This window comes from Silene latifolia, chromosome 6 (assembly GCF_048544455.1).
Source record: "Silene latifolia isolate original U9 population chromosome 6, ASM4854445v1, whole genome shotgun sequence".
Taxonomy (NCBI): domain Eukaryota; kingdom Viridiplantae; phylum Streptophyta; class Magnoliopsida; order Caryophyllales; family Caryophyllaceae; genus Silene; species Silene latifolia.
In genome coordinates this window covers 22,320,926-22,393,014 of record NC_133531.1, presented here as the reverse complement: position 1 = coordinate 22,393,014, position 72,089 = coordinate 22,320,926, and the positions used below count along the sequence as shown (strand labels likewise).

Genomic DNA, 72,089 nt, shown 5'->3' with positions numbered 1-72,089 from the left:
TCACATGTGAGGTCTTTGACCCTTCAAAACCCTAGCAATCCCTTCACTCACCTCCTCTATATAAACCGTGCCTCACCTTCATAAATCCTTAAGACTTTTCTGAATTAATTCTTCCATCTTTGCAAATTATTTTTAAAGCTTAAAAATCGTGTTTATTTGCAAAATCCTTTAAAAGTCTTCAAGTGTCTTCAATTTGTTACAGTCGTGGCTACTGTTGCTTTTCCATACTAAACTCTCTTGCTTATGAATTGTTGATCTTGTAAAAGTTGTCCATCTCTATTCTTTGTTAAGAATGTGTTAGTGGAAACTTAATCCTATAACATTCTAAGTGTGTTAGTAGAGTTTAGGACGGAGTAGTCTTTAACTCTTGGCAACCGGAGTAGGTTGCGAGTTAGCTTGTCATAAGAACGGAGTAGTTCTTGTACTAGCTTTACAACCGGAGTAGGTTGGTGTCTTTTATTGTAAGGGTCTTTTAGTTGTCGGAGTAGATCACTAAAAGAAAAGCAATAAAAAGGTAGATTGGACGTAGGCACTTGAGTATTTGCCGAACCAATTCAAAAATCTCGTGTTCATTGTTTTTACTTTATTTCCGCTGCAATTTACTTTGTTTGTTTTGCTTTGTTTTGCTTAACCTTAGAAGTAACAGTTCATCATACTGTCGCATTTGGTCTCAAATATATTCCACAAACTGAGACAAATAGATACAGTCAGAACGATTGTTGCTTTCATACTTCAGCAAACATTCATCGTGATACTTGTTTAGTTTTTCAATATTATCCAAAGTATCTCCTAATCTCTTTTGTCCTCGTAACTCACTTTAATTCAATAAAGTTGAAGTTATAAATTTTTTAAAATAGTACCTAATTCACCCCCTCCCCCTCTTAGGTACTTGAATCCATAAACTCAACAATAGTAGAGTTTTATTCTTAGGTAACCGTATAATCAAACTTCTCTCAATTAAGCTAGTGGAGGCAGATTTTTATTACTCCGTTGACCGTATTAGATATTAGATATTAGATATTAGCTTGATAAGTATGTTTATTATAGTTAGCCATAGTGTGCTCACCATCGTTGGTTTCATTGTTTCAACAAAAAAATGAGTATAAGTTCTTTAAACATTGTCATCCATACTCTAACACGTACACAGTGAAATTGTCACCCATAAGGTACGTCTTGTTCCACTACTCATAGTAATTGTACCCGTTTCTTTTACTTGATCCTCCTATTTTCCCTGAAATTCATATATAGTATATATAATAAGCAAAAAGTAAAAGAAAAGCTATAAGAGTAGGCAACCAAAACAGAAAAAAAAAAAAAAAAAAAAAAAAGCATATATGAATGCTATGTTTTAAACATACAAATATACAAACTTCAAAATATAGTCAAATTCTTAATAGTCTATCTCAATGTTATATCAGTTTAACTAAAATTCTATTCTATTTATAAAATAATTGGGTTGTTTGAAAATTTGCTCGCAATCATTAAACTTGGACTCTCTTTATATCGTTACAAAACCTAACCCTAATTCTAAAATATTTTAACTTATTATAGAGTACAACAACAACAATAATATATCTATTTCTTATAGAGTAGATCTTAATAATATACCATATTACTTATTTTCTTCCAAAGAAAATTTAATGTCTAATAACATAGCTAACAAAGAGCAAACGAACAACATACTCGTAACTCGTTAGATCACAGAAATTATGAAATGCACTAATTAACTTTCATACATACGTCATAGTCACAACAATAACAACAATAAGCAATAAGCAGAAAGTTTTAAAAAAAAAAAAAAAAGTAGGAAATCACACAGCCATGTAGGGAAAATAACGAGGGACATAAAACATGATTATCCTGCAAAACGCATGAAAAGAAAGAAAACTAAAATTTATGGCATATCCGTCATAAGCTTGCGATGGGGTAAGTATTACTCATGTGAGTAGATAAGACAAAATAAATTACTACTCCCTAATTAACACTCGATCTGTTTTTGTCTTATCTATCCACATAGGTAGTGCTTAACCCGCCACAAGCTTATGTCACCACACTATAACTTACTCAAGGTTAGTATAAACTACGAAGCAACATTGTTGTAATCAGTATCTTCTCATCCTCCGTCTCGCATTCATCCATCTCCTCAGGTAATCTCCACACCCTACCAACAAAAAAATAATGTTAGATGATGAGAACTCAATTAAGCATAGACAATAATGTACGGAGAAAATAACACATAGAATTATACTAATACAAAATTGTATTCACAAGAAAAAAACCCGAAAAAGACTCTCACATTTGGAGTTTTGGCTGCTAAAAATCAATATATATACACACACTAATAATAATAGTATGAATCCTATTATAACTAAAATTGATCATTAATCTAATCTTTAATTTGAGTGTTTGACTAAGGTAGTAATTGTAGCTATACGTAATGCAATAGGGGATAACTAAATAGCATAATCTGGAGCTGCCTAGAGTACGTATTTATTTAAATTAATTTTAGATATTTGTAGGTAATTCGTAAAAATTGGACTCTCTATAATCGCTCGAAAAAAGCTTCAAGACAAAATAAATTACTACTCCCTAATTAACACTCGATCTGTTTTTGTCTTATCTATCCACATAGGTAGTGCTTAACTCGCCACAAGCTTATGTCACCACACTATAACTTACTGGGTTAGTATAAACTACGAAGCAACATTGTTGTAACTGTATCTTCTCATCCTCCGTCTCGCATTCATCCGTCTCCTCAGGTAATCTCCACACCCTACCAACAAAATAATAATGTTAGATGATTAGAACTCAATTAAGCATAGACAATAATGTACGGAGAAAATAACACATAGAATTATACTAATACAAAATTGTATTCACAAGAAAAAAACCCGAAAAAGACTCATATTTGGAGTTTTGGCTGCTAAAAATCAATATATATACACACACTAATAATAATAGTATGAATCCTATTATAACTAAAATTGATCATTAATCTAATCTTTAATTTGAGTGTTTGACTAAGGTAGTAATTGTAGCTATACGTAATGCAATAGGGGATAACTAAATAGCATAATCTGGAGCTGCCTAGAGTACGTATTTATTTAAATTAATTTTAGATATTTGTAGGTAATTCGTAAAAATTGGACTCTCTATAATCGCTCGAAAAAAGCTTCCTTTAATAATATAGACTAGATTTAATGCCCGTGCGATGCACGGGCCGCTTGGTAGATTTTTGTTGTCAACTCTCAGAATACTTTATTTAAGCCATGTTCTCTTCGGCTGAAAAGAGCGGAATTGAACTTAACTTAACTTAGTGGAGCTGAACTGAACTGAATGGAGCTGAACTGTTCTTTTCAATTGAAAATATCTGAATTGACTTAAAGGAACTGAATAGAACTAAATTAAACTTAAAGGAGCTAAATTGAATGGAACTAAACTGAAGTAAGACCATGATCGTTTTGCCTGAAAAGAGTTGAACTGAACTTAATGGAGTTGAAGACTTTCCTACTACGGAGGACTTTCACACCGATTTATCTTAGATTAGTATTTGTGCATAAGTGAATTAATTATTTTTTTTTTGGTACATATAAGTGAATTAATTATTTGGCAGATACATTTTGTAACATATATAATATTTTTCCATTAAAAAATTATTAGTAATTTGCTGTAAATTGGGCTCGAATAGTTAGGAGATGTTGGATTCTTCAAAAGAAGGACCCTGTAAAGAATTGTTAGGTCCATGCATGACAACTCTTTGATGTCACATTAATAATTCTATTAGGGTCGCATAAAATTTTATGATAGGGGTAGACATTAATGAGCTAAGTTTAACTTTAGATGAATGTTGGAGAAATGTTTGGTAACGCTGAGTTTAACTTACATTGAGAGGTCCTACGTTGTTGTCAAGGGTAACAAAAATAAGAGCCTTGTGTACGTAAATTGACTAAATAATTTGGAAGCACGTATATGTAGCATGTAATTCTTTAATTTGATATCATGTACCACTAAAATACTTAGATAAGCAAGATTTTAATTCAACAAACAATTCTTGAGATTATGAACCACTGCGTTAGTTGAGAAGGTCACTAAAAATGGTATATATCGAAATTGATGAACCACTGCGTTGTTAATTAAGAAAATATAGCTTAAAATGACTATAATTATTAACAAACCTTGTGGTATATATCGAAATTGATGAAACACTGCGTTGTTAATAAGAAAATAGATACCTTAAGATGACTATAATCATTAACAAACCTCGTATGTCGATCTACCTGGTGTTTATACTTTTATCCACGGAAATTGTACCGTGTTTTTGTTTCACACTTTTACCCGACCTCTACGTAAGATGGTCTTGTGAAAGAGTAATAATAGGTGTAATAAGTATTTGTCATTGCTTTTGTAATAGTTACTCCGTACATTATTTAATCAATTGAAATGAATGGCTTGTTCATCTTACGAAATTTTCTAGTGCTCCACTCAATCATGTTAATTCGCATCCTCTATCTCACCCCCTCCTCCATGAGGGAGTCCTTGTTGACTTCTTGTTCCCGTTTGTGAGTCTGATTTCCCATGGAATTGGTTATCTGACTTGTCTCTCTTCAGAATTGTACTTCTCGCTTTATCTTGTGGTAATACTCCACTATTATTGGCCAATTTATGTTTATAATTGTGATTTCTCATTTAGATCCCCGATTTAATATATTAAATAGTATTTCGAATCTAAGGGCTTATTTTTGTCGTGCTAAAATATTAAGACTCACAAAGAGAATTCAAACGAGTAAAGTATGGATCAAATTAGGGATCATGAGGCAATTCACTCACATATTATACTCCCTTTGTTCCAAATTTACCTTAAATAGGGAAGCGTAATAACCTTGAGTGCACGACTATTATAAGATAACCTGCAAAACTTTGAAAAAAAATCATGTAAAAATCATAATATTCCATATAATAGAAACAATATAAACATCAAAATTAGTAGGGACAAAAATCATATGTTTTAAATAATAACAATCATTATAGGGGAAGGGAAATTAAATTTAGGGTATACACAAATCATGTGAGGTCAAGATAGTTTTAATATGGAAGATGATTATTTGAAGCTCATGTATATGTATATATACACTAACAGACGTGCATGTGTAGTCTTAAACTCCAACTAAAAGAATGGGGTTGTATGTAATTACAATTATACTACAAATAAAATAATGAGGTTGTATGTAATTAAAATTCTTATCTTTTTGTTACATTATGTTAGTTGTGTATAACAATGCTACATATATGTGTTTTTTATTATTTAATTTTACAGAATATTAAATTAATTTGGCATAAACTTCTAATTAAAGTCAAATTATTTTACATTAAAATATTGCTCGGAAGTTTTATAAATGTTCGACTCTCTGTAATCGCTCGAAAAAAGCTTCCTTTATTAATATAGATAAATATAGATTGAGTCTCAGATTATTGAGATCAATATTTTTTTTTTGACAATAATGGGATTAATTTTAGTGTATTAGAACAAGTCCAATTACTGGCGGAGCCACGATTTAAATCCAACGAGGGCGAAAAATTTCAGCGGGGGTGAACGGGTAATGATACAATGGAACTTGTTTTTTTTTTTTTTGAAAATTCTAACTAAAACTTTTGCAATTTCCATCCGTCGGCGAAAGCGAGCGCCCTTACTAGTCTCCCTAGCTCCACCACTGAGTCCAATGGTTTGACATTTTTACCAATCCAACGAATTTAGACAAATACCAAAATATTACTAAGTACGAATACTCTGTGTCTATGTAGTACTTGGTTCTCGTTTACATGGGGACTCTTGCAGCCTTGGACATTGTCGTCATGGCCGTCTACAAATCCACGTCGATATAATGATCGAATGATTCTATTGGTGTTCCAATATTTCATCTTGACAATAACTCATTCTTACCAAAAAGTTATTCAAACTATTTTAATAATTTATATATAATTAATTAAAATACTCCTCACTATAGATATAAAAAGCGTTATTCAAACTATTTTAATAATTTATTTACAACTAGTTTAGATCCCGCGCAATGAATGTGCGGTATTTATAGAGTTACTAATATAGACCCGTGCAATATATGCACAGTATTTGTAGAGTTTTACATTTTAGTGTATTATTTATACAATTAAAATTGACAATTCACTTATTTTTCATGTTTCTCCTTAATGTATTTTGATTAGAGAAATAAATAAAAATTTAAATTGTAAGAAGTAATAAAATGAGTATTTTTTTTGAATTTTTTTAATTTTTTACCGAAAAATTAATGATGTTAATTTACAAATATTTACTAATAACATATTTTTTTAGCTGTAAATTTTTATCATAAAAAGTCAATGAATTTTTAACAAATATTTACTAATACCATATTTTTGAGCCGCAACTTTTTATCATAAAAAGTCAATAAATTTTTAAAAAAAGAATTTCCTTATCCTAGAAAGATCAGAGATAAATTTATTCAGAATGTGAAATATTAAATGTTATAATTATTTAAATACAAAAGATTATATCCATTTATAACTTATTATTTCCACACATATAGTATATGCTAAAAATACAAAGCACTATTCTAAGAAATATGTTTTAGGCGGGAAAAGTTAGAGTTTCGCCTATTCATTTAGTAAATAAGGAATTAATTAAAATACTCCTCACTATAGATATAAAAAGCAACCAATCGTTGGTTGGCGTAGTGGTAGCATGAGGCTGCCCTTGGTAGGGAGATCTGCGGATCGATCCCCCACAATTGCGATTGGGAGGGGTTTAAATACCGTAATCCTTGGACACGCCCCGAAATCCGGATTAGTCGGCCCAATGTGGTTCGGATTACCGGATGGTTTAGACAAAAAAAAAAATAGATATAAAAAGCAAGCGGACGATGAGACGGAAAGAGTACCATCTTAATTCTACCTTTTTACAAATTTCCTACTACTATGCACTTAACATTTGTGATGAGGCGACTACGGGGATAAGAATTCGGATAGGCGCTCATATTTGTTGTCGACGTAATTAGTCACAATTGGATTTTTGCCCCGACAATAATAAACTCAAACTCTCTCAATTCTTTTTTGAAAGAAAATTTCTCCCTAATTAGCGATTCTTTAAATCACAATAAAACAAATTAAAAACAAATTTATAAGATGAAATACACAACTACTAACAAAAATTACAAATCTGACAAATTCAAATTAGTTGAAATACAAATCTATACAACGTTAATAACAAAAACAACAAATTTGATAAGTTCAAATTATATGTGGGATAATCACAAGGAATGTTCAAAAAATTTATGTATAAACAAGATAATTCACACTATAAGAATAATTTCTTTCTATTTCTTTCACTTCTATTTCTTTCTCTTGTTTTATAATCTCTGTTTGATTTCAGTTGATTTTATAATTTCTTTCCCCAAAAAACTAGTTGATAAGTAAATTAATATGATGCTATATTTGTTTGTAAATTTCTTTCTGAGTTTTGATAAGTTCCGTTATTGGGCCTGGGCCGCTAAAGGAGATTAATGGGATGCCTTTCATTGAGAAATATTGACAGTATATATACAAAGAGGTTTGCTATAATTAAGCAACTAATTAGCTAAAGATATGCAACTAATTTACACTATACTAGGTAACAAATAATCTAGTAAATCAACGATATATTTACAATTATTCTAACACTTCCCCGCCGCAGTCGAAACGGGAGGAGACCCAACGTTGAGACTGTCCCGAAAATCGTCAAACAAAATTAGGGGAAGTCCCTTAGTGAAGATGTCCGCAATTTGATAGCGAGAAGAAATGTGACGGACGCGGACCTCACCACGTTCCAACTTTTTCACGCACCATGTGAATATCCATTTCAATGTGCTTTGTGCGTTGATGCTGGACGGGATTGCTAGAGAGGTATATAGCACTCACATTATCACAATAAACGAGAGTAGCTTTCGTCATTGGAACATGTAACTCGACAAGAAGATTGCGTAACCAACATAACTCTGCAATCACATTAGCAACCCCACGATATTCAGCTTCGGCACTAGATTTGGACAACGTAGGCTGGCGTTTAGAGGACCAAGAAATGAGATTGTCACCAACGAAAACACAATAACTAGAAGTAGACCGCCTGGTGTCAGGACAACCACCCCAATCCGCGTCAATATAAGCCATGAGCTTTGTAGGACGGGATTTACGAAGCCAAAGACCACGTGTGGTGGTACCACGAAGATACTGTATGATGCGTTTTAAGGCACTCATGTGTTCCTCCAACGGATTATGCATAAATAAGCACACTTGTTGAACAGCATAAGATATGTCGGGCCGAGTGAAGGTAAGGTACTGAAGAGCCTCAGCAAGACTCCGATAAAGAGTCGGGTCCGAGTATGGAGCAGACGGCAAGAAGGCACTTAACTTGGGTTTAGTGTCCACGGGCGTAGCGGGTGATTTGCAAGAGGTCATACCAGCACGGTCTATAATATCCTCGCATATTTCGATTGAGATAGAAACATACCATGCTTAGTTCGCTTAAAGGAAATGCGAAGAAAGTAGCTAAGAGGGTCAAGGTCCTTCATGGCAAATTCAGCATGAAGATGGCGCATAATGGATACACGAAGAGCTTCGGTTGAGCAAGTGAGAATTATATCATCGACATAAAGTAACAAGTATGCTAAGTGTGTACCTTGTCGGAAGAATAAAGAGCGAATGATCAACCTTGCTATGTGTAAACCCAATTCGAGCAATAAAATCTACAAACCGTTTGTACCAAGCGCGGAGAGCTTGTTTGAGACCGTAGAGAGACTTCTTTAGGAGACAGACATGGTCAGGCTGGAGTTTGTCCCTATACCCAAGGGGTTGATACATGTAAACCGTCTCATTAAGTGAACCATGTAAAAAGGCATTTTTAACGTCAAGCTGGTTAATGGACCAAGAATTTGATAGAGCCAAGCAAAGGACAATACATATAGTAGAGGGCTTAACCACATGGCTGAAGGTTTCTCCACAATCGACACCGACTTGTTGCGTTTTCCCATCACCTATAACACGTGCTTTATACCTTTCAAAAGAGCCGTTAGAATTAAATTTGTGACAGAAAATCCACATCGACCGTATAATGTTAATATTCGGAGGACGAGGAACCAAGTCCCAAGTCTTATTATTAATAAGAGCATTGTACTCATTATCCATAGCCATTTTCCAATTAGGGTCACGGATAGCTAACACGGGGTTACGAGGAACGGGTGATATAGTGACGGTGTGACTCAAATTTTTGTGGGAAGTGGACTTAGAATACTTTGGGATTGGGTTTGTAAATGCCATGGTCAGCCAGGGTAGTGGGCTTGGACGTATGGGTGGGTTGACTCGTGGTAGGAGCAGGTGACGGGGTAGGACCCAAAACAGTGGCAGGCCGCAGCTGGTTGGGTAGTGGGTCACGAATGGGTTCACTAGCAGGAGTCACGGGAGAGGGAGATGGGGTGGTCCGTGGCGGTGTGGTAGGGGGCTGACGGGTACTTAAAGGACTTAAGGTCGATGTCAAGTGACGAAGAACATAAGGAGAAAGGTCGTCATCTAAAAAATCATAGGTGTGAGTGTCAGGTTGATGTATTTTTGCGAAAGGAAAGACGAATTCATCAAAAATAACATGACGACTAATAAAAATTTTATTAGACGAAATATCCAAACACTTGTAGCCGCGATGATTTTTTGGATACCCAAGAAAGACACACGGTGTGGACTGGGGTTGCAATTTATGTATTGTCGTGGAGGGGATGAGGGGAAAACAAAGGCAACCAAAGACTCGAAGATGATTATATAACGGTATACGACTATATAGTACATAAAGAGGAATGTTGTAATCAATAGGTTTGCTTGGAACAATGTTCGTAAGATAAGTTGCCATTTCTAATGCCTGAGGCCAGTATTTGACGGGTATTGAAGCGTGGAATAATAGGGTGCGGACAATGTTATTGACGGATCGGATTTTGCATTCGGCTTTGCCATTTTGAGAAGAAGTGTGAGGGCATGAAAGGCGAAAAACCAGTCCATGACTCGCACAAAAGTCTTTAAAATACCATTAACAAATTCCGTGCCGTTGTCGCATTGAATCGATTTTATTTTACGCTCAAATTGAGTTTGGATGTAATTATGAAATGTACGTAGTATGGAGCTAACTTGATTTTTTGTGGCAATAGGAAAAGTGCATAAAAAATTACTATAATCATCAAAAACTAATAAATAGTATTTGTCACCGGACGAGCTAATTAAGGACGGGAGACGTCCATAAATCACAGTGAAGAATGTCAAAAGGCATATAAGTACGAGATGTAGAATTGGCTAGGTTCCAAGCAAATCCGAAAGAATCACATTTCAAAGCCGTTAAACGTATTCTTCGGTATTTGATTGGAACACAAAATCTTTACCTATGGTACCCTTTACATTGTCCTTTTGATCTTATAGGCTTTTCGGACGCGGACTATGCGGGGTGCACGGTAGATAGAAAGAGTACCTCCGGAATTGCAACGTTCTTGGGTCCTTGCTTGACTTCTTGGACCTCAAAGAAACAAAACACGGTAGCTCTTTCTACGGCCGAAAGTGAGTACGTTAGTGCGGCACATTGTTGTTCTCAACTCCTTTGGGTAAAACAACAACTCTAGGATTTTGGTATTATTTTTGACTCCATTCCTTTAATGTGTGATAATACGAGTGCAATAAATATTTCCAAAAATCCTATTCAACACTCTAAAACCAAACATATTGATATTCGTCACCATTTTATTCGTGATCATGTGGAAAAAGGACATATTAAACTTATCTTTTGCAAGACCGAAAATCAAATTGCCGATATTTTTACTAAGCCACTTGCAAGAGAACATTTTGAGAAATTTAGACTAGAAATTGGGTTAATTAATAGCTTGTGATTGTTAGTGTGAGTTCTACAAATTTCCTTAATTGATTAAATTAAATTTGGATATATGTTATTAAGTGTTCTAAGTGCATTGAAATCATGTTTAGACCAAAAATTGACACCGTATTTGTGAGTCGGTAATCACTCAACCTCATATCTAAATTTACGTTTATTATATACTACCTTGCGTTTTTATTTCGAGTAATTAAATATGCTTAGTTGGGCCAACCACCTCACTTACCACATTAAATGGGCCATTAACTACCTCAACCCACCTTCCACTCCTACCCGTCCAAACTTACTAACCCAAAAATCCATCCATCTCTTCATCTCCCTAAACTTACCATATCACCTACCCTAACCCACCATGGTAAAAACATCCTTTAACACAATTATACCCATCAAACCCACACCACCTGTCACATCAAACCCACCGACAATAACAAATCAAACCATGCCTTCCCCTAAAGTTTCCCATGCCTTCCCTCTTCAAACTTCAAACACGACTCCATCACCTCAACCAAACCCAGACCTACCAAACCCTCAACCATCACCGAACCCCACTGATCCACCATCATCCGACGACATTCCCATCTCTAATATGGTAGGACGTCGCACACGTGGAGGTCGGAAGAAAAGCACCACTGTTCCAAGTTCGTCCTCTGAACCCGTTACCGTGGTTGTTAAAGATGTTGAAGAAGAAACCGAGTTTGATTTGAATGAGAATCCCACTAAGTCCGGCGAGTCTGACCCGACTCCGTGAAAAGAACCTCAAAAGAAAAGAAAAAGCCTCTTCATCCCAATTACCCCCAATTTGAAAAATATCGAGCGAGAGTAATGTCGATAACCCCATTGTTGATACTCCAATTGAAAATCCTAGTGAACCTCCCCCTTGAAAAAAATCTAAACCTTTGAAGAAAAAGCTTGTATACCTTTCTCCCTCTGATCCGGTCTCCCTAACCTCGAAATGGGACTTGGCTATTGTTTGGGATCACCTTGAGAGTATAGACCTCCCTACCTCCATTTACAAAAATTGTGAGAGGTTGATGAACATCAAAGCAATTCACTCTCCTCGGGTTTACAACCAAACATGGTTCGAGCCGCCAGAGCTTTTCACTCAGTCCGTGATATGGTCTTAGCTCAAGGTTGGGAAAAATTATTGGAAATGCGTGAGCCGGTGTTTGTGAGCGAGGTGATTCAGTTCTTTGCAACTGTTCGTGTTGATAAGTCGGGTGAAACTCTTACGGCTAAGGTAAACGGTAAGCCTCTTAAACTGTCTCAATCTGATTTCGCTACCGCCCTTGATATTTCAGTCGGAGGTTATGACAAACTCCCCTCCGAAACATGGGTCGCTCTACCTTATGCCTCACCACTTAATGTCGCCCAAGTTGTGTGTCCCAAAACGGTCTCTCCCGGTCCCGTAAGCAACACCCAAATCCCCCCTCCTCTTCGCATCATTTTTAATATGCTTTGTCGCTCAATTTATCCCTCGGGTGATAGGGGAAAACTCACCATAGCCCAACAATACTTAATCTATCATATTGCCACTCACAAAAAGGTGAACCTAGTCGGGTTAATGTTTAAACGTTTTCAACTCATTTCGACCAAGCTTCGTCGACCTTCTTCTAGCATGATTCACTTACCCTATGGAATGTGGTTATCGGTTGTGCTCAAGGCACAAGGGGTGTTAGTGAATACTAGCTTGGGTTCGTTGGATATGTGTGATGTTATGAGTGATGGGCAAATGGGGAAGATGCTTATCAAAATTGAAAATGATGAATTAATCTCGGTGAAAATTAAGAAGGACCCGGAGGTTAGGTCATCAAGTCAAGTGAATACGGGTGGTATGCGGGAAGTGCTTAATGCCGTGGCTGAGTTGAGTGCGTGGCTTAAGGAAGATGCTCGTCAAAAGGACTTAGCAATCTCGGCCCTTGCTTCTACAGTGGACCTCATCCGTGGTGAGGTGGATATCATTTCCACCCTTGTGTCAACAAAAGAAGTTGGTGATGATGCTCATGTGGATGATGACCCTTTGGGTAGTGGCTCGGATAGTGAACAAGCCTCCTCCCCTTAGCCTTTCCCTTTCCTCTCGGCCTATTAACCTTTTACCCGTGCCCTTTCATTTTGTCCCACCTTGGTTGTGCCCCTCTAAAACAATATTTTCTTTACTTGTTATTTTGACATTTGGTGGTGTATTTTAAACTATCTTTAGCCATGTTGAACTTTGATTAACTTATGTTTAATCCTTGTTTATGTTGACCTTGTTACCTTGTTACAATTACATGTGTCTTTTTGTGTTTTCTTGTGAATTATCTCGCACTCTAATGCTTTTGACATCCCTATCCGTTTGATGATGTCAAGAGGGGGAAAAGGTAAACTCATGCTCTTAATCTCCTTGCTATTGGTTAACTAATGTCTTGCCTAACCTTCTTAGCTTGAATCTTGTTTTGGGGCAATGTAAAATTGTCATGGTAGTTTGATTCTAGCTTTTGCCTTAGGTAAGGTAATATTGTCCCTTCTCTCATTTGATCTTGCTTGCTTAAAATCTTGAATCAAGGTGCTTACATTGCTTATACATTCGTTTGGGGCTTGTCATCATCAAAGGAGGAATTTGTTGGGTTCCTTATGTTGATGATAACATGCCCATTTGATTTGTGTCATCTTAGTTTACCTTTTCAGGATATATGATCATATCAAGCATGGATTAAGAAGTGTTGAAGTTGTTATTAATCCCATTGTAATAAGTCATGTGTCATCTAATGTACAAGTGAGAAAGTAGAGTATATTAGAGTAATAGAAACAGTCCAGACATCGTTGCTTTTACAAGTAAATGCATTTGCTTGGATTGTTGCCACAACTCGAGAAACTTGAAGTCCCTTTTTATCTTTCAAAAGCCTTTCACGTGACTCATATTTCTCAAAGATAAAAATCAGATTTTTATTAAGGAGGTGGTCTTCAATAAAGAGTGGTTTGAATTATTATTTTCAAAATGTTTCCTCTTTATGCAAATTCAACCCTTTGGCTCTTTAAGAAAACAAAGAATGCTTTTTGCCATTGTAGTGTTAACTTGTCATCATGTGACTTGTCTTTTCTCCCTTTGTTTTCTGAATTTGCATGAGCTTTTAAGGTTATTTTTCAAACCATCTTTCCCTATTCTTACCTTTGCAAAAGAGCCCTCTTTGGTGCAAGTTTTGGGTGGTTGCTATTGCCCTTCACATGTGAGGTCTTTGACCCTTCAAAACCCTAGCAATCCCTTCACTCACCTCCTCTATATAAACCGTGCCTCACCTTCATAAATCCTTAAGACTTTTCTGAATTAATTCTTCCATCTTTGCAAATTATTTTTAAAGCTTAAAAATCGTGTTTATTTGCAAAATCCTTTAAAAGTCTTCAAGTGTCTTCAATTTGTTACAGTCGTGGCTATCACATTTGCTTTTCCATACTAAACTCTCTTGCTTATGAATTGTTGATCTTGTAAAAGTTGTCCATCTCTATTCTTTGTTAAGAATGTGTTAGTGGAAACTTAATCCTATAACATTCTAAGTGTGTTAGTAGAGTTTAGGACGGAGTAGTCTTTAACTCTTGGCAACCGGAGTAGGTTGCGAGTTAGCTTGTCATAAGAACGGAGTAGTTCTTGTACTAGCTTTACAACCGGAGTAGGTTGGTGTCTTTTATTGTAAGGGTCTTTTAGTTGTCGGAGTAGATCACTAAAAGAAAAGCAATAAAAAGGTAGATTGGACGTAGGCACTTGAGTATTTGCCGAACCAATTCAAAAATCTCGTGTTCATTGTTTTTACTTTATTTCCGCTGCAATTTACTTTGTTTGTTTTGCTTTGTTTTGCTTAACCTTAGAAGTAATGATTCATCATCTTTTGTCGCATTTGGTCTGCAGTCATATTCCACAAATCGAGACAAATAGATACGATCGAAACGATTGTTGCTTTCATACTTGAAAAAACATTCATCGTGATACTTGTTTAGTTTTTCAATATTATCCAAAGTATCTCCTAATCTCTTTTGTCCTCGTAACTCACTTTAATTCAATAAAGTTGAAGTTATAAATTTTTTAAAATAGTACCTAATTCACCCCCTCCCCCTCTTAGGTACTTGAATCCATAAACTCAACAATAGTAGAGTTTTATTCTTAGGTAACCGTATAATCAAACTTCTCTCAATTAAGCTAGTGGAGGCAGATTTTTATTACTCCGTTGACCGTATTAGATATTAGATATTAGATATTAGCTTGATAAGTATGTTTATTATAGTTAGCCATAGTGTGCTCACCATCGTTGGTTTCATTGTTTCAACAAAAAAATGAGTATAAGTTCTTTAAACATTGTCATCCATACTCTAACACGTACACAGTGAAATTGTCACCCATAAGGTACGTCTTGTTCCACTACTCATAGTAATTGTACCCGTTTCTTTTACTTGATCCTCCTATTTTCCCTGAAATTCATATATAGTATATATAATAAGCAAAAAGTAAAAGAAAAGCTATTAGAGTAGGCAACCAAAACAGAAAAAAAAAAAAAAAAAAAAAAAAAAGCATATATGAATGCTATGTTTTAAACATACAAATATACAAACTTCAAAATATAGTCAAATTCTTAATAGTCTATCTCAATGTTATATCAGTTTAACTAAAATTCTATTCTATTTATAAAATAATTGGGTTGTTTGAAAATTTGCTCGCAATCATTAAACTTGGACTCTCTTTATATCGTTACAAAACCTAACCCTAATTCTAAAATATTTTAACTTATTATAGAGTACAACAACAACAATAATATATCTATTTCTTATAGAGTAGATCTTAATAATATACCATATTACTTATTTTCTTCCAAAGAAAATTTAATGTCTAATAACATAGCTAACAAAGAGCAAACGAACAACATACTCGTAACTCGTTAGATCACAGAAATTATGAAATGCACTAATTAACTTTCATACATACGTCATAGTCACAACAATAACAACAATAAGCAATAAGCAGAAAGTTTTAAAAAAAAAAAAAAAAAGTAGGAAATCACACAGCCATGTAGGGAAAATAACGAGGAACATAAAACATGATTATCCTGCAAAACGCATGAAAAGAAAGAAAACTAAAATTTATGGCATATCCGTCATAAGCTTGCGATGGGGTAAGTATTACTCATGTGAGTAGATAAGACAAAATAAATTACTACTCCCTAATTAACACTCGATCTGTTTTTGTCTTATCTATCCACATAGGTAGTGCTTAACCCGCCACAAGCTTATGTCACCACACTATAACTTACTGGGTTAGTATAAACTACGAAGCAACATTGTTGTAACTGTATCTTCTCATCCTCCGTCTCGCATTCATCCATCTCCTCAGGTAATCTCCACACCCTACCAACAAAAAAATAATGTTAGATGATGAGAACTCAATTAAGCATAGACAATAATGTACGGAGAAAATAACACATAGAATTATACTAATACAAAATTGTATTCACAAGAAAAAAACCCGAAAAAGACTCTCACATTTGGAGTTTTGGCTGCTAAAAATCAATATATATACACACACTAATAATAATAGTATGAATCCTATTATAACTAAAATTGATCATTAATCTAATCTTTAATTTGAGTGTTTGACTAAGGTAGTAATTGTAGCTATACGTAATGCAATAGGGGATAACTAAATAGCATAATCTGGAGCTGCCTAGAGTACGTATTTATTTAAATTAATTTTAGATATTTGTAGGTAATTCGTAAAAATTGGACTCTCTATAATCGCTCGAAAAAAGCTTCCTTTAATAATATAGACTAGATTTAATGCCCGTGCGATGCACGGGCCGCTTGGTAGATTTTTGTTGTCAACTCTCAGAATACTTTATTTAAGCCATGTTCTCTTCGGCTGAAAAGAGCGGAATTGAACTTAACTTAACTTAGTGGAGCTGAACTGAACTGAATGGAGCTGAACTGTTCTTTTCAATTGAAAATATCTGAATTGACTTAAAGGAACTGAATAGAACTAAATTAAACTTAAAGGAGCTAAATTGAATGGAACTAAACTGAAGTAAGACCATGATCGTTTTGCCTGAAAAGAGTTGAACTGAACTTAATGGAGTTGAAGACTTTCCTACTACGGAGGACTTTCACACCGATTTATCTTAGATTAGTATTTGTGCATAAGTGAATTAATTATTTTTTTTTTGGTACATATAAGTGAATTAATTATTTGGCAGATACATTTTGTAACATATATAATATTTTTCCATTAAAAAATTATTAGTAATTTGCTGTAAATTGGGCTCGAATAGTTAGGAGATGTTGGATTCTTCAAAAGAAGGACCCTGTAAAGAATTGTTAGGTCCATGCATGACAACTCTTTGATGTCACATTAATAATTCTATTAGGGTCGCATAAAATTTTATGATAGGGGTAGACATTAATGAGCTAAGTTTAACTTTAGATGAATGTTGGAGAAATGTTTGGTAACGCTGAGTTTAACTTACATTGAGAGGTCCTACGTTGTTGTCAAGGGTAACAAAAATAAGAGCCTTGTGTACGTAAATTGACTAAATAATTTGGAAGCACGTATATGTAGCATGTAATTCTTTAATTTGATATCATGTACCACTAAAATACTTAGATAAGCAAGATTTTAATTCAACAAACAATTCTTGAGATTATGAACCACTGCGTTAGTTGAGAAGGTCACTAAAAATGGTATATATCGAAATTGATGAACCAACGCGTTGTTAATTAAGAAAATATAGCTTAAAATGACTATAATTATTAACAAACCTTGTGGTATATATCGAAATTGATGAAACACTGCGTTGTTAATAAGAAAATAGATACCTTAAGATGACTATAATCATTAACAAACCTCGTATGTCGATCTACCTGGTGTTTATACTTTTATCCACGGAAATTGTACCGTGTTTTTGTTTCACACTTTTACCCGACCTCTACGTAAGATGGTCTTGTGAAAGAGTAATAATAGGTGTAATAAGTATTTGTCATTGCTTTTGTAATAGTTACTCCGCACATTATTTAATCAATTGAAATGAATGGCTTGTTCATCTTACGAAATTTTCTAGTGCTCCACTCAATCATGTTAATTCGCATCCTCTATCTCACCCCCTCCTCCATGAGGGAGTCCTTGTTGACTTCTTGTTCCCGTTTGTGAGTCGATTTCCCATGGAATTGGTTATCGACTTGTCTCTCTTCGTGTACTTCTCGCTTTATCTTGTGGTAATACTCCACTATTATTGGCCAATTTATGTTTATAATTGTGATTTCTCATTTAGATCCCCGATTTAATATATTAAATAGTATTTCGAATCTAAGGGCTTATTTTTGTCGTGCTAAAATATTAAGACTCACAAAGAGAATTCAAACGAGTAAAGTATGGATCAAATTAGGGATCATGAGGCAATTCACTCACATATTATACTCCCTTTGTTCCAAATTTACCTTAAATAGGGAAGCGTAATAACCTTGAGTGCACGACTATTATAAGATAACCTGCAAAACTTTGAAAAAAAATCATGTAAAAATCATAATATTCCATATAATAGAAACAATATAAACATCAAAATTAGTAGGGACAAAAATCATATGTTTTAAATAATAACAATCATTATAGGGGAAGGGAAATTAAATTTAGGGTATACACAAATCATGTGAGGTCAAGATAGTTTTAATATGGAAGATGATTATTTGAAGCTCATGTATATGTATATATACACTAACAGACGTGCATGTGTAGTCTTAAACTCCAACTAAAAGAATGGGGGGGTTGTATGTAATTACAATTATACTACAAATAAAATAATGAGGTTGTATGTAATTAAAATTCTTATCTTTTTGTTACATTATGTTAGTTGTGTATAACAATGCTACATATATGTGTTTTTTATTATTTAATTTTACAGAATATTAAATTAATTTGGCATAAACTTCTAATTAAAGTCAAATTATTTTACATTAAAATATTGCTCGGAAGTTTTATAAATGTTCGACTCTCTGTAATCGCTCGAAAAAAAACCTTTATTAATATAGATAAATATATATTGAGTCTCGTTATTGAGATCAATATTTTTTTTTTGACAATAATGGGATTAATTTTAGTGTATTAGAACAAGTCCAATTACTGGCGGAGCCACGATTTAAATCCAACGAGGGCGAAAAATTTCAGCGGGGGTGAACGGGTAATGATACAATGGAACTTGTTTTTTTTTTTGGAAAATTCTAACTAAAACTTTTGCAATTTCCATCCGTCGGCGAAAGCGAGCGCCCTTACTAGTCTCCCTAGCTCCACCACTGAGTCCAATGGTTTGACATTTTTACCAATCCAACGAATTTAGACAAATACCAAAATATTACTAAGTACGAATACTCTGTGTCTATGTAGTACTTGGTTCTCGTTTACATGGGGACTCTTGCAGCCTTGGACATTGTCGTCATGGCCGTCTACAAATCCACGTCGATATAATGATCGAATGATTCTATTGGTGTTCCAATATTTCATCTTGACAATAACTCATTCTTACCAAAAAGTTATTCAAACTATTTTAATAATTTATATATAATTAATTAAAATACTCCTCACTATAGATATAAAAAGCGTTATTCAAACTATTTTAATAATTTATTTACAACTAGTTTAGATCTCGCGCAATGAATGTGCGGTATTTATAGAGTTACTAATATAGACCCGTGCAATATATGCACAGTATTTGTAGAGTTTTACATTTTAGTGTATTATTTATACAATTAAAATTGACAATTCACTTATTTTTCATGTTTCTCCTTAATGTATTTTGATTAGAGAAATAAATAAAAATTTAAATTGTAAGAAGTAATAAAATGAGTATTTTTTTTGAATTTTTTTAATTTTTTACCGAAAAATTAATGATGTTAATTTACAAATATTTACTAATAACATATTTTTTTAGCTGTAAATTTTTATCATAAAAAGTCAATGAATTTTTAACAAATATTTACTAATACCATATTTTTGAGCCGCAACTTCTTATCATAAAAAGTCAATAAATTTTTAAAAAAGAATTTCCTTATCCTAGAAAGATCGAGAGATAAATTTATTCGTAATGTGAAATATTAAATGTTATAATTATTTAAATACAAAAGATTATATCCATTTATAACTTATTATTTCCACACATATAGTATATGCTAAAAATACAAAGCACTATTCTAAGAAATATGTTTTAGGCGGGAAAAGTTAGAGTTTCGCCTATTCATTTAGTAAATAAGGAATTAATTAAAATACTCCTCACTATAGATATAAAAAGCAACCAATCGTTGGTTGGCGTAGTGGTAGCATGGGTCGCCCTTGGTAGGGAGATCTCATGGATCGATCCCCCACAATTGCGATTGGGAGGGGTTTAAATACCGTAATCCTTGGACACGCCCCGAAATTCGGATTAGTCGGCCCAATGTGGTTCGGATTACCGGATGGTTTAGACAAAAAAAAAATAGATATAAAAAGCAAGCGGACGATGAGACGGAAAGAGTACCATCTTAATTCTACCTTTTTACAAATTTCCTACTACTATGCACTTAACATTTGTGATGAGGCGACTACGGGGATAAGAATTCGGATAGGCGCTCATATTTGTTGTCGACGTAATTAGTCACAATTGGATTTTTGCCCCGACAATAATAAACTCAAACTCTCTCAATTCTTTTTTGAAAGAAAATTTCTCCCTAATTAGCGATTCTTTAAATCACAATAAAACAAATTAAAAACAAATTTAAAAGATGAAATACACAACTACTAACAAAAATTACAAATCTGACAAATTCAAATTAGTTGAAATACAAATCTATACAACGTTAATAACAAAAACAACAAATTTGATAAGTTCAAATTATATGTGGGATAATCACAAGGAATGTTCAAAAAATTTATGTATAAACAAGATAATTCACACTATAAGAATAATTTCTTTCTATTTCTTTCACTTCTATTTCTTTCTCTTGTTTTATAATCTCTGTTTGATTTCAGTTGATTTTATAATTTCTTTCCCCAAAAAATTAGTTGATAAGTAAATTAATATGATGCTATATTTGTTTGTAAATTTCTTTCTGAGTTTTGATAAGTTCCGTTATTGGGCCTGGGCCGCTAAAGGAGATTAATGGGATGCCTTTCATTGAGAAATATTGACAGTATATATACAAAGAGGTTTGCTATAATTAAGCAACTAATTAGCTAAAGATATGCAACTAATTTACACTATACTAGGTAACAAATAATCTAGTAAATCAACGATATATTTACAATTATTCTAACACTTCCCCGCAGTCGAAACGGGAGGAGACCCAACGTTGAGACTGTCCCGAAAATCGTCAAACAAAATTAGGGGAAGTCCCTTAGTGAAGATGTCCGCAATTTGATAGCGAGAAGAAATGTGACGGACGCGGACCTCACCACGTTCCAACTTTTTCACGCACCATGTGAATATCCATTTCAATGTGCTTTGTGCGTTGATGCTGGACGGGATTGCTAGAGAGGTATATAGCACTCACATTATCACAATAAACGAGAGTAGCTTTCGTCATTGGAACATGTAACTCGACAAGAAGATTGCGTAACCAACATAACTCTGCAATCACATTAGCAACCCCACGATATTCAGCTTCGGCACTAGATTTGGACAACGTAGGCTGGCGTTTAGAGGACCAAGAAATGAGATTGTCACCAACGAAAACACAATAACTAGAAGTAGACCGCCTGGTGTCAGGACAACCACCCCAATCCGCGTCAATATAAGCCGTGAGCTTTGTAGGACGGGATTTACGAAGCCAAAGACCACGTGTGGTGGTACCACGAAGATACTGTATGATGCGTTTTAAGGCACTCATGTGTTCCTCCAACGGATTATGCATAAATAAGCACACTTGTTGAACAGCATAAGATATGTCGGGCCGAGTGAAGGTAAGGTACTGAAGAGCCTCAAAGAAGACTCGATAAAGAGTCGGGTCCGAGTATGGAGCAGACGGCAAGAAGGCACTTAACTTGGGTTTAGTGTCCACGGGCGTAGCGGGTGATTGGCAAGAGGTCATACCAGCACGGTCTATAATATCCTCGCATATTTCGATTGAGATAGAAACATACCATGCTTAGTTCGCTTAAAGGAAATGCGAAGAAAGTAGCTAAGAGGGTCAAGGTCCTTCATGGCAAATTCAGCATGAAGATGGCGCATAATGGATACACGAAGAGCTTCGGTTGAGCAAGTGAGAATTATATCATCGACATAAAGTAACAAGTATGCTAAGTGTGTACCTTGTCGGAAGAATAAAGAGCGAATGATCAACCTTGCTATGTGTAAACCCAATTCGAGCAATAAAATCTGCAAACCGTTTGTACCAAGCGCGGGGAGCTTGTTTGAGACCGTAGAGAGACTTCTTTAGGAGACAGACATGGTCAGGCTGGAGTTTGTCCCTATACCCAAGGGGTTGATACATGTAAACCGTCTCATTAAGTGAACCATGTAAAAAGGCATTTTTAACGTCAAGCTGGTTAATGGACCAAGAATTTGATAGAGCCAAGCAAAGGACAATACATATAGTAGAGGGCTTAACCACATGGCTGAAGGTTTCTCCACAATCGACACCGACTTGTTGCGTTTTCCCATCACCTATAACACGTGCTTTATACCTTTCAAAAGAGCCGTTAGAATTAAATTTGTGACAGAAAATCCACATCGACCGTATAATGTTAATATTCGGAGGACGAGGAACCAAGTCCCAAGTCTTATTATTAATAAGAGCATTGTACTCATTATCCATAGCCATTTTCCAATTAGGGTCACGGATAGCTAACACGGGGTTACGAGGAACGGGTGATATAGTGACGGTGTGACTCAAATTTTTGTGGGAAGTGGACTTAGAATACTTTGGGATTGGGTTTGTAAATGCCATGGTCAGCCAGGGTAGTGGGCTTGGACGTATGGGTGGGTTGACTCGTGGTAGGAGCAGGTGACGGGGTAGGACCCAAAACAGTGGCAGGCCGCAGCTGGTTGGGTAGTGGGTCACGAATGGGTTCACTAGCAGGAGTCACGGGAGAGGGAGATGGGGTGGTCCGTGGCGGTGTGGTAGGGGGCTGACGGGTACTTAAAGGACTTAAGGTCGATGTCAAGTGATGAAGAACATAAGGAGAAAGGTCGTCATCTAAAAAATCATAGGTGTGAGTGTCAGGTTGATGTATTTTTGCGAAAGGAAAGACGAATTCATCAAAAATAACATGACGACTAATAAAAATTTTATTAGACGAAATATCCAAACACTTGTAGCCGCGATGATTTTTTGGATACCCAAGAAAGACACACGGTGTGGACTGGGGTTGCAATTTATGTATTGTCGTGGAGGGGATGAGGGGAAAACAAAGGCAACCAAAGACTCGAAGATGATTATATAACGGTATACGACTATATAGTACATAAAGAAGAATGTTGTAATCAATAGGTTTGCTTGGAACAATGTTCGTAAGATAAGTTGCCATTTCTAATGCCTGAGGCCAGTATTTGACGGGTATTGAAGCGTGGAATAATAGGGTGCGGACAATGTTATTGACGGATCGGATTTTGCATTCGGCTTTGCCATTTTGAGAAGAAGTGTGAGGGCATGAAAGGCGAAAAACCAGTCCATGACTCGCACAAAAGTCTTTAAAATACCATTAACAAATTCCGTGCCGTTGTCGCATTGAATCGATTTTATTTTACGCTCAAATTGAGTTTGGATGTAATTATGAAATGTACGTAGTATGGAGCTAACTTGATTTTTTGTGGCAATAGGAAAAGTGCATAAAAAATTACTATAATCATCCAAAACTAATAAATAGTATTTGTCACCGGACGAGCTAATTAAGGACGGGAGACGTCCATAAATCACAGTAAAGAATGTCAAAAGGCATATAAGTACGAGATGTAGAATTGGCAAAAGGTAAACGAACATGCTTTCCAATAGAACAAGATTGACAAACATTGTCTCGAGAATTTAACATACAATCAATAAGATTATGTTGCCTAAGTTTATGAAAAACCGGAAGACCGGGATGACCCAAACGATCATGCCAAAGGGAAGACGATGTCAACACGGCAAAAGTAGATGGTTGGACGGCTGGCTCCTTATTATGGGAAATTGGATAAAGTTCCCCCCGACTCTCACACCTCATTAGACGAGTCCCCATCCGCATATCCTTCACACAAAAGCCAAAAGGATCAAATTCAACAGTGACCATGTTATCTTTTGTAAATTTACGACGGATACTAAATTTTTGACTAGGTGAGGGGCATATAAGACATTTTTGAGGACAAGAGGTGGATGTGATTTCGGTAGTGTAGCGTGACCATAACCTTTAATAGGAATAAAATGACCATTTCCGACAACTATACCATTACGAATGCTCGAATTAACAAAAGGCGAGAGATTACCTTGGTTGGAAGTCATATGGGACGTGGCTCCGGTGTCCATGACCCTTGGCTCAGGTGGAGTAAGGCCGAGTGTGTACATGGCAGTCTCGATTTCCGTCTGAGTAGGCTCATGACCATTACCATCCGTAGCATACACTTGAGCAGGACGCAGACCCAAGATACCTGGTTGTTGACGGATCGACAAACCCGGAGGAGCCCATGGTCCAGTGGGATAGGGACACGGTGGGTAGCCCCAAGGAGGAGAAGGCCACTGCCACCCACCGTAGCCACCAGGCCACGGAAACGGAACAGTAGGAGCATTGGGTTGCGAAGAAGCAGGAGTCGTGGTATTTTTGGTACCACCGTTGCCCTTAACCTTGCCTTTCTTCTTTCATTCAGACCCATTGTGACGTCCGCCCTTACTAGTAGCGTTACCAGCTGATTTGGTGGAAGGACCACCTTCGTCACCATCCGTCGATCCTCCAGCGTAAAGAGCAGTGGATGTATTGGCAGCGGCTTGTTTAGCAAAACCGGCCTTTTGCAAGGTTAGCATAGATCGTGCTTGGTAAAACGTGGGAAGAGGATCACTTTGACGGATGATTGTGCCAACACCATTGTAAGCCGGCGTGAGACCCGAGACAATTTGAAGAACTAGTCGACTATTGGAGATTGGAGAGCCAACATTCTTCAATTGATCGGCCAACGATTTTAGGCGTTGGCAATAGGCGGTAACGGAGGGGAAATCAGCCATCGCAATATGAGAGAATTCTTATTCGAGTGTCACGGCTCGAGAATTCTTGTTATCTTGGAACATATCGGCAAGACGATTCCATGTGTCCATGGCAGTGGTATCGGATTCAACAAAATTTTCCAAAAGTTCAGTAGTGACGGTGGAGTAGATCCACTGGAGAACCGTTGCGTCAAGGGTTTCCCACATTCCTTTTCATCGGCAGTCGAAGGAGGTTTAGGAAGACCGTCCTTTGGCTTAATAAAGTGATGAAGCACGCGATTTGACTTTGCGTGGTTCGTGAAGAGGGCAACCCACAAAGGGTATTGATTATTATCCATAGCTAGAATGACGGTAATATGGTTCCAAATACTATTGACTGCGAGTGCCGGGTGAAACGCCGACTTGGCAACGGAGTCATTAGTCATTTTTGGTGACGTGAGATCGAGAGAAGAAGAGAGGAGAGGAGAAGTCGACTAAAAGTGACGACTCGCAAGGGATGAGCGGAAGCGATTTTGAGAATCGTGCCCTAGTTTGATACCATAAAGGAGATTAATGGGATGTCTTTCATTGAGAAATAATCTAGTAAATCAAAGATATAATTACAATTATTCTTTGTTTTTAGTTTTTTCGACCACGGGCTCTGATACCATGATAAGTTCCGTTATCGGGCCTGGGCTGCACCCGCATGGAGGAGAGAGAGTCCAACTTATAAGTTCAAGGAGGTTCCATCTCCAAACCAATTGGCAATGGGTGGAGTAACTCCTTGGTTTATATGATAGACAACTCTCTCCTCTTTTTTCAATGTGGGATACTCACATGTGCCTTTATCATGGGTGAGCTGTATCTTGACAAGTTTCTTTCTTGTAACACTCTTTTATAGTATCATTTTCATCTTCCATTTTCTTCAACAATACCAATCTCCTTCATCCATTTGAAAAGGGGAGCATCCTGTTGTTGTAAAGAAGATGATGAAGAACAATCATCACAAACAATTTGAGTCGAAAAGCTTTTTATGACTTGGCAATACCCAATCTTGAAAATTTCAGTAGCATATTGTTGCCATAGATTTGATGTGTTTGTAATTTGTTTCTTTGGTATGTTCACGTAGGACTAACTTAGGTTTAACAAGTTTGATAAATTTGTATGATGATATGTTTTTGAGGAAGTGAAATATTTGTGATTTATAAAAAAACTGGGAAAAACCGTTGGAATGGTGTTAGAGGAGCCAGATACAAAGAAAGATGGGAAGAAGGCCGAAAAAAAAGGGAATTATATCACCCCTCAAATGGAGATTTACCAAAAAAAAAAAAAAAAAAAAGACTGTGAATTGAGGTGTAAATCGGATCGGATCCGGTTTCCGAAATCTGGATATCCATATTTTTGGATATCCGAATAATTCGGATCGGATCTGGTACACCAAAATTCATAATTTTAAAACTGGATAACCGATTCCATTTTGAAATCTAGACTGGATATCTGGTTTTGCTCAGCTTTAGGTGTTTGAATACAATTTCCCTCCAAATTTTGTCATTGTAGAGAGATTTTGATTAAGTTTGGCGGAGGAAAATTGAATCCCTCCAAATCTCTCCCTTTCTATGTCCTTCCACTCTCATTTTCTATCTAAATAAGAAATTTTAAATGATCTACTCTGTTTCACCCCAAAACCCTCAATTCAAACACCCCTAAGACCTAAGAGACAGGTAAAATAAGCAACTATAACAATAAGTTGTAACTAACAACTATGGGTCCTCATTTTCCAGCTATTTAATGGTTATACTATTATTGATCTTTAATTATGCAAACTTTAGTCATTGGAGAATTGTCTCAAAGTGGGAGTTCGCAACTCCGCATTTGGTTGGTGGCCTAGTTGATCGACGAAGTACATACTTAGGCACGTCCGATTTGGTTTAGGGAATAAAATTTGTCACTTGTCGAATTTAAATGAATTTCTTGAGAGTTGACCTATTTTGTTTGGTGTTTTATTGTTGAATTGGATTATTTCTTTTGTTACATTATTCATTTCTTGCTACAAGCCTCCAACTAAGGTGTGTGTTCATGTAATTTCATATCATCAGCTCATTATTTATTCAATCTTTTGATGAGTTAGGTTTGAGGTGTCTGTGCCCGAAGTTTTACTACATCACATTTCCAGCTTGTTTAGTTTTTACTTTTCATGGTATGATGGTAATTGGTAAAGTGTTGAAAAACACCACAACTACAGAGTAAGTGATATTTTTTTTTTTTTTTTCTGGTTTGAATATTCAGTGATAAAATTACATTTCAACTTATCAATTGTTTATCATTTTACTCATGGCAGCTGGTGAGATTTGACGTTGGAGTACTGTTTTTATTGATCCATGTACCATCCTTTAAAGGATTGAAACCTTAACCTACGGAACATCATCACGATTGATGCACTGTCGAAGTGCGCATAGTCAATACCTTCGATTAAGCGATTTCAAGCCTTCAAGGTATTGTGACTTTGTGACACTTATTTTGTCCAAGTCATTTGTTTTCCCTTTATTATTTTTTGTGCGATAAAGGGAGTAAATTTCCACCAAAGTTCTTTTGCACTATCGTTGATATCCTCCCTCTTATCAACACACTTATTTCTACAGAAATTTATTGTACATTAACCTTTAGAAGCGATTTTTTATTGCTAGTGGTTTTGATTAGCAAAAAATTCGCCATTTTCTATATAAGATCTAGTGTCACATCAACTCTGTTTTTACTAGCTCCGTCTTTGATGGATTTATTTTTCTTAACTTTTGTTTGAGGTTTTATCTGTCTTGTACATCTTCATCATTGTTAGTTTCAAAACACAAACCAAGTTTTATACAAAAGTAGTGAACTAGTGATAACTAAACACAAATGAGGTAAAAAAAAAAAAAAAAAAAAAAACTGTAAAATGATGTTTTGAGCCTGGCCTTTCCTTAACCAAGGGCTTGAAGATCATCATAACTAAGATCATTTATACTCTGCTGTTTTTTTGTAACCGTGTATTGCTAGAAACTAATTTATAGTCATGTATCAGCTTTTTGATTTTCGGTTGCACAAACATCAATGGGCAACGTCATCAAAGCACAAATCACATTGGGCGATGCCTTAGTGAATCGTTGTTGGGACTGTGTTGGGGGAAGGTGGGTGTATGTGAGCGAGCTTAAACGAAATCTTGAATGTCTGGACACATCAAGTAGTCAATTGGGATGTTTAAGGAATGATGTGATGAGGAATGTTAACTACGCAGAGAGTCGAGGTAAGAAATGTTTGGATCAAGTCCAGCTGTGGCTTTCATTGGTGGACAAAAAGATAGTCAAAAATAAAAGGCTGCTAGAAAATCGCCAACGTCAATTAGAAAAATTGTGCATTGGAGGTTGTTGTTCCACAAGGTGTATTTCTAGTTACAAGTTTGGGAAAAAAGTGGTAAGAAGATTGAAAGAAGTAAATGATCTATTAAAACAAGGAAATGGGTTCAAGGAAGTTGCTATAGAGGCACTCCCTGAACCAATGGTTTTTCTTCCGATTGGACGGACAGTGGGTTTGGAATCAAAATTAGATAGCATTAGTAGCTACTTGTTCGATAAGGATGTTGCTATTGTGGGCATCTTTGGTGAGGGTGAAGTCGGCAAAACTACACTTTTGATGGAGATCAACAACATTATATGTCGTGAAATTAACTATTTTGATCTCGTGATTTTGGTTGATGTACCAAAGCAATTTATGAATGAAGGCATTCAAAATCATATTGGAAAAAAGATTGGATTTACTGGGGAAGAATGGATGAGGAAAAGCTTTGGTGATAAAGCTTTAGACATTTTAAGTGTTTTACAGAAGAAGAAGTTTGTGCTTTTATTAGATAATATTTTCAAGGCACCTAATCTCACAGAAATAGGGATTCCTACGAGAAAGATGAACATGGATTTTAAGGTAGTATTTACAACAAACATGGAGAGAATATGTCGCCAAATGTACGCTCAAAAAATGGTTAAAGTGGAACCTTTGGATTTTGAGGATTCTTGGAGACTATTCTCGGATAGAAATGGCGACGACATCTCGGATTCGAATCCTGAAATTTACAGTCTTGCAAAAGAACTTGTCAGGGAATGTCGTGGTGTACCTAAAGTTCTTATCCAATGGGCTCACAACATGGCTTCCAAGAGTACAATTGAAGACTGGACCGATGCCTTGAAATCTTTGAGGAACCCTGTCATCGATTCACAAGGTATGTGATTAATGATTAGGAGTTTATGTTTTCTAAGTTTTGCTCGATAAAAACTATAGTAAAATTACTCCTTTTTAATTTTTTTTGCTAAAATCTTCAAGTGACTTATTTCGTCTGTTTTTGAAGTTATTCCGTTTGTGACTTAGCCAATCTATACTTTGAAAGGTATAACTATGTAGACAAATGTAGAAGGGGTCCAAAAATAGAGGAAATAAGTCACTCAAATTGTGAGTTTTGAAGCAATTTTAGGAAAAAACTGCAACTTAAGAGAGTAACTTTAGCAAAAATGCAACTTCGGGGAGTAATTTTAGCAAGAAATGCAACTTAAGAGAGTAATTTTAAAAAAGTTGATTTCAAAAATAAGTAAAATATAATTTACTCTAAAAACTAGTAATAGTATATGATCCCAAAATACTTAATAACTTGAGATAAAAATTATTTCACCCTGTTGTTGATATTGAAAAGCTTTTTTTTTTTATTATTATTATTATTTCAATGACGACAAATATTTTAAAATTAGTGTGCATCACTATTTCTTATGAGATCGTATCTGAAATTACTGTGCTTCGCTGTTTCCGTTGCTGCGTGAAGAAGAAATAATAGACGACATCATAGCAATTGAAGAAGGGGAGGATGAAGACACAACCAGCTTAAGTGCTAAAGCAGCAGATACCAATGTATTTGGGAGTCCGATCACTGATAAGACTGTAAGGGAACTACCACAATATGTTGGTGGAAGACAGATAACAAGCAGAGATAGAGCAGCTATAGCCGTTGATATGAAAGCGGAAGATGGTAAAGATATCAAGGCTCGTGAATATGTAAATTGGCTAAAGATGAAACATGGGAATGGAGTTTCCACAATCTGTCTCTTCTACAATGCCACCGGGTCAACCCTCCATTTTTCGGGGCAAAAGGATTGGCATGGGTACTTTAATGAAGGACTATATCCTAAGACAGTTGAGAATGGACAATGGGGTGTGTTTGTTCACGAGCATGAAGACTCCTTAGTCGGTCGTGGTGGTTCAAGTGGAGCTATCGTTTACACTGGTGAAAACGCCTCTAGAGTTAAATGTGATTGGATGCTTGCTTGGGACAACCCATCAGTCGACAATCAGGCACGCACCAAGGTAATGAATTTGTTCATGATATATCTTTGTTAAAAGGAGGGAGTTAATGCACATAATGTACACCGCATCTTGTTACTGGCATTTTCTTCGGTCTAAATTTTAGACTTTTCCCCAACCTCCATGTAGGCAACATTTTCAGACGGCTGGCCTTAGGCGTTTGAATCTATACATGCGAAGGGAAAAGTTTGAGAAGTAGTCGAGTCATATAAAGAAAAGGGATATTCTACATGGTACCCTTTAATTTTTCGACTTTCTACATGGTACCCCTAATTGTTGTCATTATCACTAAGTGTACCCCTAAAAAGTATAGGCTCAATATCCATCTTTAGACGTGATAATTTGGTAGGGAATCAATAAATTTTCCGTCAATTTTTTTTAGCTCATATATATCAATAAATATTAGGATCGAGATGGATATTGAACATAATAGAGTCCTTATGTCATGGGATAATAAATGACATGCTTGGTTACGCATCCAAGTCATCACTTAACGCCTAAAACTGAATTTAATTGACGAACAATAAAGTTTAGGGGTACACTTAGTAATAATGACAACAATTAGGGGTATCATGTATGTTTTAAAAAGTATAGGGGTACCATATAGAAAGTCGAAAAATTAAGGGGTACCATGTAGAATATCCCCAAACAAAATAAGAAAAAAATTGGTAATAATGACTCCCTCCGGCCTCCGCTCCATAAGATAGTTCACGTTTACTTTATACACGATGTTAATACTCTAACACCCTTAATTATGCAGGAGTCTTTAGCAAAATATACCCATATAATTAGGACCGTTAACATCTCGGTTGCTCGAGTTAATGAATAACAAAGATATACAATACAAGGTACTTTAATTAAAATTTACATAAATACTTGTCAACTGACTTAACTATCTTATCACTTAACTATCTTATTACATAATCCAATACAGAAAACTAAGTTAATAAACTAATAAAGCGAAAGTCTAAATAACTGAATAACTACTAAGAGCAAGTGCAATGGAAGAATATTTTATATAAAGTTCTTCCATTGCCAATTTGCCATGTCATATTTTAACAATCTTAATAATCTCAAAAATTTTGTCACGATGGAAAAAACTTTAAATAAAGTTCTTTAATTCATAATTAATTGGCTAATGTAATTAATAGGTTAATTTTTCATTGTAACTCACAATTTTTTCTTGTTTTTTTAAAGAACTTGGTTTTTGTTTTGAAACCAAGTTTGTTCATTTAAGAACAAACTTTTGTTTGTAATGGGACAAACTTTATTTTAGAGGTTTGTTTTGACAACCCCAGTAAAAACAACTCTCCATTGCTAATGCTCTAAGTGTCATAACCTAAAGTGTTTGTCTCCCACACTGGTCATCGTTCGTCCCTCTTCAACGCAGCCTCCAGCTAACAAACCAATAGTTGCTTATCAATCTCACTACTCCCCAATTGCCGAAAATATCAATTGATTCATCACATAGTTGAAAATAGATTTTTAACACAATGAAAGCATGCAAGTCAACCAAAGGTTGAGTAGGGATAACCATAACGGCATCTAATATAAATAAACCAACCCAACATATGACTACAACATCTTTACCAAACATAGACTGATCACTACTGGCACTATTACAGCATTAATTTCACAAGTTGGACCGTCTCAATGGATTTATTATCACAGACCGAATTAACTGCATTGTTATCATACACTGAATTAACGGCATTAATATCATCCCCAATCCCGAATGTGTACATCCCTCAAAGGGTGGGTGTAACATCCCCACTTACCCGGCCTAAGTAAGTAAAAATGTTATCATAACTCCATTAAGGAAAATTTAATAAAGTCCAAATTTAGTGACTAATACAAAGATGGATTCTACAATATACATAGCCTCAAAACTAAAACAAGTAACTCCAATAATGTTTTATCTCAACTCTAGTATGACAACTCAACAATACTCTGGTTCCCAATAGCTCGTCCCATGCCCAGATCATCAACAATTCCAAATCCTGCAACTAGCTTGTTCCCCAATATGACCGGAAATATTATATGGATTGTCACAGTTTTGAAAACCATATCAAGTCAGTCTCGATAATACAAATGATCACAATCAATGAATATGCCATAACCGAACAAATGCATCATATAGAACTTCACACACACACACACACACACACCACACCTTCAACTCCAATACCCGACTCCTCATCCTCCACCACCCGTAAGGACATCGCAACACCGTCACCAACAACCGGACCGCAGCCCAAAGGTACCCGCTTCGCAACACGGAGTACCATGTTCTTGGATCGCGATGTGAAACACGACAACCATGTTCGCATCGCAACACGAACCCAATAACCCAGATCCTTAATGTGCACATCTCCCTTGAGGCGGGACCCTCAAAGAGCGATCCCGGGCGTGAGGTCGGTCTCCCGCAACCTCCTCACTATCACCACCACTCCACAAGAACACACATGAAACATGTTGATGTAAAATAACTTGGACGAATTAGGTTGAACAGATCGAAGGTCTATTCAGAATGAACGATGTGTGTGTCTGACTGTCTGCTTGACTGTTCGTCTAAGTATTTCAGGAATTTTGCAACGGAATTTAATTGTAGTTGTTGTAATGTCGTGCAAAGTAACAAAAACAGGGATAGATATGTGAATCTCGCTCTAACCTCGCAAGGGAATCCCTCCAACTGAGCCTCGCAAGGTTGAATTGTTAACTAATCTCGCAAGACTAATTAGGGTAGTTCACAAACTGAAAAGTAATTTTATTACTCAATCTCAACATGTTAAGCTAGATCATACACGACCTCTATTTATACCCCTAGCTAGCTTGACTAATAAGTTATCTTTCCTAAACTAATTAGGAAACATTGTTTAAATAATAAACTAAACAACCAGATTTGAAAATACCTAATAACACTAGGATTAGGAAATCATTATAATTTTCCTAAACTTATTCAAAGTAAATAAAATAAGTTAATAAATAAATTCTACACGGTTTAGGGCTAGAAAACTGTGTCTTCTGTTACACGGCCTTGGAATTCGTGTTACTTGTACGCCAAGTAATCCAGCTCCTTTGCTTGCTCACCAAGTCATCCGTGTTGCTTGCTCTTTCCAAGTATGCTCCTGCATCAGATGTACCACAATATCACTACACAATTATGTCAAATCTCCAAGGATCACAAATACGATATGACAATCACCAAACATCATCAATTCGATATCACAATTACCGATTATCACAAATACGATATCACAACCACATATGCAATCATCTATACTATCAAGAACTAAGTAGGAAAACCCTGCCTCAAAGCAAATCCGCAAAGGTTACAAATAACGTCTAGCATCCATCATCCACGCCGTCACACCCTACAATAACTAAGCAATTATTATCACAACAAGTTCCTACAACAATATAATTCACGGAATCCTCCACTATCATCCTTTAGTTACTCAAATCCCTAATTAAAACAATCTAATTAAAAATCTCCCCAATATCCCCCAAATCCTAAGGTTTAGCCAAAAGTAATTGATAAAAGGCATAAACTTTGACTTACAAAGTAGATTGGCAAAGAGAGAGACTAGGAAAGATGCAAGATCCCAAATCCAATTTTTTATCTCCATGGTGAAATATTCATTAATCTCTTATTAGTGACTACTAATAACTTAAGTGATTTAGTTTAGTCATAAAACTAAATAAGATCTTATGCATGCAAAAACAAAAGAATAAAAGAGAAGAATTTATCATTCTTGCGAGATTACTAATTGAACTCCTTCCAATTAGTCTTCTTAAGTAAAAATCCAAATGCTCCAAGTGAAAAACCCTAGATCCAATTGTAGGATCTACTCCTTAAGGGATTGTACCAAGGTAACCCCTCTTAATACATTTACTAATTTTATTACTAGAAATTAGTAGATGTTCCTTTAAATTAACTAATATAATTTTGTTACTACTACTAGTAATTAAATCTCAATATTAGTATTTAGAATGATGTTCTTATATTTTTCTCAAAAACAATATGGAAGTAATTTGTTTAGAGAGATTATGAAAAAGGTAAGAATGAAAGTGAATGAGAAAACAATTCTCATATTATGTAGGGGAGAGAGGGGGTGCCGGCACCCTTGGGTCACACAAGGCCAATGCATGCTCCTCATTCCTACAAATTGTTCTTCACAAGGAAATGTAGGTTTGCATGCCTAAACCTAATCATCATTAGGTTGTCTTAAAACAATTAAGATAAAAGCAACATTGTCCCCCATTACATGGAGAAAACCGGTTCTCCATTTGTAAATGGAGTTCCATTTTAACTTTGTTATTTTGTCAATTATAGTTGTGACATATGTGACATGTTACTAGACATATGTTCATGTAATGCATTTTTAACATATTAAAAATCATTACATAAAATAAATCACATGCAATGACATAATTAACAATATATGATTACACATATACTTAAAATGGACCATCAATTATAATTCACAACTCTTTGTAATTATAATACATTATTCATTCTAATTATAATTGTTTCATAAACAATAATAAAAACATCATCTATTTTAAAGGATTAATTAACTTGCATCATCCTCCTTAAACTAAAAGAATAAGAGATCTCTAAAGTTTTCCCGCCTAAATAAATTAGTCTATAAATGGGCTTCACAACATCATATCTACAACTGGGTCATCCTGATTAATTTCGACTTAAGCTATAAATGGGCTTCATAATATCATATCTACAACTGGACCATACTAATTAATTTCATACAATATATAATTCTATACCATTTAAAAAAGGGGATAATATTCTTTTAACTTGCACCCCCCTTATACTAAAAGAATAAGAGTTCTCAGAATTTTCCCGCCTAAATTAATTTGGCTATAATTAGGCTTTTATTATAACATATCTGTTATTGGGCTTTCATTATCTTATATCTACATCTGGATGATAATGAACTTTACTTTTTCACCGATTAATACAAAATATTAATTATAATAAATTTACAATTAAATTTCAAATTGAGTTAAATATCATTTTTATTACTATTTTCTTTAATGTTTCTATATAAAATACCGCGCATTCGCGCGGGATCTATACTAGTAATACAATTAATTAATTTATCAATTAAGAGTGTTACCCTATAGCGTAGGTATGACCTTAAGGGATCAACTGATCACCACCGTCAAACGACAGTAATGTCAAACTCTAGTCAGCCAACCATTACCGATTAATGTGGATCAGTTGACAATAAAATATTACATTCCCTCATATATTCTTATCATGAGATTTAAATATGTGATCGCATTATTATCGAGGACATATACTCAAACACATGGAAGGTGGTTAGGAAGAGTCTAGGGAGATTTTAGAGGAGTTCTAGGGTTAGGGAGAGGTGTAGAAATGAAATAGGTCTCGATTCCTTCTAATCCCGACTCGTTATATAAATCCCGTTGAACCAACCCCACTCGGTCAAGTATTCCCTCATACTCAACCGAGTGCCCTGTTCTCGGTCGAGTATCACCCATACCCGACCGAGTCACCTATACTCGATCTAGTACAGACCAATCCCCTCACACACAAGTAAGACTACTTCACGAAAGGTACATAATATGGGTCTCCCTAGTCCTAAAGGTTCACCTACTAATCCCAATGAATCCTTAAGGAGTCTCAACAGACCGGGTATTACAGTGGGTCTCTATGAGGAGAATGATGAGGCGGCATCCATGATCAATGGAACCAGGATCAACCTCCCCAGGTGATCCCCATAATAAACCACAGAGCCTAGAGGCCAATAATATAATCTCGTTATTTCTTGGAGCTAAAGGCCAATATCATAATCTCATCTCATTATAACTTTCGCCATAATAATAGTATACAACTATGCAACAACTCAACAATTAGAATGACCATCATCTTAATACAAGCCATCTTAAGCATAAATCATATTATCAAGATTCCTCCATAGAAAATCGTCGTAAACATAATAAAAACAACTCACATAGTTGCATAATAAATAACATACAAGTTGAGTTGGTAATCCCTAACTTTTCGCAATCCAAGTGCGCAACAAGCAAACCTAATAACGATCCTCTAAAAAATTGTTGCCTACAATGCACAATAATCATATAATTACTAAATAATCTAATCAACTACATAATATAATCAATTTACCCAAATTTTCAATTTATAGGGTTAGTCTTTAATCAAGTAAGGATAATAATTATAAAGTTTAGTAACTAGATCAATGATTGATAACATAAATTAAGGAACTTACGACGAAAAAGTCTCGACTTTGCTTGTTAGGAAGAAAATCCCCAAATAAATTGTAGAACAACGTAGTTTGTCTCTCTTTTCTCACTCTAGATTATGAAGTGTGAATTTAAAATGTGCAAAAGTGTGTTAGAGTTTGAGATCTTAGGCTTATATAGGTTTAGGGAATAATTAGGAATAATAATAGTAAGAATAATGAGAATAATAATAGATGTAACTGGAGTAGGAATCACGAAACAATGCTTTAATGTAACACTCTCATTTACCGAGTAGCCTTTAGCTGGCCGTCCTTAGTAAATAAGGACGCTACCATCTCGGTTGCTCGAGGTAGTACATATCAAATTGATAATAAAAGAACGATTACAATTTACTTAACTAAACTTAGTAGTATTGTTACAGACACGGCTGTCGCAACCCTATCAAAAACAAACCAACCGGCCCAACTAATATAGTAGACGTAAGTCGGGTATCGTACTCCACAGGGAGGCTATTATATCTACTTGTTATTCTAGTCCATCACGGTAACAAATTGGGGGTGTTTGATTTGATTTCTAAACTACTAACTGAAATGTAAAGCAAGGAGAGAGCAACAATTAAAATAGCAAGATTTGAAATATGATGTGATCAAATATAAAGAGAAATGCTAGGAAGTCGGTTCACCATGATAATTAGTCAATTCGGTCATAATGAGATCAGTCTGTCTAATGTGAGAAGGGTAAAGGAAAGGTCCTCTCGGTCCGCTATCCGCCCTAAAATACTACTAACTTAGCTTTCACCCTCATTAGTGTAGTCTATTATTCATAACAGGTCTATTCATTCCAATCTCTCGATCTAGGTCTGAATTTACCCGGATTAACTAGTTTAGAAGCGTGAACTCAACTAAACGATTACAATTAAATTGCTATGAATCAATTCTCACAATCAAAACCGTCTAATCTAATTATAACTTCATTGTTTCATTACCATGGCTCCCCTAATCCTAGCATAAAAGGATTTAGCTACGCATGTTCATAATGAAACTAATAGCAATAATGGATGAAATAATCGAAGACATAATATGGAGATTAAAAGGGAGAAATTGCATAAACCAATAACAACTAATTAAAACAGAAATTAAGAGACAAGTAATTAAGAGTGCAAAGATGAATTAAATTAAATCAAGAGAGTAAAGAGAGATTACAAAGTTTAGGATCCGGAAAGAGAGAGCAAAAGCAACGTTCAACGAGATTGTCTACTGAGTATTTAAGAGTAAAGTATGTTGAATGAAAGATTAATGAATCATCCTTAAACCTAACCTCGTCTTCTCTTTATATAGGGAAGATATTTTATTAACCTAAACCATAATTAAGATATTAAATCCTACGTCTAATAACAAAAGTTCTCGATCGAGTACAATAGAACTACTCGATCGAACACTTCTTCCATCCATACCTCTCGATCGAGGACATCACCTCTCGATCGAGGACCTTCAAAATATCACCTCTCGATCGAAGGCAACGGACCCTTCGATCGAGACCTTCTCTTCACCATAGTCACTCGATCGAACAGAAAAGGCTTCGATTGAGCACTTAGCCACTGAACCAGCTTCCTACTTCGTTGGTTAGCTTCCGAGACGACTGTATGCTTCTCAAGGTAGTTGTAATTTCGCTCCCATTCTTCTATCTCCCTAAATGCAGGCTAAGAGGCAACAAAAGGGCATGATTCCGCTACTTTCGGATCCGTTCTTGCAATTAAAGCCAAACAATTCAAAGTAGACTATTCGGGGCATTTCGCAATATAAAACTACGAGAATCGCGAAGAAATACGTGCATAAAAGGTATAAAAAGACTATATAAGAGGCACGTATCAGTTACAAATCAACCCAAAACAAATATCTAACAGTGGAAGATAACAATTGGACCAAGGCTACTATCGTCTGAACTAGGTGAGACTCAGCGATGTCACACGCCCTCCAAGAACTCTAGCAACGGTTCACAACAATCACCAAACACCTGATAAGACTACCTGCTCACCATTTGCCGGCAATATCAAATAGATCACCGTAGACAAGAAAAGAAAACAAGAAGACAACACAACACCACACAAGGTCAGTAACAGCACATAACAAATAAAAGAATAATTGATGCTACATACAACCCAAGATTAATACATGTGACCACACTACTATTCACCGCCCAATACTCCATAGCATCCTGTGTCTGTACTACAGCCCAGACTCTCATCGCAACAAGTAGCCGAGTTCCCATCGCAACAAATAACCCTCCCCTGCCGGTGTGAGACCGCAACACTAAACATCAAAAGCCTCGCTCATTGCAACGAGCGAACCCAGATCATTAATGTGCACATCCCCCTTGCGATACATAGGGGTGAAACCAACTCCCGACATGGCTTGATATTATCATCCATAACTCCACCATCAACCAATATAAATACTAACCATAATAATCACAACAATGAATATATAATCATCCAATCATGAAATCACAACAACCGTAATTAACCGTATAATTCTACTGAGTAGGGAAACCCTACCTCTAGCGAATCTTCCGTCCAGCGCAGACATTCACACTTATGCATATAAGGCACTAACATCGCCACCTACAACAATCAATGAGACTCTATCATGACCTACCACAATCGTCAACTGGTATCAAAGACGGTGACAACGACTTACCTTAATAACTAACCCATGCCGGAGACCACGTCCCGACTTGTTAAATCTCGTTCCCGGCTAGTCTTCTAGGTGAAGAATGTAAATGTCAAAGAATAAGGGAAGGAGGAAGAGAGATGGGAAAGGGAGGATCTGATTTTAGGTTTTTAGAATGAGATAAATGAGAAACGAAATGATATAAATCCCGACTCACGATTGTAAAATAACCGCTGAACCGACGCTACTCAGTCGGGTGTCCCCGTAACTCGACCGATTAGGCCTTACTCGGCCGAGTATCTGACATACTCGGCTGAGAAACCCTCACTAGATCGAGTAACTAGGTCTGGCTTGCAACAAAGCCTATAGTATTGTCTCCCAAAAGGTCCCTTACACATAAGAGGTCCTCCGCAAGGTCCCCTAAAGGGACGGGTATCACATTCAAACTCACACCCGCATACCAGCCAGACTCGTGCGTGGCGCTGATTACACCGTACCCTCTTCGTTTTTTGCTATTTTCATTGGATTTTACCAATATAGTTACTTTTAATTTACACTTAGACTTACACAAAAGATCTTAAAACCTAAGAATACGACGGGTATTACAGTTTTTCCTCCTTAAAAGGAACTTTGGGAGCCGAAGTTCGCGCATACTACTCAAAACTGACAACTACTCAAAACGGACAACTACTCAAAATCAACACACACAAAATATCACAAATGGCATCCTTATTAGTTCAACTCGTAAATAACTTAAAGAAACACAATACCAACACATGCCACTTATTTAAGAAATTATAATAATGAAATTTCCGTAGTATCACATTCCACTCTCCTAAAAACAAACTTCATCCTGAAATTTCCTAGCCAGTAATTTATTAAATGTTATTTGTCTCACCAAAACCTACACAATATAAACCTCCCAAGTCCACCTAACTAGTCAATCCATATGCCAACCTATTCAACTAATTACCCTTCTCCCCGTTCCCTTGCAACGTGCTTGCTGCTCCTATTTTCATTCCCCTGTCGCTTTGGTCGCCACCATTGCCTTGCCTCTGATATAAGCCCCCCTAAATCCTTTACTGTTGTTGTAGCTTTTCTGATTACTCCATTGACACGGGTTCTTGTTGCTTCCCACAGCCGATGCTGGGGTTAGATAATTCCCTCGGTTACCTTCTCCATCCTTATTCCTCAGCTTACTCCTACATTCATACGCTCTACGACCTCGCTTTTCACACCCAAAACATGTCACTAGATACCCTTCACAACTCCACCTGGGTGATTATCTAACGACCCGTAAACAACAGGAGTACATAATGATGTATTTTATTAATAGCAGCGGAAAATTACAGTCTGATTCCCTTAGTTGTTCTGCCTTTGAGACGTGGCACCACCACGATTGTAGCCATTGTTGTTGAAGTTCTGGTTCCTTTGGTTGCTCAAACCTTTTGTGACCTACCCCACCACAATTAAAACATTGCGGCCTTTTGCCATCATTAGCGGCTCGACCTGAATTTCCACCATACCTCGAACCTCCACTGTAGTTAGATCCTCCAGAATATGACCTAGCTTAGGTGTAGCTAGCCCTCTTGTGACTAGATTGGCCACCACCCTCGCTCTCAGCCTTCCTCTTTTCACTCACCTTCTCCTTAGCTTCCTTGGCCATGTTGACCAATCAGTTAAAACATCCGTCGGTAACTTCTCTAAGATCTTCAATGTCAACCCCATCTCAAAGCGAACGACAAGAATCTGCTAACTCAACTACAACTCTTCCACAAAAGTAAGCACTCATTGAACTTAATGTAGTACTATTGTAATGTCATGTCATTAGTCATGACAAAGCTATCGAACTCTGTCTTCAACTTAGTCCTAATGTGCTCGGGGATAAACTCATCACGCAACTCTCCCTTGAAACTCACCCATGGTATATCAAGTTCGCCAGCCTCCTTATAGTAGTCCTTAATTGCCCCTCGTTCTCGGCACAACCATAACCCAGCTTGACCACTAAGGTAGAAAGAAGCTTGATCCACCTTCAAATCATCCGGACAATTCACCACCTCAAACACATTCTCCATCTCCCTAATCCAATTATTGAGCAAATTCGGCGCCCTGGTGCCTTCATACTTTGTGGAACGATGGCGAGCAATGGCGATGCTGATTGTGGATGCATCAACTACCACCTCACTCCTCTTTTCCACATTCTTAAGGGCTTCCGTGAGCACAACATTTTGCTCAATCAAACGCTTTACCTCCGCATCAAACCTGTTGGCAACTCTCGAAGACGTTGGAGTTTTCTTTGGCAGCATTTTATCTTCAATAACTAAGCAAACGTAAACACATAGCCCACAACTCAAATCAGGTAATCAAGCATGCCCAACAAGCGTACTTGGTCGAGTACAACAGGGTCACTCGACCGAGGAGCGGCCATCACTCGGTCGAGTGCCTCACTTTCAGAGGTCACCTCCAAAAACACATACACCCCACTTGATCGAGTGACAAAGTCCACTCGGTCGAGTACCCATACTCGGCCGGGCCTCTGACCATACTCGGCCGGGCCTCTGACCATACTCGATCGAGTCATGCTTTATCAGCCTCCACACTTACCCTGACACCACAAAACTCATAAATAACCTATTTTGCATGTTTCTAATCGCATAATTATAAAGTAATCACATGGCTACGGCGTATTATAACACTTTGATATGCAAGCTATCACATTCATAGTACTCATTCCTCTCTATTCCAAGCTCGATTACCACATCATTATCCACATAAGCTCATCCATTCATGCTTGATAACTACACATGTCCAACTACCACATCAACACATCAAGTAGCATACACTCTACCCCACTCTCTTTACTCATCACATTATGATCGGTTCAAAATTGAGAGAGCCATAGTGCGATTTGGGACGTTTCCCAAATCTTTGCAGGGTTGGTTCCAAACAACCTCTACCCAGGTTCACTTTAGTAGACACACCTAAGTCTATTCCATTCATTGGTTTTAGGTTCTAAAATCGTCGCTCTAACACCACTTTCTAACACCCCCATTTAACAAGGAGCCTTTAGCAAAACCTTCCAAAGTAAATGGGAGGGTTACCATCTCAGTTGCCCGAGGTAGTACGCATCAAACCAACCATCATGAAACAAAGTCTATAAGTTATTTAGTAATTTATTTAACAAACTGCTATGGAGGTCTAATACATCTCAACCAAAACTCCAAAACTATAAGTTAAAATTGTATATCAAAACTGTATCAAAATCTCAATACTATGACCATGTCTCAAAATCTAGAGCTAGTTGAATACTCATCCCAAGCACCTCCAATCCAGCTAACCAACTCAACAATCAGGACCTGTCATAACTCACTGCTCACCATTTGTCAGAAATATCAAATGGATCACAGTAGAGTTTAAAAGCAATATCAAGGTCAGTATCAATAGTGTAAATGATCACAACGGAGTACACACGACCACATGAATACAATAACACATACACCAACTCCCGTCTCCACCACCTCCACCGATAACTACATCGCAGGACAGCCACCAAGAGTCGAACCGCAGCACGAAGGTACCTGCATCTAAGGGTGTAAACGAGCCGATCTGAACTCGCGCTCGGGTGGGCTCGGACTCGGCTCGAAATTCTTAGCTCAAGCTCGGGCTCGGCTCGAAGCTCGTCGAGCCTAAAAAATTAAAGCTCGAGCTCGTTTTGTCTTTATATTAATTCTACTTTCTCACTTTTTGAATCTAAATAAATATAAATGTTCTTACATAACAAATAAAATTATAAATTATTAGAAAATATTATACTATAATATACTTATAAATGGCTAAATAGCATAATTTAAATAAAATTTATATTAAAGTATAAAAATTATAGAAAAAAAAAAACTATAAACGTGCCAAAATGAGCTTTCGAGCCGAGCCTTGCTGAGCTCAGACTCGAGCTCGGCTCGTATTCAGCCAAGATCGGCTCAAGCTCGTTTTGACCGAGCTCGAGCCGAGCTTTGACCGAGCCGATTCTGAGGATTTGTCAAGCCGGCTCAGATCATTTACAGCCCTACACGCATCGCAACACGGAGTACCGTGCCTGAATCACAGCTCGAAACACAATAGCTAGGTTCGCATCGCAACACGAAACCTAAACCCAGATCTTTAATGTCAAAATCCTCCTTGAGGAGGGAGCCACAAGGAGCGATCTCAGGGGTGAAGTCAGTCTCCCACAACTACTCCACAAACACCACCATAATTCCACAATAACACAACACAGCACAATAACACAATACAATATGCCAAATCACCGAATAACACAAATATGAATATCACACTCACATATGTAATCACCTATACTTATCAAAACTGAGTAGGGAAACCCTACATCGAAGCAAATCTTCAAAACCACAAGCCAAGCCTAGAATTATTCTTCTACAAAGTCACCTCTTACAATAATCAAGTAATTTGCTATTACAACAAGCCCTTACAACAATCCAATTGACAACATCCACAATTTCCCCAAAATCTAGGGTTACACCAAATAAAAATTAATTAAAAAGCACAAACTAAAACTTACAAGAGAAGATTGACAAAGTGAGATTAGGAAAGATGCCAAATGCCAAATCCAATGCTTAATTCCCTTAGTGGATGGTTATGAAGAGTCTAGAGAGTGTTTAGGAGTGTTTTAGGACTGAAAATGGCGTTGGATTACTGTTCACGCACTATATATACTCCCTTTCTACGATATGAAATCAAACCGCATAGTTAAATCCCCAGACCGGCTTACTCGGTCGAGTACCAACGATTACTTGGTCGAGTATAACGCGCATTCGGCCGAGTACCGCCTACGTAGGCTCAGGTCTAAAATGCATCATACTCGTCCTCGACTACTCGGGCGAGTAAAGCTCACTCGGTAGAGTACTCACCCCTACTCGACCGAGTAACCAGACAAGAAATCCGGAGTATTACAATTTATTTCTAATCTAATAGGCTAGGCTTATGGGCGATGGTAGGCTAAAGGTTGTGGTAGTAGAGTGATAGGGATAGGGGTCATGGTCTGGTGGAACAACAAAGTGCGGCAGGGAGATGGGAGTCGTGATTGGTCAGTTGGGGGAGATGAAGGTTTACGGGGTTGGGGAAGGTAGGTAGGGTAGCTAGACTTAGGCCTTGTTCTTTCTGGCTTATTTTCAGCTCATTTCGATTCAAAGACTCTATTCGATTCGACTCGGCTCGGCTCGATTCGATTCGGCTCATTCTATTCGATTCGATTCAATTCGATTCAAATTTCTACTTCATTCAGTTTAGTTCAGCTCACTTCAGTTCAGCTCCACTAAATTTAGCCAATTTCAATTTTGCGAATCTTAAACTTAATAGTTTTTATTAATATTATATATTTATTATTATTATTAATATTATTATTATTATTAATATTATTAATATTATTATTATTATTATTATTATAATTATTATTATTATTATTTATTATCGTTATTGTTATCATTTTTATTATTATTATTATTATTATTTTTTTTAATAATAAGATGCGCGCAGCTTTCATTAAAATAATGGTAAAAGTTTACATGAAATTGGTGGGGAGCCGAGAGACAATCTGGGCTCCCACACCCTTAGCAATAGCAAAGCTAAGCCTTATTATTATTATTATTATTATTATTATTATTATTATTATTATTATTATTATTATTATTATTATTATTATTATTATTATTATTATTATTATTATTATTATTATTATTATTATTATTATTATTATTATTATTATGATCATCATCATTATCATCATCATCATCATCATCATCATTAATTTATTATTTATTGTTATCATTATGAATATTATGGTTATTAAAATCAATAATATTCTATTAATATAATTAATACTATTACTATTATTATTATTATTAATATGAATATGAATATTAATTAATAATAATATTATTAATAACATTATTAATTTTAATATTACTATTATTAATACCTAATTATTTTTTCATATACGAACTTTACTCTTTCACAAACACTTTTTCATAACGTTCTATTTTGTACCCTTTTCACCTAAAACTAAACCAAGTGAACTCTTAAACCAATATTTTTCCCTAAAACTTAATTTAGTTGCTAAAATGACTTAAAACTTACAAGATGGATTCTAATTTATCAAATAATAAATTAATTTACTTGTTATCAATTATTAATATTATTTGTTGAATTTTAATTAATCAACCAAATTTTATTTATTTGTTAAAGATGAAATTGGGGTCTGTTAATTTTTATTTATCTAATTAATTAAATTAGGATTGTTGGTGATTCGTGATGGCTACCTAATCAGTCAAATTAGGATGATAAACGGCTTGACTTTGAACATCAATCTAGCAAATCAGTGCTCCATTATTTCACCTAATTAGATTGATAGTGAACCGTGGTTCATGGTGGCTACCTAGTTAATCATTCAAATTAGTACAATTACTAGTATTAATATTCTTCTTCTTCTTCTTCTTCTTCTAATAATAATAATAATAATAATAATAATAATAACAATAATAATATTAACAATAATAATATTAATAATGATATTATTATTATTATTATTATTATTGATATTAATATCAATAACTATAATAATAATAATAATAATAATAATAATTATTATTATATTTAGTATTAATAATAATATTAATAATATTAATAATATTTCAATTCAATTCAACTCCAATCAGCTTAGTCCAGTTCAGCTCTATTCAGTTAAGTTCAGCTCAGCTCCATTCAGTTCAGTTCAGTTTAGCTAAGCTCCATTCGATTCGATTCGATTCACTCAGCTCCATTCGATTCATTCACTCATTTCGATTCATTCACTCCATTCGATTCGGCTCGTTGATTCGGCTCTAAAAGCCTAAAAAAAAAACAGGGCCTTATTTCATTAATGGGCTAATCCTAATAATAAGGGTTTTTTGTTAGAAGGTACGTAACATTTAGGGTAGTTTATATTATGGTATCTAATATTTTTTTTTTTTTTTTGCCCAAAGGTACCTAGTATTTACTCCCTCCGATCCACGCCAAAGGTAACACTTACCTAAAACGGATGATCCACACCAAAGGTAACATACCTTATTTGGCCCACAACATTACTAAGTTGTCCTTATACTCATTTCATATTTACACAAAATGTCATTACATACCCCACATACCATCACACACAATTAAACCCTCAATTACATGACCCACCTATTTTTCCCTGTTTACCGTTAATTTTTCCAACTTTTCTTAAATACTTCATTTTTCCCTATGTTACCTTTGGTGTGAATCGGAATGTGCTGTGTCGTACCAATTGCATATTTCCGTTAAAAAAAGTCAACAATCGTTAGTTTACTAACGGATGTTCTTTACATCATCCCTTCTAAACCCATATTTTTCCCTCCATTTTTTCCCTTTATATATGTTGGGTAACACCCAATTGTCCAACACAAGTTTGTTCAATGTTACAAGATGTTACATGTACATTACAAAGTTACAATGTACATGGTGGAGTTCAATGAATTATATTTGATTCATTGTATTAGCTATGGACCAGGGGGACTAATGTCTTTATGAATATGTTAGTACATGGAATTTGTTTCATAGGCTTTCCTATATAAAGGATGGTTTTCATTTGGAAAACAACACAATAATATTTCACAAAATGTAATCAAACAAAGTGACTAAAAAGTCAGGGTTTGAGGGTGAGGTGGAGTACGACGGATGTTTTTATACAATAATTTAGGAGGTTAATCTAGGGATGATATTAGTGGCATTGACTAATATTACTGGAGGGCTAGAGGTTGTTATCTTATATTATTGTGGGTTTCGAATTGGTATATTAATTCGAGACGGTTACGTTGTACTGGTACTATATTATTATAGTGGATTCTAGTCTATTTGGCTAGTGGGTTTACTTCCTGTTTGGAAGGTTTTGCCCTGGGTTTGACTCTAAAATACCGTCTCATCTTAATATTGCTTACATTTTTTTTTTTGACAGCTGTAAAGAAAGAGTTTTACATTATAGTGGTACGGTTCACGAAACCATACCTAAAGACTACAACATAAAACACTAGAGTACTACCACTAACATAAACTAGAACAAGGTAACAGTTGCATCGGTTAACAACATCTTGTTGAAGGCGAACGACGAAAGTATGAACACGCCCATCCAAATTACTATCTACCACCTTCTCAAAAGGAAGAACAACGCTGGCCAAAGGAAAACACCCATACTTGCTTGTCTTGATTGATGGAGCTTCGGAGAAATACCTGCAACAAGACCCAAGAGAAGGTCTTGGAGATTCATCTCCTTGGCTGTGAAAATCTTCCTCAGAGACCCAACGCGCCTTCACAAACTCAATTTTACTCGTCCTAAACAAAACAGACTCGGAGAAATACCTGCAACAAGACCCAAGAGAGCGTCTCGGAGATTCATCTCCTTGGCTGTGATACACCTTAGCTGAAAACCAACGAGGCCCTTGACCCAACGACATCGAACAAAGTGCACTTACGCCCCAAGGACGTAGAAAAGAAAGACGGAAAGAAGACCACAAAAATCTGTCACCAAAGGAGATCAAACTCCTACACTTTGAAACACAACCCCCGTTGCCCAGAACCTCGTAGCCAAGAAAATCGAGTAAAAAGGTAGATAACTGTGGGGGAAACAACCCCCTTACCAAAACCATCTCAGGAGACCGCGGCAAGCTAGTCTCAAAACAGACCCGATGCAAAGTACCAATCAGCCTAATTACCACGTGGATAAGAGGACATGACACCCCATACCACCCGGAGATTATTATTTGGAAAAGCAAAAAACACGAGAAAGCAGAAATAAACATTCGAAACAGGCGGACCCGCCGCATCCGACCCAACCAAACCACTTCCAGAAATCCGACTTCCACCTACCAACACGCCTCCACAGACCAAAACAGCCGAGACCACACTCCTACCAACGAACGAAAATGACCCCATAAACCAACAACGAACGACACGGCCGACCCAACAAACACCATAACCCGAACCAGACACTGAGACTCCAAATTCCAACCGAACCCCCCAGGACCATCGGCTACTTGCAACAAAACCAAACAAAACTACCCAGACCAACACCAGCAGAAAGGGGAAAAGGGAACGATCGGTGGGGGAAGGGGCGAGGGGAAGGGGAAAACACCACATCGACCCAAGACCACAACCAAAACGAAACGACAACACCTAAACGAGCTAAGCTCAACAAGACACACGACACATACCAGGACGGGGAAAGGGCGAGAGAGGGGGGAAAACCCCAGAATGGCCTGCAAGTCCTTCGATGACAGGACAGGAGAACGGAAGAACAGAACGCCCTCAGAGAACGAACCAAGAACACCACGACAGGCCGCCGGACGATCGAGACGGAGCCAAGATTCGTTACCAGGAAGAGGAGAGAGGAAGCCGCAGATCACAAACATAGGAGTCGTAGACCATCGCTGGAGATAGGTCAAAGGGAGAACCCATCTCCGGCGATAGGGTAGGGGAAGAAGGAAGAGAAGCTTGTGGAAGGGAGAGGCGGCGGCGCAAGAAAAAAATTAGGGTTTTTGGTTTTTTAGAGGAAGGGGAAAGCTAGAGAGAGAGACATTTGAATGTGCTTTTGATGTTATAATATTGCTTACATTTATTTACTTTTACGGTTTAAATGTCAATTGGTTGCTTTCGTTGCGCATGAAAGATTGACGCTAATTTCCCAACAATATATCGTGTTCCCTTTCATCCTCCATTATTTTTCCACTTTCATCCCTTCTATTATCTCTAATTAAACATGTCCACATCAAGCTCGACTAGATACTTATCAATTGTTACTCCCAAATGTTGGTGCGGCATTTCTGCTGCTACGAAAACGTCATGGACCTTCCAAAATCCGGGTCGAAAGTTTATTCGTGGAAGTTTTAAAATCCAAAGACGGAAAAACGAACCTCAAATAAATTAGGGTAATTAAGTCGTAGTATAATTAACACAAAAATAACAATTAGGGAACAATATTATTAACGGTAATGATAAATACAGCCCTTAGGGTTGTCTTTAAGAACTAAATTACTTCCCAAAATGGAATTAAATTAAGAATTTAAGACACAATTACGCGTAAATTGATGTCATTAATGCTTGATTTAAGGTTTTCATTCCTTTTTTGGCACTTTAAATACAGCCCTATTTATCATTTTCCTATTATTAAAGCCAGATCGTCACAATAAGCCGCCAATTCTGATAAAAAAAAAGGATTCTGATAAAAAAAAAAAAGATTTTAGTTTATCGATGAAGACTAATTACTTTAAGAAGAAATAAAAAAGACAAATTAATTGAATACAATAAAAAGAAAGCAAGAGGAAGCAGTAAAAAAAGGTTGGGACTGTCGCCTCCACCACATCGTCTCATTAGTATGATATTGTTCGTTTTAGGCCAAGCCCGCATGGTTTTGTCTTTGGGCTCCTTTCCAAAAAATCTCATACAGATAGAGTGTTAGATATCTTATAAATAAGGCAGAACTCCTCTTCTTTTCCAATGTGAGATTTGGGGGGTGGCCACCCCAACAAGAAGTTGTTTACCTTGGAGGTTTTAGTTTGATTGTCCACATTACAGTAAAGTGTAAGTAAAGTTTGGTACAAGTAAGAACTAAAGAAGAGAAGCAAAGGGGAGAATGTTTTGGTAAATAAACGAGGGATAAAAACGTGTGAAAATTGAAACACAAGCAACTTCTACTGAGCTCCGTTAGTCAACTAACGATGACTTTTTAACGGAAATAGACATTTGGTATCACACGACACATAAATTGTAAATAGTAGGTTTCTTTGAGAAAAAAAAATTAGTTATCTTGGTACAAATTACCTTAAATGTTTGGTATATTCTGATAAAAAAAACCCTAATAATTATGAAAGGTTGATGGTCAAAGATTTAACCTCGCAAGTGCACGTGATCGTTGCACAATAAAGGGTCGAACAACAAGGAGCAAGGAGACTACTAATTATTATGTTCAATTGTTTAACTAAGTCGAATAAAACAAGTTGTTTGATTATCAAAGAGTTAGACTAAAGAACAAAAAATAAATAAATTAAAGTAAATTCTAAAATAAAGAAACAAACAATTAAATACGGTTTACTAGATTGATAAAAGGCCTAGGGCACGATTAGACTACAAACATTCGTAATTACAATGCTAATTTCGTCGATTAGTCGTCTAGGGGTAACCAAGTAAGGGAAAACGCCTCTAATTCGCCTATTAACTCCCTTCCGGAATCATAATAGGACACTAGACACACCGACTCACATCCCTCCCGGTTTCGTGACTCGGTTTCCTCGACTCAATACTTTAATGCAAAAAGAACACGCGCTATTCTCTAAACAATCAAGTATCACTCAAGGACATTAAGCTTGCCATAGATTCCCGGATTTTCCAACCCTTTTCCCAAAGGCGGAGGTCAACCCGATTCCCAAAGGCACCCCCATTAGGCTCTCCCTTCCGGGTTCAACCCAAATAGGCAAAAGAAGCAAGTGGGTGATTAATCTAGGAACTAACCAATTCCCAATGGTGGACAATGGTCATCAATCAACCAAAATCCCAAATTCAACACTAATAATGATAAATCCTTTGAAGAACCTCACTAATTACCCCTCAACAACTAACTTAAATGGAACCAATCATGTTAATTACTTGTGTTAGTGCCTAATCGCACCCTTAGTAAAAGACTACTCACTATTCATGTTGATTAAGACTAAACAATTAATAAAGGTGAGTGCTTTGACAACAAACATGGCAATAATTTGATTTTAACAACTAAGCATGCAATTAATTATGTGAAAAGAGAATATTAACTAATTAAACTAAGATTAAGATGGGTGAATGTAAAAAGGAGCAAACTTTGTCACAACTAACCAAAGATTCCAACTTTCCAAGAGCAATTAATCTCAACAACATGAAAAAGATGAACAAGAGAGAGAAAATTCATATTCTAGCATCAAACAAGAGAAACCCAAACCAAACAACTAACAAAAACCAAGAAAGAGTAAATGTAAATAAATGAACAAAAGAGAAGAGATTATACCAACTAGATGCAAAATAAGTAAGATTGGATTGAATGAGGAAGGAAGAGAAATCTTCAATCTTGTTACAACCCAAATTTCTAGATCTAAACTACTATTAATTAAAAGATTAAGTTTTTAATTAGGGAAAGATTAACAAAGGAATTAGCAAATTTTCAAACTTGGAGAGAATTAATTATTGAGATCTAGGTTTTCGTGCTTAAATACAACTTAAAAGAGAGTATATATAGTGTTCTAATACTTAGGTTTCTAAAAGAGAAGTTTAAGACAAACACGGGTAGCAGCGACAGCCGGCCGGCCGCCGCTCCCTCTGTCGGCGCCAAGACATTTCAATTTTGAAGCTTAAATCTTCCAATTCTTCAATAAACGACCCCTGGCCGGTAGACCGGTTGCCAGCCGGCCGGCTTAGGGGCTTCTTCAGCTTCCTTCGTCTCTTCTTCCTTGCTAGCTTCTCTATATGTCTTGTTACTTGCCTGATTCCCCTTCCTAAGCTCGTTTACCTTCAATTCAAGGTAAGAGACGGTAGTAGTGGGAAAAGAACACAAAATTCAAGAAATAGACTCATGATCTTGTCAAAATGCACTAAAAGTCTAGCGAAAAGAAGAGTAATTGACGGTTTATATTCGTTCATCAAAGGTACATGAATTTCTTTTATGAACGGACTACCCGTCGGAAATGGTATAACACCGCCAACTCCGGCCGGCGATTTAATATCGACATTGTAGCAAGCGGAAGAATTTTGATGCGATCGATTTTTAGGTTGATACCATGTAAGATTGTATAATGACCTAATTATTATTGATGAATCAATTACATTATATAGTAAACCTTTTTAGAAGATACTCCAAGAATATTCCTAAAATATTGTTTAGCATATTATGAATTTATTATATGCATAATATACACTTATCTAATACAGTGTAATTATCCTAATCAATATCAATACTATATATTAAATCCAGAAACCAAGGGACTTCAATGTAATTAAAGAAAGTTATACAAATTAATTATACTATATAGTTTCAATAGCACCGTGTGATGGACCCGATTAAGGGATCTCAATGCAAATATTATATAGTTTGGGTTAAAATTAAATTATATAGGAGCTTGGTAAGTTTCCTAAATATTTGTAAGAGACTGAAACATGGTCAATTTCCTTAAAATAAAATAATTAATTAAGATGGTCAATTTCCTTAAAATAAAGTAATTAATTAATATGGTCAATTTCAAGGAGATTAAAAGAAAAAAGTGCTTGGTAATTTTCCTAAATATTTATAGAAGACTAAAAGATGGTCAATTTCCTTAAAATAAAATAATTAATTAGTATAAACATGCACACTTATGGTATTAATTATTATCATCATAAAATTATATATTAAATTTAAAATCTATGCAATTTTATTAAACTTTATAGTTTATTAGATGTATAGAGATGTTAATTATTTAACACACAAAAATATAATAAGTAGGTTATAAATAATTCAAGATAGATTCCATAATATATAATATTGCATAATTCTTTCGATTTGATTTAATGCATATATGTAATATATTTATAATCCTCTTAAAATTGCATGTCTAAATAGTAAAAGTAATTTCGTTAGTAAAGAAAAGAATTGTAGTAACATTGGATATAGTTATATGATAGTAATCACTCATTTGAATAGTAAAAGTAACAATATTATCAGCGAGATTAGTGAAAGTGGTAGAAACAACAACGGGAGTAGTGAAATAATCAATATTAATGCGGCAATAGTGAAAGTAACAATAATTACGGTGGGAGTAGTGAAATTGTCAATATTAATGCGGCAGTAGTGACAGTAACAATAATTACGGCGTGAGTAGTGAAAGTAACAATGATTACGGGCAAGTAGTGAAATGTTATTACTATTGTTTCATTAATAAGAGTAAAATATTAATAGCGGGAGTAGTGAATTTGTCTCAAAATTTATTTCATCGTAATTTTAGGATATGTTATAGAAAAATATATTAATGATAAATTTATGGATTATGCAACTTTTAATTTTATTTAATGAAAAAAAAAATTAATGGTAAGTAGAGGTAGCCCGGGCGAAGCCGGGCACCAATACTAGTTATATAAATAACCCGGAAACCAAGGGATTTCAATGTAATTAAACAAATTTATACAAATTAATTATACTAAAGTTTTAATCGATAGCACTGTGTGATAGACCTGGCCAAGAGACTTCAATGTAAATATTATATAGTTTTGGTTGAGGTATAAATTTAGTGAACACCAGAATATGGTGATTTTCCTTAAAATAAACATGCATCACTTATGGTATTAATTAGTATAAAGATGTTAATTATTTAACATACACAAATATAATATAAGTATGTTATACTTATATTATACACAAATATAATATAAGTATTTTTGAAACTATTAAAAGGTAAATAAATCAAGCTAGATTTCCAAAAAAATATATAATATTCCATAATTATTTCGATTTGATTTAATGTATATATGTAGAATATTTATATAAATATATAAGTCTCTTAAAATTGCATGCCTAAATAGTAAAAGTGATTCTGTTATTAGTGAAAAGAATTTTAGTAACATTGGATATAGTAATATGATAGTAATCACTCATTTAAATAGTCACAGTAACAATAATAGCAGCGAGCGGGTGTAGTGAAAGGTAGGTTACATGGTTCGCAGTTCAATTCGCTTCGAATTTGAGTTCGTAATTCATTATTCGCTATGCCTAGTAATTAAACTGGCTTCGAGGTGTAATTAAATTGTCTATAATTTAAGTCGTGAAACTAATTTTCTTAACACAAGTTAAGCTTTTTATAAAAAAAATTAAATACATCCAAAGAACTACAATATTGAAACACAAAATCTCATTGAAGATGGACACTATTCGTCACAAGCTGAAGACGGATAGTGCCTCTCTCACAATATGCAAGTGGCACTATCCATGGGGTGCTCCATTTGCCTCCCACTTACCTTCCCACTTGCCTTATTGTGAGAGGGGCACTATCCGTCTTTACCTTGTGACGGATTGTGCCCGTCACAAGCAAGGCCAACTGATATTGAAAATAGGAAGAGTCTCTGATTTGCTGTCTTTGGAAGTTGTGTAAAATAAAGTAACAATGTCATAATAAAGGTAAGTGTTGAAAAAACCCTACCTTCCCATTTTACCATCTGCTTTTTTACAACCACCCAATAAAATAATAAGAGCCTTTTCTCCCTTTCGTCTCCACTTCACCTTCAGCCACCAACCCACCATACTAGCTCCTTCTCCGGCGAGCCTCTCTGAGTTCGTGCTTCATACCGGCTTGGGTCATGAATTCCGGTGACCTAGCTCGTGAACGACCCCAGTTCGGGTACGGCGAACCCGGTTCGGAAAACTGGGGTCCGAACTCCGAACCTGGTATCATAGAGTGAAAGTAATAGAAGTAACAATAAGAGTAGTGAAATTATCAATATTAATGCGGAAGTAGTGAAATTAACAATAATTACGATGGGAGTAGTGAAGGTAACAATAGTAATAACGAATGTAATAAAAGTAACAATAGTACAATACTAATAACAAAAGAAAGTATATATAAACCATTAGCTAATCAATCGATTTAAGTAAAATATTAATAGCGGAAGTAGTGAATTTGTCTCATAATTTATTTCATCCTAATTTAAGTTCAGTGTTACTCTTTCACATACGACTTTTACTCTTTCACATACATTTTTTCATAATATTTCCAAACACTACCATCCCTCAACTAAAAACCCTTAATTTTATCTTTTCTATTTCTCCTAAAACCTAATTAAATTTCACTCAAGTTCTTCAATTATGGATCTTATTGAACATATTATTACTTCGATTTATAAAAAAAAAAACTACCTTAATTTGCTTTATATTGGACAAAATTGCATTGCACAAGTTGATTGCTTTGTTTGACTCAAAATTACAGTGCCGCATTTCTTCATTCCTCAACCATATGAAATACCAATACAATGTCCATATTCCTTGTCAATTTGATATTTCAATCAAATTGTGTTGTCATTTTTTTCGATTAATGAATCTTAACATGCATGAGAGAATAGGGAAGATGGTGGTGTGCGGCCGTGCGGGAATTATTACGTTATCGGGATCGACTGAGGCTGCGTGAAGGGTGGTTTTTTGTTGGAGTCGCGACTGTAATTATCGTCGGTAGGGAAAGCGGGTGGTATCACTGGTGGGTGAGATCCCTAGTGATAGGGGTTGGTGGTGGTCCGGTAGGGAAATGGAGGTGGTGGCAATGGTGGGGAATATGAAGTATAAGAGATAAGGGATGAAAGAAAATTCAAAAATGATAGGGGTAAATGTAACACTCTCATACACCAAGGTGCCTTAACAAGGACCACCCTAGCATATCAACGTGCTACCATCTCGCTTGCTCGAGGTAGAGTATATATCAAATTGACCATCCAAGAACAATTATTATAAAATGCTAAAACTGTTTATAGTATAAATACAACTGCAATTAAACTCGAAACGTTTACAACCAAAACTGTCAAGGAACTAAAGCAAAACTGTTAACGGAAGCTAGATAAACTGGTGACGACTCGGCCCCCATGCAAACTCGCGAGCTATATATCCACAACTATACCTGCTCAATCAACTGCTCACCATCCCCGAATGGATCACCACAGTTTTAAAAACAATACCAGGTGACTCAACTGTATAATCAAGATAAGAAATCACCATGCAACAATACAACCAATTCAATTGCAATATCAATTCCCAATCTCCATTATCAATCAGTATCTGACTACACACTTAAGTGTGTAGTCCTGCCAGATTACCCATCGCAACAGGTAATCCTCATCCCAAGTGGGGGACTGCAGTTATGCAGCCGTTCCCACCTAAGCCCCGCTCATCGCAATGAGCGCACCCAGATCATTAATGTGCACATCGCCCTTGTGATGGGAGCCACAAGAGGCGAACATAGGGTTGGAACCATCTCCCGAACATGGTCCCATCTCAACGATACCAATCTCAATATCAACAACAATATCATCTCAACCAATATCAATCAAATACAACATATTAATCAATCAATAAATCACCTAAATCTCAAATTAATTACACAACCGACTGAGTAGGGAAATCCTACCTTAATCGTGAATCTGAAATCAACAAACAACAGCGGAAGCTAGAACAGATCCTTTACGAACTCGTCACCTAGAAGTAATCACAATAATTCTATATCACAATCATACCAAACAATCCTTTTCCCTAACCTAGCCAATTAGGGAAAACCCTAAAGGACAACATAAACTAATTAACAAAGTGATTAAAGAGGTGATAAGCGTCGTTAGGTTTTGTAAAAATGACTTGTAAACTGATAAAATGTAATTTATAATCTCTAATCACCTTATTCAAAACCGCGGAAATTAATCCTTTCAGACCGGGTACTCGGTCGAGTACCTGGGGTACTCGGCCGAGTACGGTCTATTTGGCCGAGTATCTCACTACTCGGCCTAGTGCTCCTGGACAGTAACCTGACCAGAAGTCATACGACGACTTACTCGGTCGAGTATAACCTACTCGACCGAGTAACTCAGGACCAGAAAACTGTGGTATTACAGTCTTCCCTCTTTAAAACGAACTTCGTCTTCGAAGTTCATACCATACCCAAAACAACATGAAACACCAACTACTCAAAGACACTAACAACACCAACTATGAACAACTATACAACCCAACTATTGCTCACACAAACCAACAACACAGCCATACCGACCTCAATTTATCCCAAAACACACATGCGACCATCTCATACCCCCCTTAAAAGACAACAGTTATGTTCCCATAACCAAACATACCTGATCAAAAAAAGGTGTGGGTAGCGCGCTCTCATAGCCTCCTCCGGTTCCCAAGTGGCTTCTTCCACATTATGATTAGACCATACAACTTAAGCTAGATGGTTTCACCATTCCTTATTTTGCGTACCTTACGATCCAAGATCTCCTTAGAAACCTCTGCATAAGTTAGAGCCTCGTCTAACTCGATATTCTCAACCTCAAGTACATGTGACGGATCACTCACATACTTCTGAAGTTGTAAGAAATGAAACACATTATGGACCCGATCAGGCGATGGTGGTAAGGCTAGCCGATAGGCTACTTCACCTATCTGATCTAAAATCTCATAAGGACCGATGAACTTCTAGCTCAACTTTCCTCTCTTGACAAACCTCATAACTCCCCACAAAGATGACACTTTCAAGAGAACCTTGTCACCCACCGCGAACTCGATGTCCCTGCGATGCAAGTTCGCGTAACTCTTTTGTCGATCTTGGGCTGCTTTCATTTTTTGGCGAATTAAGTCTACTTGCTCAATCATGTCTTGCACCATCTGTGGTCCTAAGGTCACAACCTCAGCACTATCATCACAACAAACAGAACTCCTGCACTTTCTGCCATACAAAGCCTCAAAAGGTGTCATCCCAATGCTAGAGTGATAGTTGTTGTTGTATGAAAACTCTATCAAATCCAGTCTATCCTCCCAACTCCCACCAAATTCCATAGCACAAGTTCACAAAATATCCTCTAGAGTCTTGATAGTTCTTTCAATTTGACCATCTATCGTAGGATGAAATGCTATACTCATCTTTAAGGTAGTTCCCATCAATTCCTGCAACTCTTGCCAAAACCGTGATATAAACCTCGCATATCGATCCGACACTATATCCTTTGGTACCCCGTGTAACCGTACCAGATGATTCATGTACCCCAAAGCTAGCTGAATCTTACTCCAAGTTTCTTTCATTGGAATGAAATGAGCTGACTTTGTTAAATGATCGACGATAACCCAAATCATATTGTTACCCTGCTGAGTCCTTGGTAACCCCACGATGAAATCTATAGAGATCGACTCCCATTTCCATTCCGGCACCTCAAGTGACTGAATATTACCTTGTGGTCTCCGTTGCTCTCCCTTTACCCTCTGACAAGTCAAACATCTAGCCACGAACTCAGCAACATCTTTCTTCATATCGAGCCACCAAAACGTCTTTTTCAAGTCCTTATAGAGCTTGTCACCACCCGGATGTACCGAATAAGGAGTGCAATAAGCCTCCGTCATGATCAAATTCTTCAAGTCAACATCACTAGGTACACACCACCTCCCATCAAAACGAACACTCCCATCTGTGTGGATAGAAAACCTCGAAATTGTACTACTCTCTACCCTTGACTTCCACTCTTGAATCTTGTGATCAAGTTCTTGTTTCCTTTTTATGTCATCATATAGTTCAGGCTCGATAGTCAAATCACTGATGGCATCAGCCTTGCGAATCATATGAATCCCCATATTAGTCATCTCATCCTTTAGTTTCATCAAGGACATAGCCGTTCATAATGAATGCTCACTCTTCCAACTCAAAGTATATGCCACCACATTAGCCTTCCCCTCATGATAAATGATTTCCATATTGTAGTCCCCAATCAGCTCCATCCACTATCTCTGACGCATGTTCAACTTTTTCTGAGTGTAGATGTACATCAAACTCTTATGATTTGAAACCACCTTAAAGGTCGCCCCATAGAGATAGTGCCTCCAAATCATTAGAGCAAATACCGCTACACCCAGTTCCAAATCATGAGTAGGATAGTTCTCCTCATACGGCTTCAGCTGCCTCGAAGCATAGGAGATAACCTTCCCATTCTTCATCAAAACACAATCCAACCCATTCTTTGAAGTATCGGCATATATACCTCAAAGTTCTCACTTCCCTCAGGTAGAGCTAGAACGGGAGTTGTAGTTAAACGCTCCTTTAATGTTTGGAACGCCGTCTCACAACTCTCATTCCAACGAAATCTGGTCTATTTCCTCATCAAAGCTGTCATAGGTCTCACGATCTTAGAGAAATCCTTTACAAACCTTCTGTAGTGGCCAGCTAAACCCAAGAAACTCCGGATCTCAGCCCATTTTTCGATGATTCTCAGTTAGACACTACCTCAATCTTGCTAGGATCCACCAACACACCATCTTTCGAGATCACATGGCCTAGAAAAGGCACCCCCTCTAACCAGAACTCACACTTAGATAACTTATCATACAATTGATTATCTCGCAAATTCTGCAGTACTAACCTAAGATGCTCCTCGTGCTCTTCCTTAGTCTTAGAGTAGACCAAGATGTCATAAATTAAAACTACCACAAACCTATCGAAGAACGGACTGAAGATCCGATTCATAAGATCCACGAATACTCCTGGTGCGTTAGTCAACCCAAAAGGCATCACCACATACTCATAGTGACCATACCGTGATCGAAAGGCTGTCTTAGGAATATCCTCATCTGCTATCCTCAACTTGTGATAACCCTTGCATAGACATCTTTCAGATCAGTGATTACCCCAGCTGATACCTTTCCCTGATCTTCACTGTTAACCCCCTCTCAAAACTAAGAGCCAAGATCCGCTGACTCAGTTGCATGTCCTCCGCATATCGTGACAACTCGATAAACCTGTGGTAGTACTCTATGACAGACATGTCATCAGCCATAGAAAAGGAATCAAACTCAGCCCTCAACTTATGGCGAGTGTGCTCCGGGACGAAGTGATCCCTCATAGCCCACTTGAACCCTGCCCATGGGATTGCATGTTGACCCAGATTCCCGTAGTATACACGAGCTCCTTCCCTTTCGTTGTGCCACCAAACCCCAGCCTCATCCCTTAGGTAGAACGCAGCTTGTTCTACCATCATCTCCGGTGGACACTGAACTACCTCTAAAACACTCTCCATCTCTCGGTGCCAGTTATCAAGCAGCTTAGGCTCACCGGTGCCCTCAAAAGAAGTAGGATTGAAGCGAGAAATGCTGGTGCTCAGGCAGGATGCATCCATGGATTTTCCTTCCCCTTTCCCACGTTCTTGAACGCTTCCATGAGCAACTCTTCCTGCTCAATCATTCTAGCAACCCCCTCAAGATTCATCTCAGATGCCTGAAGGTACGCGGCTGATCTCTTTGGCGGCATTTTGAGCTGATATAACCAAGATAAACGTAAGCATATAACCTACGGCTCAAAATAAATAACACGTCCGCCAAAGAGGTACTCGATCGAGTACTAACACTACTCGGTCGAGTATCTCACTCTAGTAGCTGACCTTAGATAACATAAAGCATACTCTGTCTAGTACTCTTTGTACTCGACCGAGTACCCCCACTCGGTCGAGTGCCTCACTTACTCGGCCGAGTGGTCATAACCAGTAGCTACTGTCCAAAACTCACATACCCACACTCGGTCGAGTGCCTGGCTACTCGGCCGAGTATCTCCTACTCGATCGAGCTGCTCGGCCGAATCATGCCAGAAAACGCTATAACCCACCACTAAACATTATGTATACATATCACTTTTCCTATTCATGTTACTAACATACAAAAGCCAGTTAATAACATCCATCATGCTCATATCATTCATAGTACTCTATGTCATCCAATCACATAACTTCCAATCCATCCAACATTCTCACAAGAAACATATATAACACATGAAACGACTTCCCAAAACGCCCCGTAGTGACCGGCTCAAAGTTGTAAGGGCCAAACTTCAGCTTTAAGGCGTCTCCCAAGCCTTTGCGGTAGCTCCAAACAACTCCTACACGGGTTCATTTTAGTTAGACACCCTATGTTCATTTGTCCATTGGTTTTAGGTTCCAAAATCGTCGCTCTGATACCACTTTGTAACACCCCCATACACCAAGGTGCCTTAACAAGGACCACCCTAGCATATCAATGTGCTACCATCTCGGTTGCCCGAGGTAGGGTATATATCAAATTGACCATCCAAGAACAATTATTATAAAATGCCAAAGCTGTTTAAAGTATAAATACAACTGCAATTAAACTCGAAACGTTTACAACCAAAACTGTCAAGGAACTAAAGCGAAACTGTCAACGGAAGCTAGATAAACTGGTGACGACTCGACCCTCATGCAAACCCGCGAGCTATCCACGGCTATACATGCTCAATCAACTGTTCACCATTCACGAATGGATCACCACAGTTTTGAAAACAATAACGGGGTCAGTCAACTGTATAATCAAGATAAGAAATCATCATGCAACAATACAACCAATTCAATTGCAATATCAATTCCCAATCTCCATTATCAATCAATATCTGACTACACACTTAAGTGTGTAGTCCTGCCAGATTACCCATCGCAACAGGTAATCCTCACCGCCAGTAGGGGACCGCAGCCTTTCCCACCTAAGCCTCGCTCATCGCAACGAGCGCACCCAGATCCTTAATGTGCACATCCCCCTTGTGACGAAAGCCACAAGAGGCGAACATGGGGTTGGAACCATCTCCCGAACATGGTCTCATCTCAACGATACCAATCTCAATATCAACAACAATATCATCTCAACCAATATCAATCCAATACAACATATTAATCAATCAATCAATCAATCACATAAATCTCAAATTAATTACACAACCGACTGAGTAGGGAAACCTTACCTTAATCGTGAATCTGAAATCAACAAACAACAGCGGAAATTAGAACAGTTCCTCTACGAACTCGTCACCTAGCAATAATCACAACAATTCTATATCACAATCATACCAAACAACCCTTTTCCTCAACCTAACCAATTAGGGCAAACATTAAAGGACAACATAAACTAATTAACTAGGTACCAGAGACTTACCAACGAAACCGATACGGAAAAGACGGAAGTGTAGACTCACGATCGATCAATTAGCCTTGGAAGTGATTATGGTGATTAGAGAGGTGATAAGCGTCGTTAGGTTTTGTAAAAATGACTTGTAAACTGATAACACGTAATTATAATATCTAATCACCTTAATCAAAACCGCGGAAATTAACCCCGTCAGACCGGGTACTCGGTCGAGTACCTGGGGTACTCGGCTGAGTACGACCTACTCGGCCGAGTATCTCACTATTCGGCCGAGTGCTCCTGGACAGTAACCTGACCAGAAGTCACACGACGACTTACTCGGTCGAGTAAGACCTACTCGACCGAGTAACTCAAGACCAGAAAAACGTGGTATTACAATAAAAGTGTAATTTGCGTATGTAAAAGAATAAAATGTGTATGTGAAAGAGCAATACCCATATAGAAAAATATATTAATGATAAATTTATAAGTTATGCAATGTAAAGTAGTTTTATTTAATTGAAAATAAATTTTAGACCTAAATAAAGGTAATTCGGGCAAAGCCGGCTACCAATACTAATACTCACATTCTCTAATACGAGACATAAATAATGATTCTGATAGTTGGACATTTTGTGTCAGGTTTTTACAGAAGCTCGAGAGAAGAATCACTTCTATTATTGTTGGCCCACAATATATAACCTTTTATCAACGTCGGGATGGCAACGTCGGGATACTTGGGGTGGCTGTCTCTCAGATATTTCCGTAGAGAATACCAATGGACCTTTTTTCACAGCAATATTATCCTTGGATACAGCTTGTTGAGACCTAGTAGATACCCGGTCACTACTACGCAATTATGCAAATGATCTTTGGTTCTTATTGCAGTGCTAGGAGAGCCAGGATCCTATTTTTTCGGCACTAAGGCTTGATTGGATTCTACTCCTAGAAAGTCTCTTGTCAAACAGTGTTACGGTCTAATTGTGAGGCGTAACAGGCATTGGCTTTTTAGGATACCTTAAACCTCAAATAAGATCGTTTTACGGTGTATACTATACAACTAGTTTAGCTCCCGTGCAATGTATGCACGGTAGTCGGTATATATAGAGTTTTACTTTTTTTTAGTGTATTATATTTATAATATTTAAATTAACTGATTTTTTTTTTTTACATTTCTCATCGTTATATTTTGATTTGAAAAATCAAAGTCAAAATTGTACTAATCATGAAATGAGTATTTCAATGAAAGTTTTTCCTATTACTGAGAAATTAATGGTGTTATTTTATAAAATTTTACTGATAATATATTTCTAGCCGCAATTTTTATCATAGAAAATCAATGAAATTTTTTTTCGTATGATTCTTTAAACAAAAAAAAAAGAATTCCTTTTTATATCATAAAAAGATTGGAAATAATTTTGTGTAGAATGTAAACTACTAAATGACATAAATATATAAATCTGAAAGATTATGTGTATTATAACCCACCATACTTACAAAATATGCTAAAAATAACTCAATTTATTTTAGGAAATATGTTTAGGCGGGAAAAATTGGAGTTTCGCCTATTCATTTAGTAAATAGGGGATGGTCTGAACAGATTGCATACACCTCATTTACAAGCAACTATTACGGTCTTATACAACATTACCGAATTGTTGGACAAATCTATGTATGAAAATTTTCCATAATGGTGTGTTTGGGAATAAAAATTGCATTCCCAAATTCAGATTTGAATCAAATTGTATCTTTGGCAAACCTATTAGATTTGGATTTGGATTTCATACAAATCCTACCAAATCCAAGTAAGGCTAAAATAAATCCATTTAAAATCCACTCTCTAATCCCCCTTACTTCCAAATCTTTATTTCATATTGCTAAATTGAAAATGAGGCATTTCAATTTAAATTCTTGTTGCCATACACTCTCTAAGTGGATTATTGAATTACTTTATATAGTGCAACGTTCTATAAGTGGATTGTTGAATTACTTTATCAGTGCGTCTTGCTTCAGCCCATTGCTTTTGGTCTGAAATAAGACGGACAACATGTTATCATTTGACAGTAAAATGTTTCTATTTTTCTGATAACATGTTACCATTATTTTTCCCACTATTTTCAGGATAAAAAGTGATACCTCCAGTGATAACATTTTGTAGATTCACTCCTTACATTTTATTAAAAAATGGCAACATTTTGTCGGTCTTATTTCAGACGGAAAAAGTGCCCGTCTGAAATCAGATTTTGCGTTACTTTATATAGTGCAATGTTCTATAAGTAGATTGTTGATGTGCCCCAAGGACACACAATAATACTTTCCTAAGCACATGATAAGAACACAAATTATATTACCTATGCTTTATTTTAGGAGATTATATTAAATTACCTCTAATATCTTATCTTTCTCTCTCCTCCCTTACTAGTTTGAAAGCCCGTACTTCGTACGGGTTAATGACTTTGATTATTTTAAAACCAAGCGATAAAACATTATCGATAAGGTGTTACGACTATTATAATGACAGGTGTGAAATTAAAGCGCCAACTCGTGCCAGATTCAACAAATCAATATATATTTTGTTTGAACCATATATCTACCCTTCAAATAATAATGATTTATCTACACATTGTCATGCTAGTTGCTAGTCGATAATTAACTTTATTATAATTATAATAAAAAAACATTATAAGGGTTTAATCTTTACATCTTATGTCTAATCATTTGTTTACGCTTTACATATGATTAAATTATCTCTTTTAAAGAAAAATAAAAGATAAAAATGTGTGATGAATATGGTAGACTACATTTCGTTGATACTTAATATTGAATTTGTTTAGTGATAATTTGAAATCAAGTCATCATATAAATTACATATACGGAGCATTGTTTTATTGGTACGGATATTTTTATTTTCAAATCAAATATTTAATTATCTATATCATTATAATAAGTAAGATATTCCATTAAAATTGACCATTTTATCGTTCTTTCTCTCACCTAAAAAAATGTTAAAACTTGAAAAATGAATATTTAACGTAACGTTACATTTAAAGTCTCTTATGTAATAAGCATACTATTGATGCATGTTCGTTATTAAAAAATTCGATTTGAAAAATAAAAAATAAATAACTTATTGTTAAACTACCAAATTTGAGTAAAAAATGAGATGATATAACTATATGTAATTATATATTTGCGAAACTATCAAATTTAAAAGCATAATTTTTATAAACTTATAACTATTTATCGTTTTTATAGAAAAAAATTAAATTAAATTTATATTATGTTTCATTTTAGTAATCGTTTTAAGATGTTGCTGATAAATTAATAAAGTGTTGCTCTTATAAGTTATATGCAATTATTGATCTTTAAAAATATATAATAAGTATTTTCCACCAATATAATTGTTTAAATTACATAATTTTAACACGGCTTTTAATATGAAATGGAGGGAGCAATAAAATGTATAAATAAATGTAAAATGTTTTTTTTTTTCTGTTGTGATTTCGATTAATGGTTAAAAATTACGATGTATTTTAGTTTCGTTTCACTCAAATGTGAAACACAATAATTACCTATATTTGAAAATATTTAATTACCTGATTTTATTAGAACTTATAAATTTTCTATTTTAGTAGAAACTATCATTATTTTTGACATGTTAATAACCAATCATCGGTATATTTGACCCCATTTTATTTTGGGACGTACTTTTTCACATACGGATTTTACTCTTTCACATACGACTTTTACAATATTATCCTTGTCATTTTTTCATTCCCTTACCCAATTAATTTTTTTCCTCCTTCCCCCATCCCCCATCACTACCTCCGTTCACCACCTCCGACCAGTCGCCGGCATACCTCGCTCCGACCGACCTCACTCTAGCCGACCTCCCCCTGCCCCGCACTTCCCCTCCCTCTACATCACGCTTCCCCCCTCACTCCCTACTCCGACCAACACCGACCACTACCCTGCCGCCCATCCGACGACCCATACCTGACCCTCCCTTCTCCAGATCTGCCTACCCCTCGTCCTTAACAACATCACCATTAATGGAGCCTCCATTCTAAATATTCGCACAACAAACACGTACAAACACACTTGGAAACTCATAATTCATCACCAACACCGCTAATTAAAAATCAATTTGGATTGAATTAGAACACTAATTGAACATAAATAACAAATCAACTTGTGTGTAATTTAATTAACAAAGTCTAACATTCGATTGGTATTTGCGGATAAAAATTGATTAGATTTTGAGAAGAAATGAAGAGAGGGAATGAATTTTCCTTTTTTAGATAAAGGGTAGTTTATGAAAATTTTACGGTAAAATGTATGTGAAAGAGTAAACTCGTATGTGAAAGAGTAATTCCGTTAATTTTAAGTTGTGATTTGTCTTAAATAAAGTTACTACACTATCGATTGTCTTAAAGTAAACATATTATAATATCGTTTGTTAAAATCATTAATATGTAATCGTCTTTACAAATATTTACGTGATTAACATTTGTATGTTATTGTTGGAACTGAGGCGTACCGTTACTAACCTTTTATTGATTATGGATGAGGAACAAATAAATTTTATTATTATGGATATAATAATTAATATAAACTCTTATAAGTCTCTAAAACAATATTTAAGAGACTCGAAATATTCTGGTTTCATACCTAAGTTCCAAGGATGACTCATATGATCACCCACCTTATGTTAATCTTTTGATGTGGGACAATTATACTATTTATACGTAGTATATATTCACGAAACCTACATTAATTTTCAATGTGGGACAAATAACATACACTAAAAAGTAAACCATCTTTTTCGCATCTATTTCGGCATCCAACCCGATTTAATAATAAGCAAATAATATACTATCTATTAATATTTGTACGTTTTTTTTCTAGATTTTTTTAATCATAATTAACAATATATGCAAATGATGTGAAATTTATACTCTAATGATATCATTTTTTTTACCATGAATCTAATTATATAATTTTCATATTTTTTTTTTTTGCAATATTTTTGTCAAATGAAATTGTAAAAGTTTTTATATCAAAATTATAAAAATCACTTGAATGTAATATACGAAATATATATTATAATAATTAAAAGATTTTTCACTTTGTTTTTAATATTATACAGTGGAGATAATTATACAAACTCTTAAGATTTATCTAACACAATATTTAAGAGACTTAAAAGACTTTTGCTTGATTCCTAAGTTTCAAAGATGTCCTCTATTTATAATCCTAGGATCACCCCCTTATGCTAATTTTTCGATGTGGGACAATTCTATTATTTAATAATGTAAGACATATAACATAATAAGAAGTACACCATCTTTAATATGTGCAAATAATATGAAATCTATACTCTAATGATAACATTTTTAACCACGAAACTAATTATACTATTTTTATTATTTTTTTAACGATACTTTCTTTGTCAAATGAAATGTAAAAGTTTTATATAAAACTTAGAAACATCACATGAATATAATTTAGGAAATATATATTATAATAATTAAAATATTTTTACTTTATTTTTTATATTAAAAATTATTATTTATGATACTTTCCTAAATTGATTTTTGATGATGTAGACAGCTTAGAATTGCTCGAAAAAAGCCTCTTTTATAAATACATGTAGATTCTTTCCTAATAAAACTCTACACTAACAATATATTTCTTCACCAAACGTTACAGTATCAAAAAATAAGCCTCACCCATACTCCATTCAATGTTAATGTTTTTTGATGATGTTGTACATTTTTTGAAATGTTGTACAATAAAACTCTAAACACTACATTAACATTGAATGGAGTATGGGTGAGGCTTATTTTTTGATACTTTCCATTGAAAAAGGACTAACATTGGTTTTTATTGTACAACATTTCAAAAAAAAAATTTAGTGAAGAAGAGGCGTATAAATTTTACGAAAATTTCATTGTACGAAAAGAACAATAACATTAATGAATATACGGTACGTGAGGAAGACAATTTGGTTTTTATTGTACAATATTTCAAGGACTTGTGTACCTAAAAATATGTTGTCACATGGAGCGGGGATATTATTACTTGTAGCTGCAAACTTTTTAACTTTTGGGGTATTCTATGCCGGCACGTGTTATCTCTAGTTATAAATAGGGATTGCTTTGAGATTCCAGTAAGATACTTACCCTTGCGCTAGTGCCAAGAAGAATTTCATGCTGAAGTTGGTGTTTCTATGCTTAATACAAGTGTTTCAAACATTGAAAGAACGAGCAACGGTATTGTTAATCTTGCTGATGATGATTTTATTGGTAATCCCCCGGTTTCTAAAACTAAAGGTCGTCCCAAGTTTAGACGAGAGATAGGGGAAAGGAAGCTGCACGAAAGCAAGTTAGAAGTTGTGCTTTGTGTAAAAAGTCCGGCCACAATATCACAACTTGTCCGGATAAGGAAAATTTCCACACAAATGTCATCCCAGGAACTACGGCTAAGAAGAGGGAAAAAAATGTCCAAACGCAGGAAGTTTGAAATCCCATTTTTTTTGTATTAAAGACTAGTCGTAATTTAGATTTTGTGTTGTTAGTATTAATTTCAATGTTTTGTAAGACATTACGACATTTTTTTTTTGCTGAACTTTTGTATTGCTATTTTTTATATGCATTTTTCTAAACCCGTTATTAATATTACTAGTACCAAACTACCCGTTAGATCAATGTAATTAGTGCTGAAGAATTTATGGATTCAAGTACCTAAGAGGGGGAGGGGGTGAATTAGGTACTATTTAAAAATTTTCAACTTAAACTTTATTGAATTAAAGTAAGTTGTTTGATGATGTGAGAGATAAGAGAATACATCGATTAATATTGAGAGATTAAACGAGTATTAAAAATGTAAACTTGCTAAAGTCTGAAGATAACAATGGTTCTGACTGTTGCTATTCGTCTTAGCGTATAAGGTACAGGCTACAGACCGAATGTGACAGTATATAGAACTGTTACTCAAGAGTAAAGCAAATAATAAAAACTTAACAAAGTAAAGCAGCGGAATAAAAGTAAACGGAGATCAAACAAGAGATTTTTGAATTGGTTCGGCAAGAACTCAAGTGCCTACGTCCAATCTACTTTTTATTGATTATTTTAGTGATCTACTCCGACTACTAAAAACCCGTACAATAAAAAGACCAACAACCTACTCCGGTTGCGAAACCAACAACCTACTCCGGTTGCGACACGAGTTCAAGGACTACTCCGTCCTAGAACTCTACACTCTAACTTAGAACGTTTACAAGGATCAAGTTTCCACGGACTGATTCTTAACAAGAATTGATATGGACAACTTACAAGATCAAACGGTTCATAAGTGAGAGAGTGTAATATTTAAAGCAACAGTGGTTATGACTGTAACACTTGAAGACTTTTGAAAGCTTTGCAAAACAATGCAACGGTTTTAAACTTTGAAAACAATTTTGCAAACTTAAATATATTCTCAGAAAAAGTCTTAAGGAAAAATGAGAGGAGACACTCCTTTTATAGAGAGGGTAAGCAAGGTAGGTGAACTAGGGTTTTGAAGGTCAAAGGTCTTCACATGTGATGAAGACTAACTCTTTCCCAAACTTGCACAAAAGAGAGCACTCTTTCAAGAAGCAAAAGAAGAAAAGAAGGTTTGTAATTATCCAAAATAAGCCTTTGGTTTTTCAGAAAACAAAGAGTGGAAAACAAGTCATAACATGACAAGCTTGTACAAAAATGGCATAAAGCAAACTTTGTTTTATAAAAGACCAAGGAAACAAATTGGCACAAAGAAGGAAACAATTTGAATTGATAATTAACTAAACCTTTTTTCTACAAACCCAACTCTTTAAAAAGAAATCTGAAATTCATCATTTAAATCCAAGCCATTTAAAAAGATAAAAAGATTTTCGAAAGATAAAATCGAGTTTCAAGTGTTACAGACCAAGGTAACAGTCCAGACTATTGTTACTTGCGAGAGTAACGGTAGTCTTGACTGTTGTTATTGCATTTAAATACTCAACACCCTAACTTGTACATTCGATGACACATTTTATTCTAATCCTTTGGATGATCAACAATTCAACACATCTTAATCCAAGCTTGAGTAGTTCATTAGGCCTGAAAAGGTAAACTAAGAGAACACACATTAAATGAGCATGTTATCATCAATCAAGGAAACCCAACAAGTTCTCCTAAAAGAAAAATTGTGGACAAGCAAATATGGCGTGCTCATACTCAATAGCTCCTTTATTCAAGATTTCAATTTTGTGCATGGATGTTCTTAAAATTATTCCTAGTGTATCCTAGCAAAAAAAATGAGGTGTGGACAAGTAACAATTTTGTAGCTATCAAAAAAAAAAGTTGTAGTGTACATATTGTTAGTGTAGAGTTTTATTAGGAAAGAATAAGGGAGGAAAGAGAAAGATAATATATTAGAGATAATTTAATATAATTTCCTAAAAAAAAGTATAGATAATATAATTTGTATTCTTATTATGTGCCTAGGAAAGTATTATTGTGTACCCTTGAGGCACACAATAGAAAAACCGTTACTTTGTATAGTGCACTTAACTACAATCACGGCTAGAATTAGGTAATTTACCTTCTGAAGAATACCACGGAAGAATCCTCGATTGCTAATGTGAGTCACTGACTGATAGTAATCGGGAAATTCATAATAGTCTGTACAGAATGCGTCTCGTTCTGTACAGAAAAATTACGACTGTTTAGTTTCTTCGAAGACCCTTCAGTTCAGCACCGACGGAGAGTTAAACATTTATTGACTGACTTGCCGGTTGCTAATTTATCGACTGAGCAGCTGCCGGTCAGTAATTTTATTTACCGACCGTTATAAATAGACTGGAACATTTACATTTCAGTCAGTAAATAGCTCTACCAATTGATTTTACTCCCTCCCATTCTTATTTTTCTTCCCATTTCACTTTTGACTGAAAATAAGTCGAAAAATAATTAAGATTAACACATAAAATGGAAATATTTTATTTATTATAAAAGTATCATTCACAAAATATAATGTTGATAGAAAAAAATGTATACACCGCAAAAAAAAAAAAACCTAATCAAAGTGACTTCGAGACCTTGTAAAAGCAAGTGGAAAGAAAATAGTTAATGGGAGAGAGTATATCTCACCGGATAATTTTTCCGGACAGTAGTAACCATGTTCTTGTAGAGTTGTAGACTTAGCTTGTTGCGAATAAAAGTAACCAATGCTCATCTGAAAGGAGGGTATAGGTTGATTTTCGATCAACCTAGTTTCTTTACCTTATCAAAAAAAAAAAAGAACAATGCTCGTATTGAAAGCAAGCTCTCATTCGAATCATAATTTTTCTGGACAATAACTGCTTGGAGCCGGGTAACCATCCCGTCCATCGCTGTTTCGGGCTCAAAACTCTTAGACGATATAATGACCTGAATGACTTAGTAATCCCCCTTAAACTAAAAGAATAAGAAAACTGAAAAATTTTCCCACCTAAATGCTTTTAACTAGAAATTGGGCCTAACTTTATCTAGATATGTATTTGACCTAATATATGGTCTTTATGTGTCAAATTATCTTATCAAACACCGCAACTTTTATAGTTGGGCCAAATTTATTTTTTTATTCATTATTATCTCATTAGTCAAATATATGTATTTTAAATGTCGTAAATTTTCTATTTAAAACATATGCAGATTTTACTCATATTATTAAAATCAGTGTGTGTTTTTCACTTTTTTATTCTTTAAATTTTTTACTCCGTTTAAATTGTTACTCCGTATATTGTAACAAAAATTACAAAATTAGTTATATGCTTCAAATGCGTAAAAATAAGCATAAGTTTTTGTAATTAAACTAACAATCTTCTTTTTTTAATCATAAACTTATTCCGAGTAAAAATGTAAAATTCGTTCTATTTTAATTCTTAGTATTTTTACACATTAACACTTGTAGATAATTACAAATAAAATTCAAAGTTCATTTATATATTATTATTATTAGCTCTAAT

The 72,089-nt window shown here is 35.8% G+C and overlaps 1 protein-coding gene across 1 annotated transcript; it reads right to left on the bottom strand.

The window, feature by feature from the left end:
* Positions 1 to 59,799: 59,799 nt before the first annotated feature.
* LOC141587752 (uncharacterized) lies at positions 59,800 to 60,291 on the bottom strand. Its single transcript, XM_074409220.1, has one exon. It carries the CDS (start codon positions 60,289 to 60,291, stop codon positions 59,800 to 59,802), a length of 492 nt encoding a protein of 163 aa, XP_074265321.1.
* Between the last annotated feature and the right edge of the window lie 11,798 nt (positions 60,292 to 72,089).

What these genes read in the sequence shown, in the direction of transcription:
- LOC141587752 (XM_074409220.1), bottom strand. Translation starts at nt 60,291, where the DNA reads ATGGATGCATCCTGCCTGAGCACCAGCATTTCTCGCTTCAATCCTACT.